A 72,089-nucleotide genomic window follows, 5' to 3' on the forward strand; every position below is an offset into this window, starting at 1 on the left:
TTCCTGCTGTGAGTGGGAATGAGCCAGGAAAAAGTGGGCACTCTCGTTCTGCAGTTGGATGAGCAATCCGACTGTCTGGGAGGGGCAGACAGGGAAGTGCAGGATACCTCTGATGGCCATTTGATTTGATTTCAGTCAATGCAGGGAAAGAGGAATCTAAAGATGGCTCCTGGAGCCTCCTTTCCAGGACTCCTAATTAAAGTTTAGTTCCCAGGGTGGGAACTGTCAGAGAGATGCAGTCTTTTACTTTTTTGTTGCTATTGTTGCAATAAGCATCTCTCTCTCTCTCTCTCTGTCTCTCTCTCTGTCTCTCTCTGTCTCTCTCTCTGTCTCTCTCTCTCTCTCTCCCTTCCTTCCTTCCTTCCTTCCTTCTTCTTCTTCTTCTTCTTCTTCTTTCTTTCTTTCTTTCTTTCTTTCTTTCTTTCTTTCTTTCTTTCTTTCTTTCTTTCTTTCTTTCTTTCTTTCTTTCTTTCTTTCTTTCTTTCTTTCTTTCTTTCTTTCTTTCTTTCTTTCTTTCTTTCTTTCGTTCTTTCTTTCTTTCTTTCTTTCTTTCTTTCTTTCTCTTTCTTTCCTTCTCTTTTCTTTTCTCCTTCCTTCCTTCCTTTTTTCCTTCCTTCCTTCCTCTCTCTCTCTCTCTTTTTTTTGGGGGGGGGTTTGGGTCATACCTGACAGTGCTCAGGTGTTACTCCTGGCTCTACGTTCAGAAATCACTTCTGGTAGGCTCGGGGGACAATATGGGATGCTGGGATTCGAATGCATCATGCATTCATTTTTTTTTTTTGAGGGGGGTTTTGGGCCACAGCTGGCTGCTCTCAGAAGTTGCTCCCGCCAGGATTTGAACCACCATCCTTTTGCATGCAAGGCAAACGCTTTACCTTCATGCTATCTCTCCGGCCCCTCCCCCATTTATTTTTATCTTAAAATAACAACCAACATTCTAATGTCTTACAATAGATAACTATTTGATAACTACTCCTAGACACCAAAACGAAATAAGAGATTAGTCTGTTTTCATTATGAACAAGAATATTAGAATATTGAAATAAAATTAATCTGAATAAATCAACTGTTGTAGCTAGCCAAATACAGTGAATGGACTCATATTAGGAACAATATGGCTATATTAGCTATACGTAAGGATATGTATTTTTTTGGGGGGGTCACACCCGGCCACATTCAGGGGTTATTCCTGGCTTTATGCTCAGAAATCGCTCCTGGTAGGCTCGGGGGACCATATGGGATGCTGGGATTTGAACCACTGTCCTTCTGCTTGTGAGGAAAATGCCTCACCTCTATGATATCTCTCTGGCCCCAAGGATATGTATTTTAATGCTAGCTTTTTTTTTTTTGTTTGTTTGTTTTTGTTTTTGTTTTTGGGCCACACCCGGTGACGCTCAGGGGTTACTCCTGGCTACGCGCTCAGAAGTCGCTCCTGGCTTGGGGGACCATATGGGACGCCGGGGGATCGAACCGCGGTCCGTCTCCTAGGCTAGCGCAGGTAAGGCAGGCACCTTACCTCGAGCGCCACCGCCCGGCCCCTTAATGCTAGCTTTTACACATAAAAATTTAATGCTATTTCACTCAAGTGAACGTCTAGAGAGAATGATTTTTTTTTTTCTTTTTGAGCCACACAGGGGTTACTCCTGGCTATGCGCTCAGAAATCGCCCCGGCTTGAGGGATCATATGGGATGCTGGGGGATCAAACTGCAGTCTGTCCTGGGTTAGTGCAGGCAAGCAAACACCCTACTGCTTGCACCACCGCTCTGGCCCCAAGAATGATTATTTTAAAACTCTCAACATTGTCTTTACCATTAGTTTTGAAACCATGCATTATTTGAGCATAAAGTAGGATTAGACATTGGAAGAAGAAAATGTGTAATATATCCTGGCCAAAACTTTAGTTACTAACTTTCACACTAAGCAACTTTAAATGGATTTCAAAAATAAAGCACACTTTCTGTTAAACTGGAGATACTGATATGCTGCAATTATAAATAGAATTATAGTTTCCTAAATATCTGGATCAGGAAGATACTTGTCCAGTTTCCCAGTGTGATGGGATGAAATGCTTTACAGAAATACTCTTGAGTATATGTAAGGCTTAATTTTCCCTAAAAGTTTATTCTGGGGCCCGGGCGGTGGCGCTGGAGGTAAGGTACCTGCCTTGCCTGCGCTAGCCTAGGACAGACCGAGGTTCGATCCCCCGGTGTCCCATATGGTCCCCCAAGAAGCCAGGAGCAACTTCTGAGCGCATAGCCAGGAGTAACCCCTGAGCGTCACAGGGTGTGGCCCAAAAACCAAAAAAAAAAAAAGTTTATTCTGAAATTTTATGTTTATGCTTTGTATACTTATGCGTTACATCAGATAATAATTTGGCAAGCTAGCAATTCCCCATTTGTTTTTGTTTTCTGTTTTGTTTTGAGATCATACCTGGTGATGCTCAGGGGTTACTCCTGGCTATGCAGTCAGAAATCGCCCCTGGCTTGTGAGACCATCTGGGGACACCAGGGATTGAACCATGGTCCGTCCTAGTTTAGCATATGCAAGGCAAATACCTTAACAACTGCGCCACTGGTCTGGCCCCTCGATTCCTCATTTGAACTGGTAGAAGGGCTGTATACAAGGAACAGAGCAGCCTTATGTGATGTGTATCTACCCTTTTTTCCCCACACAGGAGTTAGTAACATCTAGTCACATACTATAATAATAATAATAATAATAATAATAATAATAATAATAATAATAAAATGATCATTGATTTATTTTTGTCAGGTTTCATTTTAATGTTCTTCCTTTGATTTTAAAAATCCCCCTTTTCCCCCCATTTTTTTTTTTTTGTAATGATGGGGATCTCTTACTTTTTTGGCTCAGGTCCCATTATGGGGAAACCTCCAGTCTGTCCCTGTGTGCTTCTTCCCTGCTTTGGAGAAGCCTGTTTCCTCTTTCTCTTCTTCCCTCCTTGTTAGCTTTCCCCAATAAACTTGTCAGACTTCCCACACCAGGTGTGGGAAGGTGACTGACTTTGAAGTACTGGCTAGACTGTAGGTTAGTCAATCTTCCTTTTCCTCAAAGAGCAATTTCTTTTTTTTTTTTTTTTTTTTTTTTTTTTTTTTTTTTTTTTTGTGGTTTTTGGGTCACACCCGGCAGTGCTCAGGGGTTATTCCTGGCTCCAGGCTCAGAAATTGCTCCTGGCAGGCACGGGAGGACCATATATGGGACGCCGGGATTCGAACCGATGACCTCCTGCATGAGAGGCAAACGCCTTACCTCCATGCTATCTCTCCGGCCCCAGCAAAGAGCAATTTCTTGCTGAGCTTCTTAGCTCGCTGAGAATGGAGAAGGCTGCTGGGCAGAACCAGTTAAACCAGGCAGAGTCTGATGACTGCCTCTTGGGGTGGAGAGCCAAGAGATCTGCTGTGCTCAGCACAGACTTCTGAGGCACTGCCCCGGCTGAGATGGATAAAGAGGGAAGTGGCAAACGCCCTTCTTCTATTCCTTCTTATTCTTCTGGTGAAGTCATCTCCCACCTGTGATGGAACTGTGTTCTTTTATTCACTGCCTTCCCCTGAATTCCTCTTTTCCTCAGAGGAGAGTCCCTTTGTTTTCACCCCCTGTGATCTCACTCCCATGTAGTGGGGTTTCTGGCACAGCTTTGTCTGGCATAAGCCTTGTTTCCTCAGGAAGAATTCTGTGCTCCTGAAACCTTCCCAATCCCTCCTAACCTTGGAGCTTAATGTTTCCATCTCATCCAAACTCATCTTCCCTCCAGCTTCCCTCCTTTCTGAAACTTTTCATATGAAGAAGCTCTTCCCACATCCTTCAGTTCTTTTAATTTTTGTTTGTTGGGGGCTACACCCAACAGTGCTGTGTTATCTCCTGGCTCTGTGCTAGGGATACTACAGGTGATGCTCCAGAGACCATGTGCTGGGGAGCAAAGGTGGATTGGCCCCAGTACATCCTCTTAGGTAAAGTACTTGCTAGGGGAACACACACCTTTACTGCATTCATATATGACTGGCTGCAGTGTGGCTGAATTACTGGGAACTAACCCTTATCCCAGGTCCCCCATTGTGATGCTTATGTTTATTCACTTTTTAAATCTTACTCAGAATGAACTACAACTAGTCTGAAAGAAACAGGTCAGGAAACACCTCATTGAAGAAAGACCTCGCTGATGCTATTGATTTTGAAGAATTAAAAAACTACTGGGGGGGCTGGAGAGATAGCATGGAGGTAAAGCGTTTGCCTTTCATGCAAGAGGTCATCGGTTCGAATCCCAGCATCCCATATGGTCCCCTGTGCCTGCCAGGAGCAATTTCTGAGCATGGAGCCAGGAGTAACCCCTGAGCACTGCCGGGTGTGACCCAAAAACCACAAAAAAAAAAAAAAAAAAAAAAAAAAACTACTGGGGTTGGGGCCAGAGGGGGGAAAAAAAAAGGTAGGGCTTTTGCCTTGCACTTGGCTGATCTAGGACTAACCGTGGTTCTATCCCCTAACATCCCATATGGTTCCCCAAGCCAGGAGCAATTTCTGAGTGCATAGCCAGGAGTAATCCCTGAGTGTCACCGGGTATGGCCAACCCCCCCCCCCCAAAAAAAACCAAAAACAAATAAAAAACCCCACCAAAACAAACCTAAACAAAACAAAACAAAATCTACTGGAGATGGAGCAATAGCACAGAGGATAGGGTGTTTGTCTTGCACATGGCCGACCCAAGTTCAATTCCCGGCATCCCAAATGGACCCCTGAGCCCATCAGGAATGATTTCTTTCTTTTTATGGGGGGACCCCCGAAGGTGCTCAGGGGTTACTCCTGGCTCTGCGCTCAGAAATGGCTCCTGGCAGGCACGGGGACCATATGCAAAGCTGGGATTCGAATGCATCATGCATTCATTTTTTTTTTTTTTTGAGGAAGGTTTTGGACCACAGCTGGCTGCTCTGAGGTTGCTCCTGCCAGGATTCGAACCACCTTTTGCATGCAAGGTAAACACTCTGCCTCCATGCTATCTCTCCAGCTCCAGATTAGTCCCCCCCCCCTTTTTTTTTTTTGGTTTTTGGGTCACACCTGGCAGCGCTCAGGGGTTATTCCTGGCTCTATGCTCTGAAATGGCTCTTGGCAGGCACGGGGGACCATATGGGATGCCAGGATTCGAACCACTGTCCTTCTGCATGTCAGGCATGCTATCTCTCCAACCCATTAGTCCCTTTTGATCTTATTTCCTCCCTTAGATGTGGTTGTTGGGTTCTCAATAAAGCCCCCAGGCCTCAGGGAAAAGCTGCTTGTGGTTTCAGTTTTCCACTACAGAATTTTCTGCTTGCTGGTCTTAGGGCTCATGAGGAAGAATTGCAGTGGAAGACCCTGAATCTGTTTTATCTCCATAACTGTGTGTGGATTATTTCCTGTGTCAGCATTTGCTTCCAGACCTGTGTCTGCCCAATCCCCTGGGATTGAGCCATGAGGTTTCAGCTTCACCCGATCTGCTGTCCTATCATTTGCTCCGGTATCATTCATATAGTTTAAATTCATTAAAATGTTAAAGGGGCCGGAGATATAGCAAAGTGGTAGGGCGTTTGCCTTGCATGCAGCCAATCCAAGATGGACAGTGGTTTGAATCCCAGTATCCCATAACGTCCCCTGTGCCTGCCAGCAGAAATTTCTGAGCAGAGCCAGGAATAACCCTTAAGCACCACCAGGTGTGACTCCAAAACAAACAAACAAAAAGGTTAAATTAAAATTAGATTAAATTGGGACTGGAGAGGTGGAGCTAGAGGTAAGGTGTCTGCCTTGCAAGCACTAGAGTAGGACAGACCGTGGTTCGATCCCCTGTTGTCCCATATGGTCCCCCCCAAGCCAGGAGCGATTTCTGAGCGCAAAGCCAGGAGTAACCCCTGAGCGTCAAATGGGTGTGGCCCCAAAACCAAAAAAAAAAATTAGATTAAATTAAAATTTTTTTGTTTTTGTTTTTGGGTCACATCTGGCAGCGCTCAGGGGTTACTCCTGGATTTAGGCTCAGAAATCGCTCCTGGCAGGCACAGGGGACCATATGGGATGTCGGGATTTGAACCACCGTCCTTCTGCATGCAAGGCAAACGCACCACCTCCATGCTATCTCTCTGGCCCCAAATTAAAATTATTATTATTAATTTTTTTTGTTTTTGGGCCACACCCAGCAGTGCTCAGGGGTTACTCCTGGCTGTCTGCTCAGAAATAGCTCCTGGCAGGCACGGGGGACCATATGGGACACCGGGATTCGAACCAACCACCTTTGGTCCTGGATCAGCTGCTTGCAAGGCAAACACCACTGTGCTATCTCTCTGGGCCCCTAAAATTAATTTTTAATTTAAATTCAGGAATTCAAAAATGAAAAGGATGACCTGAAAGAAATAGAATGCCTGTCTCGAAGATTGGCAAGGAGTGGAGGAGGAGGAGATGGGAGGCATTGGTGGTGGGAAGGTTACACTGGTGAAGGGGTTGTGTTCTTTTTTATAACTGAAACCCAACTACATACATGTTTGTAATTATGATGCTTAAATAAAGATTTTTTTTTTTTTTGGATTTTGGGCCACACCCTGTGACGCTCAGGGGTTACTCCTGGCTATGCGCTCAGAAGTTGCTCCTGGCTTCTTGGGGGACCATATGGGACGCCGGGGGATCGAACTGCGGTCCGTCCTAGGCTAGCGCAGGCAAGGCAGGCACCTTACCTCCAGCGCCACCGCCCGGCCCCCTTAAATAAAGATTTTAGTTAAAAGAAAAAGAAAAGAAAAAGAAGACCTGGGGTGTGGCTGTGGTAGAACACATGCAGGATATGCATATATTAGGCCCACTAAAAGCAAACAAAACCCCACTGAAGGAACAGAGGCATCAATTAAAGCCAATTCATGGGCCGGAGAGATAGCATGAAGGTAAAGCGTTTGCCTTGCATGCAGAAGGACGGTGGTTTGAATCCCGGCATCCCATATGGTCCCCCGTGCCTGACAGGAGCGATTTCTGAGTGTAGAGCCAGGCGTAATCCCTGAGCGCTGCTTGGTGTAACCCAAAAACCAAAAAAAAAAAAAAAAAAAAAAGCCAATTCATAGTTAGGGAGAGAAGGAGTGTGTGGCTCTTTGATCATACTAATTATGAGTTAGATGAAAGTACTAAAGGAGAGCTCAGGCTTTCACAGACAGTAAGAGATAATAGGGTCAAGGAAAAATTAAGGGATTGCCAAGTAAGTATATCTCAAGTGCCTACTCTGATCAGATAAGATCAGTTTCAAGCACTGAGTTGAAATTTGATTCAGCCTGGGTTTACCAAGTACCTGCTTTGATTAACTAATGCTGTCTGGCAAGACAAAGGACAGAGAAGATGTGGTTGGTGTGTTACCTTTGACATCCTGTCTATTTTATAAGATGTCACAATACTTTTGGAGATATTAGTCACCAGTTTAAGGAGTCAGTCAAATAACTGGTCATTTTATTTTATTACCAGCAATGCCATGGAGTCAGAACTGCAAAATAGAGAAGGAATTGGACAATGCTGCAGCTAAACCCAAGGCACTATGTTGGATGCACTGCAGACCTCTAATAGACCTCTGTTTCCCTGAGAAACAGAATGGTCTCTCCATTGCCCACAACTGTGTAGCACCAAAGAGATGAAAAGTATGAGGGATGAGGTGTAGCAAGCAGGTGGGGCATTTGCCTTGACATCGCCAACCCAGGTTCCATTCCCGGAACCACATATAGCCCCTGAACCTTACTAAAAGTGATCCCCAAATGCAGAGCCAGGAGTAAACCACCAGTATCACCACTGGGTGTGGCCCCAAAACAAAAACAAATCAGCAAGAATCTTTTTAATGCAAGGGTTATGTAAAAGTAGATTATAATTCTTTTATTTTATTTTTGCTTTCTGACAGCACTCAAGAGACCAAATGAGATGCTGGGGATTGACTCTGATTTGGCCATGTGAACAACAAATCCCCTATTTACTGTACTGTCATTTCAGTCTCCAGATTATAATCCTTTAAGAGCTATGCTACCCACTATGGTAACCATTAAGAATTTGTAGCTACTATATCTGATTAGAGAAAAGGGACTGAGTTCTATTTATGTGTACGGGTTTTTTGTTGTTATTGTTGTTCTGGACTATCCCAGCACTGCTGGAAACTACTCCTGGCAGGACTTGGAGGATCATATGTTGTGCTGGGGATCAAACCAGGCTGGTCAAGAGCAAGGCAAACCACCTTAGCTGTTATGCTAATACCTGGGTCCCTGTGAAGTAGGGATCTTTTTATTCTGGTCATCATTTATTTTGCTGTATGGAAACTTCTTGGTTTGCCTTTTTGCTGATCTTTGCTTCTATTTGCCTGGCCAGTGACATTAATAATAGAAAATGCGGGCCCGGAGAGATTGCATTTGCCTTGCAAGCAGCCGATCCAGGACCAAAGGTGGTTGGTTCGAATCCCGGTGTTCCATATGGTCCCCCGTGCCTGTCAGGAGCTATTTCTGAGCAGACAGCCAGGAGCACCGCCGGGTGTGGCCCAAAAACCAAAAACCAAAAAAAAAAAAAAAAAAAAAAAGAAAAGAAAAGAAAAGAAAAAGAAAGAAAAAAAAATCGCATTAGTAAGAAAAAAAATCGCAAAAAAATCGCATTAAACATTTGCATACCCCGAACGGAACTGCTCGGGTTATGCGAATGTTTAATGCGATTTTTTTCTTACTAATGCGATTTTTATTGCGATTATTCGGTAAGCGAATAATCGCGAATACTGCGATATTTGAAGGCTGGCCGCGGGCACAAAATGTTGTACTGAGGGCCACAAACGGCCCGCGGGCCGCGAGTTTGAGACCCCTGGTGTAGGGAAAGCAGAGCAGCTAGGTTTTTCAGTAGTCACGGATCTAGTGACATACTGAATGCTCTTAAAATTTTTTATTTTTATTGATTTATTTGGGTTTTGGTCCATACTCAGTGACACTCGGGGTTTACTCTTGTCTATGCACTCAGAAATCACTCCTGGCTAAGGGGACCACATGGGACACCGGGGATCGAACCCAAGTCTGTCCTGGGCAGCCACGCGCAAGGCAAATGCCCTACTGCTGTGCTACCGCTCCAGTCCAGTCCCAAAAGATTTTTTAATTTTTGGTTTGGTGTTTGGCAATGGTGCTCAGGAGTCATTCCTGGTTCATTCCTGTGGGGTTCAGAGGATCTTATGGGGTAGTAGAGATTAAACTCAGGTTGACAATTTTCATGGTCATATTTGCCGTACTATATTATTTTTATTTTAGTTTTTGGGCCTGTAAGGTAGATGCCAAGGAATGGAATTGCTGGGTCATAAGGAAGTTCAATTCCCAGTTTTTTTGAGAAGTCAGTGTTGTTTTCCAAATAAGTCAGAACAGTCAGCATTCCCACCAGCAATGAGAGTTCCTTTCCCCCACATCCATACCAAAATTACTTGTTTTTATTCTTTGTGATTCCATCTCAGTGGTATGAGTTATTCCATTATCTTTTGTTGTTGTTGTTGTTGTTTTTGGTTTTTGGGTCACACCCAGCAGTGCTCAGGGGTTCCTCCTGGCTGTACACTCAGAAATCGCCCCTGGCAGGCATGGAGGACCATAGGGGATGTCGGGATTCAAACCACTATTCTTCTGCATGCAAGGCAAACACTCTACCTCCATGCTATCTCTCCGGTCACTCCACTACCTTTTTTTTTAAGATCATATTTTGCTATGCTCAGGGCATACTCCTGACTCTGTACTCAGGGATCACTTCTGGTGGGCTTGGAGGACGATATGGGACACAAAGGATTGAATTGAATGCAGGTCAGTAACATGCAAGTCAAGTGCCTTACTTGCTGTACTATTTTTCTTTTCTTTTTTTTTTTTTTTCGGGCCACACCCATTAAATGCTCAGGGGTTACTCCTGGCTAAGCGCTCAGAAATTGCCCCTGGCTTGTGGGGACCATATGGGATGCCAGGGGATCAAACCTAGGTCCTTGCCTTGGCTAGTGCTTGCAAGGCAGACACCTTACCCCTAGCGCCACCTCGCTGGCCTGTACTATTTTTTTTTCTTTTAATTGTACTTTTGGAACCATATCCAGCACAATGCTTAGGGTTAATTACTGATTCTGCATTCAGAAATTATTACTCCTGGCAGTGCCCAGAATACTATATGAGTTGCCAAGGTTTGAACCCAGGTTGGATGCATGCAAGGCAAGCACCCTATCTCCTGTGCTATTTCTCCAGCCCTGCCTACTGTACTGCTCTGGCCCAGCCACCTCTATTTTTTAATATATTTTTTTCTTGTTTAAGTAACACCAGTGCTTTATATATCTCGGATGTTTGGGTGTTAATTCTTTGAAAGATGAACAGATGAGTAGTAGTAGAAAATAGTAGTAGGCAAATATCTTCTCCCAGTCTGTGAAACGTGTTGTTTGTTTGTATTTGGTCCACACCCACAGTGCTTGTGCCAGGACATAGCTCATGAATAGAGTGAATGTCTTGCATGTTTGAGTTTGATTCTTAGGACCAAAAATCAAAACAAAACATGTGTTTGTTGATGAAAAGAAACAGAATGACTAACACCAGGGAGGCTGCATGGAAGTGGCATGCTATTTCTTACGTGATTAAAAAATAAAACTGTTGGGGCCAGAGAGATAGCATGGAGGTGATGCATTTGCCTTGCATGCAGAAGGTCGGTGGTTTGAATCCTGGCATTCCATATAGTCCCCCGAGCCTGCCAGGAGCGATTTCTGAGCATAGAGCCAGGAGTAACTCCTGAGCGTTGCCGGGTGTGACCTAAAAACAAAAAAAAAAAAAATAAATAAACAAATAAATAAATAAAAATAAAACTGTCAATGGAAGATACTATGTTCCCAAGAGGAATATAATCAAAATAGACATACCTGAACTATTGCAGTAGGAAATAAAAACATTCTCAGGGGCCCAGAGAGATAGCACAGCGGCGTTTGCCTTGCAAGCAGCCGATCCAGGACCAAAGGTGGTTGGTTTGAATCCCGGTGTCTTATATGGTCCCCGTGCCTGCCAGGAGCTATTTCTGAGCAGACAGCCAGGAGTAACCCCTGAGCACCACAGGGTGTGACCCAAAAAACAAAAAAAAAACAACAAAAAACAACAACAACAACAAAAAATCTCAGATGAAGGAACCTGGAAATTTGTTACCAAGCATCTGACCCTAAAAGGTTGACTTAAGGATTTTTTTTTATTGTAAGAATTTATTCAAGAGACAAAATTGATTAACATATTGAGGTGAACTAACATAACATAATATAGTAACATAACATATAATATAATTAATATAATATAATATAATAATACATGTAAGTCAAAAAACATTTCTCTTTTTTTTTTTGGGGGGGGGGTTTGGGTCACACCCTCGGTGCTCAGGGGTTACTCCTGGCTGTCTGCTCAGAAATAGCTCCTGGCAGGCACGGGGACCATATGGGACACCGGGATTCGAATCAACCACCTTTGGTCCTGGATCGGCTGCTTGCAAGGCAAACGCCGCTGTGCTATCTCTCCGGGCTCGAACATTTCTGATTAAAACACAATTTTGTTTTGTTTTATTTTGTTTTTGGGTCACACCTGACGGTGCTCAGGGGTTACTCCTGGCTGTCTGCTCAGAAATAGCTGCTGGCAGGCACGGGGGACCATATGGGACATCGGGATTCAAACCAACCACCTTTGGTCCTGGATCGGCTGCTTGCAAGGCAAACACCGCTGAAAACACAATTTTTTTTTTTTTATCGTTAATGGCTTACATTATTAGAGGCATTTTTAATTTTTTTCACAAATCTTACACAGTGATATTTAAGGTACACAGTGACAATAAATGAGGGCCTTTCCACCACCAGTGTTGTCCTCCCTTCATCCCTGTTCCCAAGCTATATCCCTTATCTCCCTCCTTTATCCCCCAGAATGCTAGTGTAACTAAAAGCATATATGCAGTTCCAGATATTTTTTACTAGTGGTTTCTTAAAGGTTTAGAGTCAAAGGAGCTCTGTAAAAACAATGTTAGAGTGGCAATTATTGTTTGCATGGGCCCACCAAAGTATGGGGGTCATGGAAAGGAAAAACTTTGGCCTAAGTACACGGAAACCCTACCCCTGAAGTTTCCTGACATAAGACCATTTCTAGGCTCCAGGCAAACTAGTTTGTCTAATCCCAGTCATCGTCTGTAGTGCCCATACAGTTATATTTTTCACAGTCTCTGTTGTTGGTATCATGTTTCTGTACTGAAGATCCTGGAATCTGTATATCCTACATTGAAGTCAGGATGTGCAGAGCGGCGTCTAATTTCAACACACAATTGAAGGGCAATGCAGAAAGCCCTGTCCAGTACGCAGGTGGTTGTTGTTGTTTAAATCTTCTCAGTGTTAAGGGAAGACTCTTTTGAGTAAATCGATGTCAGAGCAGCAGTAGGGTCTTCCCTGGTAGAGAATTGCTTCCAGGTGATGTCATAGACAACTTTGGATGTTTCGTAGATGGCTTCCCTGGTTTAGGGGTGACTGGAAAATGCCCAAATTTCTGAGGCCTGTGCCAGGTCATCATGTCAATGTTCAGGGTGGAAGGTTCCATTGCACCACAAGATTTGTGTGTTCCTATCTCTATTAGATAAGAACTTATTTGTATGTATAGTATTTTCCATTTTAATGTGCCCATGCAAACAAGGAATAATGCCAACTAGCGTTATTAGCGCATAAGGGGGCCGCCAGAACAAGTCCAACAATCCCCGTGACCTAGTTCAAACATAAGCATTAAACTGAGGGACTCTTTCACCAAAATTCCTTATTGAACAGTTCACAAAGAGAAAAAAAGATAAGAAGTGGGGAAAATAAACAATCTAACTTAAGACAGTGGACACAATTGTCACCGTTTAAGAAAATTTGTGTGTTCCCATCTCTATAAGATAAGAATGTGTTTATATATAATTTCCCATTTTAATGTGCCTATGCAAAGTATCCCATGGCGAGATTGGAACCTATGGGGATGCTAGAACAAGTCCAACAATCCAATTGACTTGGTTCTTATATAAATGTTAAAAGGAGGGACACTTCTACAAACTTTTTATTTAACAAATAACAAAGGGAAGGAAAGATAGAGAGGGACTCTTTCACCAAAATACCTTATTGAACAGTTCCCAAAGAGGAGAAAAGATAAAAAGTGGGGAAAATAAACAATCTAACATAAGACAGTGGACTCAATTGTCACCGTTTATGGGAATTAATAAAAAACCTAGTATGGTATCAACCACAGTTACACAATGAGAAAAGGAAGAGGCCAAGAGGCCCTGGGAGTAAACAAGTAGGTAAAGAGTACTGGCCTCTTCCCAGCCTGAGAGTCCATCCTCTCATTTTTATTTTGAAAATATATGGTACCCCCACCTGAACTGGTTTCTTCCCAAACTGAGAGTCTATCCTCCCATTTTTATTTTAAATAAATATGGCTTTTGAAATGGAGACCAATGAGAGAAAAAAAAATGCCAGTGGTTGTCACGACATAATGTCCCAACATACACCAGTGCTGCATCGGCCCGCCATCCACCCCATGTGTCCCCCCCTTAGTGTCGGGAGAGAAAGGGGGAAAGCCTGAGGACCACGATAGAATCCACCTGGGCCGGCAACCAGGGAAAACTTGAAGTAGTGGGGGAAATAGGGGAATGGCTGGAGGCCTGCCAAGCCTCGAAGCACCCCCCAAGCTAGGGAAAATGCCTCCGGTATAGGGTGTCCCCTAACCCCATACCTGGGAAGAGCAGGCCTCCAGGATCAAAACACTGGAAGCCAGCTATCTGCCCGGCCCCTCCCTGTGCTCCTCCTCCCTAGAGTAGGGGGCTTAAGGATTTTTTGTTTGTTTGTTTTTGGGTCACACCCGGCAACTCTCAGGGGTTACTTCTGGCTCTATGCTCAGAAATCGCTCCTGGCAGGCTTGGGGGACCATATAGGATGCCAGGATTTGAACTACTGACCACCTGCATGCAACGCAAACAGCTTAGCTCCATGCTATCTCTCTGGCCCCTAACGGATTTGTTTTTAAAGGAAAAATGAAACAAAGAAATCTTAAAGTATGAAGGAAAATTATAAGCTAAACAAGACTACCAGTATATATTCATTTCTTGAGTTTTCAAAAGAACGTTTCATGGTTCAAGTGCTAGAGTGATAGCACAGTAGGTTAGGGCATTTGCCTTGCATGTGACTAACCTGGCTTTAATCCCTGGCATCCCATATGGTCCCTCAAGTCTACAGGTGAAATTTGAGTGCAGATTCAGGAGTAACCCCTAAGCGCTGCAGGGTGTGGTTCCCCCAAGAAACAAAACAAAACAACAAAAAAGTATGTTTGACAGTTCAAACAAAAATAACACTCTTGGGGTCGAAGAGATAGCACAGTGGTAGGGCATTTGCCTTGCAAGTGGCCGAACCAGGACCATTGGTGGCTTGAATCCCATATGGCCTCCTGTGCCTGCCAGGAGCGATTTCTGAGCAGAGTCAGGAGTAACCCCAGACTGCCGATGGGTGCGGCCCAAAAACCAAAACCAAAACAAAACACAAAAAAACCCAACACTGATATTAATGACAAAGAACAATACTGTCGTTCAGATTATTTCATTCCAGCATCACAATAAAATTTTCTTTCATCTTTGGTAAATAGTCACATTTTATTGTGACATATTTTTTTTTTTTTTGTTTTTGGGCCACACCCGTTTGACGCTCAGGGGTTACTCCTGGCTATGTGCTTAGAAATCGCCCCTGGCTTGGGGGGACCATATGGGACGCCGGGGGATCGAACCGCGGTCCGTTCCTTGGCTAGCGCTTGTAAGGCAGACACCTTACCTCTAGCGCCACCTTCCCGGCCCGTGACATATTTTTTTAAGCTGCCACTTTTAGAAATGGAAAACTCTTGGTAAAGAAAGTTCTGAGTGAGGGGTTGGGAAGGTGGCGCTAGTGGTAAGGTGTCTGCCTTGCAAGCGCTAGCATAGGACGGACCTCGGTTTGATCCCCAGGGTCTCATTTGGTCTCCCCAAGCCAGGGGCGATTTCTGAGCGCATAGCCAGTAGTAACCCCTGAGTGTCAAATGGGTGTGGCCCCAAAACAAAAACAAAACAAAACAAAACAAAACAAAAAGTTCTGAGTGGACAGAAAAATTTATAATGCTAATGCTATCAACTTACTACCTATAAGCATTCAGTCAATGGCAAAGGTAATTTGGACTATGCTGGATTTTGTTAGTGGAAATAATATATTTAGTATCATGCTATTTATTTCATGTTTGTTTGGGGGCCATACTTTGCAACACTCAGGGCTTACTTCTAGCTCTAAGGTCACTCTCACTCTTTGAATGTGGCTCAGAAGACTCTTCAGGGTCCTGGGGATGGAACATGGGTCAGCCATGTGCAAGGCAAGCATCTTACTGTACTACTGCTCTGGTGATTTATTTTATTCATAAGTTAAATCAGGGGCCGGGAAGGTGGCGCTAGAGGTAAGGTGTCTGCCTTGCAAGCGCTAGCGTAGGACGGACCGCGGTTCGATCCCCCGGCATCCCATATGGTCCCCCCAAGCCAGGGGTGATTTCTGAGTGCATAGCCAGGAGTAACCCCTGAGTGTCAAACGGGTGTGGCCCAAAAAACAAAAAACAAAAACAAAAAAAAATAAGTTAAATCTGAAAAAAGTAGGTGAATTTATAATTATAAAATTAATTTAAAAATTTTACCAAAAAATGGGTTACTTTTAAGTTTCAGGAGATTCAGAGGGCATCTGTCATGTGGGCTCATATTTTTTTTCTCTTCGTGATTTGCATTTAGAATTATCAAGGGAAACAAAACATGCAGTGTGAAGAAGAAAATTTGGAAGGAATGGAATAAACTATTTGTCTCCTCAGCAGACTCTAATCATGCCCCACAGTGACCACAAATATGTTGAATCTAGGCTTGGCCGTTTGCTACTGTGATACTCTGAGTAAAGCATTCATCTCCTATGGAATTTGGAAAAAAAATCACTGAAAATCTGTTCCAAGTAATCTGTCATCTGGCCACTGGCCCTGTTAAACAGTTCACTTTAGCTGAGCAGGAAGAGACCATGAAGCATAAGGGATTGGAAATCAAGTGGGAGTGGGATTATCTGAGAAAAGTCATTAGCACTGATATTCCAGTAATGCATAAAGTGAGCATCATTAAAATGAAAACAGCAAGAGACCCTCACTGTAACAGATACAGCAATCCTCTGTCCCCATTCCCATTTCCTTCTGTTCTTCTTCCCCTCACTAGGACCATGGCTGAGCTGGTGCAAACAGATCCTAAGTTCAATATGTGTTCTATTTCATGAAGTTCCTTGCCTTATATGCAGTCAACTATGTTTAGATCCCTAGCACCTGGAACACAAGGAGTAGTGAGCTCTGTGTGCAGAGTCAGGAGTAAGTCCTGAGGACTATTAAGTTTGACTCCCAAACAAAGCAAATGAAAGTTATGAATCATGACTTGGAACTAGCAGAGTAGATCACAGTCATAAAAAATGCTGCTCAAGAAATCACAGTAGTCCAGCAGGTAGGGTGCTTGTTTGCTATCCCATATGGTCCTCTAAACCCACCCTGAGCACAGAACAACAGTAAGAACTGAAGACCAATGGTATGACCCCTCCAAATAAAAAATTTTATTCCATGTTGTAATCACTAGTTCTTTTCCCAATAGAAAGACACTTAGTCTAAAAATTTTCAATACACATTTGACTAAGCAATTCCACCACTAGTAATCTAATAATCTATCCAACATAGATATCTGTACATGCACAAAATAGTCATCTATTCCAACATGATCTTTTTTTTTTGTTTGTTTGTTTTTTGGGCCACACCCGGCGGTGCTCAGGGGTTACTCCTGGCTGTCTGCTCAGAAATAGCTCCTGGTCAGGCGGTGGTGCTGGAGGTAAGGTGCCTGCCTTGCCTGCGCTAGCCTAGGACGGACCGCGGTTCGATCCCCCGGCGTCCCATATGGTCCCCTAAGAAGCCAGAAGCAACTTCTGAGCGCATAGCCAGGAGTAACCCCTGAGCGTCACAGGGTGTGGCCCAAAAACAAAAACAAAAACAAAACAAAAAAAACAGAAATAGCTCCTGGCAGGCACGGGGGACCATATGGGACACCGGGATTCGAACCAACCACCTTTGGTCCTGGATCGGCTGCTTGCAAGGCAAACGCCGCTGTGCTATCTCTCTGGGCCCAAGAAAATATTTTTATTATCTATAAGCTTATAAATAAGATGACTGATAAGAGGTGTAAATTTTCTGTGGGAGTGAGTTTGGGCATTTCCTGACTACACACTCGGGGCCTACTCCTGACTCTGGGCTCCTGGTGAGATTGGAGAATCCTATGGGCTGCTAGGAGTTGAATTCGGTTGCATATGTGCAAAGCAAGAACTCTATCCTGGGCCCGGAGAGATAGCACAGTGGTGTTTGCCTTGCAAGCAGCCGATCCAGGACCAAAGGCAGTTGGTTCGAATCCCGGTGTCCCATATGGTCCCCCGTGCCTGCCAGGAGCTATTTCTGAGCAGACAGCCAGGAGTAGCCCCTGAGCACCGCCGGGTGTGGCCCCAAAAAACCAAAAAAAAAAAAAAAAGAGCTCTATCTACACTCTAAATTTTGCTTTGTGCTTTTCTTTAAGTCCTGGGATGGAATGTACTCTAACACTGGATATACTCTTTTTTGTTTTTGTTTTTGTGCCATACCTCGTGACATTCAGAGGTTACTCCTGGCTATGTGCTCAGAAATTGCTCCTGGCTTGGGGGACCATAGTGAACACTGGGGATCACACCCAGCTCTGTCCTGGGTCAGACGTGTGTAAGGCAAATGCCCTACTACTGTGCTATTGCTCCAGTCCCATGGATATACATTTTTTGTGTTTTGAATCAGAACTATCCTCAGCATCAATAAGGAACTATTGGTTCGGTACTTAGGTCCTCTGGGATACTACTCAGCTGTAGTAAGAAAAGAGTGACTTTGCTTTTACAACAGCAATAACAGAAATGAAAGGTGTCATGCTATAAAGTTAGGTCAAATGAGGAAGACAGGAGCTGGAGAGATAGCATGGGGGTAAGGTGTATGCGTTGCATGCAGAAGGATGGTGATTTGAATCCTGGCATCCCATATGGTCCCCTGAGCCTGCCAGAAGCAATTTCTGAGCATAGAGCCAGGAGTAACCCGAGCACTGCTGGGTATGACCCAAATACCAAAAAAAAAAAAAAAAAAAAAAAGAAGGAAGACAATTATTGGATAATCATGTATGATAGGAAAGCATGAGAGAAGCAAAATGAACCAAAAGACAATAACAACCATATAGACTCAGATCACAGATCTGTGGTTGAAAACCAGGCTGGAGTGAAGGTGTGGAGAGGCAACTACAGATAGTACAATTGATAAAATGATTACTGTGTGTGATGCAAGTTCAATTCAGGTTCAATCCTCAGCAACCCATATAGTCCCCTGAATCTCAGGAGTGAGACCTGAGAGCAGAGTAGGAGTAGCCCTTGAGCACAACCTGGAATGGCCCATAAAACAAAGTGACGAGAGGTCCAATGATAGTGGTAGCAGTGGGGGACAAAGTAACATACTTTAAAAAGGCATAAAGTTGTACTTTAAAACACAGCTGTGAAAACAATTTCACCTCAGTGACAGCTGCAAAAGGGACAAGGACAATAGTTCCAGTGGCAAAGCTCCAGTTATGTGTGCTCAGACACTGGTTTCAATTCCTCGTACAAACTCACTTAAGCACCATCTGTATAGTGGCCCTAAACCCCCAGCTCTACCCTCTGCTTGTCCAAAGGGAAAATGGCTAAAAAAGAAGTGGTCGTATGTATGCTCAATGAAATAATATGCTGCCATTAATAACAAAGCAAACCCACAAAATAGAAAGCTAAAGTAAACTAACAAATTTCTGAATTTATTAGCACCACTGTTTCTTGGTTTCTCAGTCACACCCAGGTGCACTCAGAGATTATTCCTGGCTTTACACTTAGCAATTACTCCTGGCAGGCTTAAGGGACCATATGGATAGCCAGGGATCAAACCTTGGATGTCTGAGTGCAAGGCAAATGCTCTACCTGTTGTGCTATGGCTCCTGCCTTACTACCACCATTTTAATCAAAGTTGGGACTTTTCACTTATCTTCTGTTTAAAACTGTCTTGTGCAGAGGAATTGGTGCCTGTTCAGAATTTATTTGATCAATCACATGGCTGGGATCCCCCCTGAATAAGCCTAACAAGGGATATTTTAATTCTGTGTAAGATCCTAGAGTTGTCATTTCCAAACCATTCTAAGAAATGTCCCTAGGGACTTGATACTTCCCAGGGTTCTACAGCAACTGTAATGCATTGGGGGACCCTGAAGGTGAAGCCATGTGTGGGAAGTGACAAACACAGTCAACCAGAGACAGAACCCCAAATGAATCATAACACTGACTGCGGATATGGGTTCAAAATTTTAATAAGAAATTGTGCCAGTAGAAGCTTTTCATAGGCAAAGATATATCAATAAATAATAGTTATATTGAGTTCCTGAGAAAGGACCTACCACATAAAGGACTGTCAGAGCACTGTGAGTAACAACATGGCATTCCTAGCAAACAGCAAGAGTCCAGACACGCTTGGCCACACAGTGAGCTATAGCCTGCCACTCATACACATGTAAACCAGCACACAGGATTTGTTTGCTCTTTTTGTATAGGCATTGATAGACTTCTAAGTGTTGTTGCCCAGGGACAGACTAAATAATGGATACATTATGCTAAACAATGGAAGGAAAATTATGTGTAATAATATAATAAAAATATGAAGCATCAGCTTTTTAAAAAGCAAAAAAAAAAGAGAATTGAACTTTTTATTCAAATATAAATCACTTTGAATAGGAATCATACTAATTTAAATAAGAAATATCTGATGTGCTTACCTATATAGTTATATATACACCTACATGACTAAGAAAATAATTATGGCTTAATTATTTTGTATCCCAATGTCACTTTGAATACTGCTTGCTTTTTCACAAGGTTGAGAAAAAAGTATTTTTTTTAACCAAGTTAAAATTGATATGTGAAAGCACAATAGGAAGAATGTGACAGTTCTCTCAGGTGACCAGACCTCATGCTGGCAGCACTTGAGCGCACTGTCTGCTGTTGGTGAGAGGGTCGCAGCATCCTGCACATGAGGATGGGAAGCGCTTGGCACTTGGCTGTAGCTCTTGGCTTCACAAGTCAAACTGACTGGTGAAATGAGCACAGCTCCAGGAATAAGTCAACAGGTTTTGGCATTGCTCAGTGAATCCCTTTTGATGTATACAAGTTTCATATATGATAAATGTTTACCCTCCCCCCCTAATTCATTACTCACAAAACACGCACACACATACACACACACACACACAAACTTCATTTCCATTATACATCTGCATTTCTTTTCTTTTCTTTTTTTTTTTTTTTTTTTTAACAAAATACGGGATGCAATCATAGCAAAGAAGGCACCCTACATGATACATTATCAGCACACTGGCTAACACACTTAAGATACTTGGTAAAAACATATTCACAGAACCTGCTGTGAATGGCAAGATATGGTAACTTTATAATAGAAAGATACTGTTCATGCACCAGACATCTGAAATCATACCCACAAAACCACCTTGTTCACTTTCTATTATACTATAATATGCAAAAACAAAAAACTTTAAAAAAGCAGCATTTAACATTATATCACAATTTTTGAAATGTGGGGTGGGGAATAAAAACCATTGTGTGAAGAAAAATGGTACAATTAACATCAGAACAGTGTTCTCTCTCTCGCTCTCTCTTAACATTATTGCACAGAGATTTCTTATCCCATGTTCTTCAGTTTTTATATCTTTTCTTAAATGTGAATAAGTGCTATGGATAAAATACAAATGTAGAAAATAACAGCAGCATGATTTGTCAAAGTTAATCCCTACAATTTAGTAAGAAAAATGGCTATAAACAAAATAAGTGCTCTTTCTAAACTATACTAAAGTAAAAAAAATAGTTTTAATGCAGTTTAATGCAGTTAAAGTTCTCTAAAACCAATTCAAAGCAATGCTGATGTACACTTTCCTGTCATCCAGAATGGAGAAATAAAGACCTACGTTTTGTTTGGGGCTTTTTGTGTGTGTGAAGACTAGACTTACAAGAGAAGAAACCATTAGACTAACTTCAAAACAAAGCTAACCTCAACCTCATGGAGGGCCCAAAACCTCTGAAGCAGCACAGCCACAGCCATGGTGCTACCAACTCACTGTCTACAGAAACAACTGGCCACATACCCATGGTGCCACTGTCTACACATACACGGGCTGACAGCTTTCTGCCTGCTTGTCAAAGCCAGGACTCTCTAGATCTGAGCTCTCCACCTGAGAGGCATCTGTTCCTGAGGGCTTCGGACATCTAAATGGGTAGCCGTTGTCATCGAAGAACCTCCGAAAGGTGAACTCATAGAAGGCATGCTCGGGGTGCTTGTTATTTGGGGAGGTGAGTGTGTCCCAAGCTTTTGTGCTGTCTCCACTCGCATCGTGCCAGGGGCTTTCTTCCTCTACTGGGTCAAAGTTGGAGGTGTCCATGGGGTGGCTGATCTTGGGTACATAAGGAGCAGGTTGCTTCCGGATGTCACTGGAGAAGTCCATGGCAGCAAAGAATGGGTGTATCTTCAGGTCCTCAGCCCCATTCCTGCCGAGCCGCCGCTCTGCGGCACAGCACAGTTTGGTGATGAGGTCACGTGCCTCCGAGCTCAGCTTGACCTGGGCTGGAATGTGGAGTGTGTTCTCCCAGTTTATTACCTGGAGAACACCAAAAACCAAATGTTACTTTCCCTTTACATCTTGAGGATTCCTGGGCATCACAGGGGTAGCCAGGGACAGAGTCGCTTAGAGCGTGGAAGATGAGGGGTAGGTTTATGGTGTGTGTGTGTTTGTCTGTCTGTCTTGGGAAGGAGTTAGTAGGTGTCACAGAACAAGACAGAACAGATCAAATATAGAAACACATTTTTGCATGCCTCCGGCTTCTCTCTTGAACACGTATTGTGGTTGAGATACTTTCACTAAAAACCAACCAACCAACCAACCGAAAAACCTAATAATGGGGGCTGGAACAATAGCTTATAGGGCTGACAGTGAAGGCCTTGTATGCAGGCGTTCCTGTTCCATTACCACTGGCATTCCCCTAGCACAGAGCTCTGAGTAGTCCTCCAGCACCAGTGACTGTGACCCCAAACACAGCAAAATAAAACAATAAAAAATAATAAACAGGCTGGAGTCATAGTACAGTGGGTAGACCACTTGTCTTGCACAGGATGACTGGCTCAATCACCAGCATCTTATATAGCCAGGAGTAAATCCTAAGTACAGATTGAAGAGTAAGACCTGAGCATCGCTTTCTCCTCTCTTCTCTTTGTCTCTCAGGAGTATTCTAAATGCAGATTCAGGAGTAAGGCTTGAACATCGCTCTCTCCTCCTCCTCCTCCTCCTCCTCCTCCTCCTCCTCCTCTCTCTCTCTCTCTCTCTCTCTCTCTCTCTCTCTCTCTCTCTCTCTCTCTCTCCTTCCCTCCCCCCTCCTTTCTTCCCTTCCTCCCTCCCTCTTGGTTTTTGGGTCATACCCGATGGTGCAAAGGGCTTACTTAGACATCAATCCTGGAGGGGTCCAGGGCCATTATGAGGTGTTGGGATAGAACCCAAGTCAGTCACATGCAAAACAAATACTCTGCCCACTGAATCAGGAAGAAACAAGGTCCCTAGAACTGGCTTCTGCTGATAACTGAGGCTAGAGGAGGGCATGTGTGGGGATGAAAGGGTTGGTATGAAACTGATAGTTGTTTCATTAAAGTGGAGTTAAAATGATGTAGCTCAGAAGAAAACATAGGTAAAAATCTTTATGACCACTGGATCTGACAATGATATCTTAGATATATACATAAGCAAATTCAGAATGAACAAAAAAATGTAAGTCAGCAAAAAAAATTTTTTTTTTTTTGGTTTTTGGGCCACACCCAGCGTTGCTCAGGGGTTACTCTTGGCTATCTGCTCAGAAATAGCTCCTGGCAGGCACGGGGGACCATATGGGACACCGGGATTCGAACCAACCACCTTAGGTTCTGGGTCAGCTGCTTGCAAGGCAAATGCCGCTGTGTTATCTCTCCGGCCCCAAGTCAGCAAAATTTAAAACTTTTTTTTTTGTTTTTGGATCACACCTGGCAGTGCTCAGGGGTTACACCTGGCTCTAAGCTCAGAAATTGCTCCTGGCAGGCTCAGGGGGACCGTATGGGATGCCAGGATTCAAACCACTGTCCTTCTGCTTGTAAGGCAAAAAACCTTACCTCCATGCCATCTCTCCTAAAACTTTTATACATAAAATTATTTGAACACATTTGTGCTGGAGCATTAGCACAGCTGACAGGGCATTTGTCTTGCATGTAGCTGACCTGAGACGAACCTAGTTCCTAGCATCCCATATGGTTCCCCAAGTCTGCCAGAAGAGATTTCTGAGTGCAGAGTCAGGAGTAATCCCTGGGCACCATTGAGTGTGGTCCACCCCCTCCTCCAAATCTGAACATAGTGGGAATAAAGTAGCTGGAGAGATAGTACAGAATGCTTGCCTTGTACATGGCCAATTTAGATCTCTAGCATCCCATATGTCCCCTGAGTATCCACAGAAATAATTCCTGAGGGGCCAGAGAGATAGCAAGGAGGTAAGGCATTTGCCTTGCATGCAGAAGGACGATGGCTTGAATCCTGGCATCCCATATGGTCCCCTGAGCCTGACAGGAGCAATTTTTGAGCATAGAGCCAGGAGTAACACCTGAGCACTGCCAGGTGTGACCCAAAAACCAAAAAAAAAAAAAAAAAAAAATTCTGAGTACAAAACTAGGAGTTACCCCTCAAACCATAACAACAAAACAAAAACAAAAACAAAAACAAAACAACAAAAAGCCCAACCCTGACAGTGAGAATAGAAAGAAACCCACAGACTGGAGGGTTGTACTTGTAATCTTTTCTCTAATTATGGAGTTAATATCTAGAATATACAAATAATTCCTATAACTCAATGACAAGGACAGTAACTAAGGACAAAGTTGTGGCTCAGTGAGAGATCACTTGCTTCATATGTGTGGAGCCCTGAATTAGATCCCTGTATAGTATGGAAAAAAAGAGGGGGCCCCATAGAATGCATAGACACTTCTCCAAAATAAATATAATGTCCAATAAACACATTTAAAAAGGCTCAACATGGGCCAATATGATAGCACAGCGGTAGGGCATTTGCCTTGCATGCAGCCAATCCTGGATGGATGGTGGTTCGAATCCCGGCATCCCATATGCATATGTGCATATGGTCCTCCGAGCCTGCCAGGAGCAATTTCTGGAACCTGCCAGGAGCAATTTCTGAGCACAGAGCCAGGAGTAACTCCTGAGCACCGCCAGGTGTGACCCAAAAAAAATACAAAAAAAAAAAAAAAAAAAGACTCAACATAAATTATGAATTATTAGGGAAATATAAAGTGAAATCAAAATGAGATGCTGCCTCACAACCTCCTTCACATCTAGTTTTAGTTGGACTGCCTCCAGGCTTACTAAAACAGGTGCCAGGATATAAAACAGTTTAGAATCTGAGCACCCATTTTGCATGTGTGAGGCCCCAGGATCCATACACAGGAACTGGGTACTAGAAGGAGGTGAAATGATATGCATGATACCCTTTCAGTAATAGTATTGCAAAATTTGGGGCTGGAGAGATAGCATGGAGGTAAGGTGTTTGCCTTTCATGCAGAAGGTCATCAGTTCTAATCCCGACGTCCCATATGGTCCCCCTTGCCTGCCAGGAGCAATTTCTGAGCATGGAGCCAGGAATAACCCCTGAGCACTGCCGGGTGTGACCCAAAAATCACCAAAAAAAAAAAAAAAATAGTATTGCAAAATTGGTGCCTAACATGAAAACTAGAAAAAGAGAGATAAAGAAAAGTATCTGCTATAGAGGCAAGCAAGGGCAAGGGTGGGGATGATAGGGAGAGGGGAACTGGGGAAATTGGTGGCAGGAAGTGAACACTGGCCAAGGGATGGGTGTTGGAACACTGTAGGACTGAAACTCAGTCATCAACGACCTTTCAGTTTTGTATTGATTGACACCCTCTAATTGGAGGGTGTCAGCCTAGGGAAGATCCTGGCCTCCTGGTCATAGACTGCTCAAGGGGCATCCATGAGTGAGTGAGCTGCTGTCCTAGAGGGTAGTACCAACAACTTTATAAGATTCCTTTGTTTTGTTTTGTTTTGTTTTTTGGGTCATACCCAGTAGCACTCAGGGTTTACTCCTGGCTCTCTGCTCAGAAATTGCTCCTGGCAGGCTCGGGGGACCATATATGGGATGCCAGAATTCGAACCACTGTCCTGCATGCAGGGCAAATGCCTTACCTCCATGCTATCTCTCCGGCCCCTATAAAAGTCTTAATTTAAGAAGAAGAAAAACTAAAAAAAAAAAAAAAAGTCTTAATTTAAATCTTTTCCTTGTCTTATTTTCTGAACCTTCCATGTCAGGTCTACATTGGTAGTGCCTGAAGATCAGGTGGGTGTGGAGTCAAGTCCAACCTGCCATGCTGCCACCCTACCTTCAGTGAGCCTTAACAAACTACCACTTTTGCCAGAAAGAAATGGGCATCGGGAGAAAAATCAATGAATTCAAATGAATTATTAAAAATATATCCCTTTGGGGCCGGGCGGTGGCGCTGGAGGTAAGGTGCCTGCCTTGCCTGCGCTAGCCTAGGACGGACCGCGGTTCGATCCCCCGGTGTCCCATATGGTCCCCCAAGCCAGGAGCAACTTCTGAGCACATAGCCAGGAGTAACCCCTGAGCGTCACAGGGTGTGGCCCAAAAACCAAAAAAAAAAAAAAAATATATATATATATATATATATCCCTTTGTTTTTGGGTCATACCTGATGGTCCTTTTTTATTTTATTTTATTTTATTTTATTTTATTTTATTTTATTTTATTTTATTTTATTTTGGGTTTTGGGCCATATTCAGTGGTGCTCAGAGGTTACTCCTGGGTCTGCACTCAGAAATCACTCCTTGGCAGGCTCAGGAGACCATACAGGATGCCAAAGACTAAACCTGGGTCAGCCGTGTGCAAGGCAAACACCCTACCTGCTCCAGCCCCATACCTAGTGGTCCTTAGGGCTTCTTTCTAGCTGTGCTCAGGGATCACTCTTGGTGGGGCTTTGGAGCCCATGTGGGATTCTCATATGTCTGCTTTATGTAAGGCAAGCTCCCCACCAGCTATAATATCTCTTTTGCCCCAGAAAAATACAAATCTAACCCAAAGTAATTACATATAACACCTGTATAAGTCTATTTCTTTGTGATCTACACTTCCCTGATTGAGCATGCCTGGTAGGCAGGGAGAACAGATTCATACCCTATCATCACGACTTCATCCAGTGGAGTTCTCACCTGGCAGGGAACATTTCATGTATACCCATATACATCAAAGCTTAGGTATAACTCTGACTTATGAAAATTAAACAATTTGGCAAGGGAGCTGGAAAATGGGTAGAGCACTTGCTTTGCACACCAGACCCATTACATATGATCCCCCGTGCCTCTCCAAGAGTACTTCCTAACGCAAAATAATATAAAATCTAAAAAAAAAAAAAAAAAAGTGTAGGGGGCTATACTACTAGCTCCTGAGCTAGTATAGCATTTAGGCTCATGCCTAGCTGGTTTCTGACCCTGACTGTATACGTGGCACCACAATCTCTGAGCACCATCAGGCTTGCAGGTGTGGCTTTCAATGTCCCTGCAGCACAGGGGTGGCCAAGTTTCCCCACAGAGCAGGGCCTCAAGGCACAAGACACTTAAACCCTGTGCCAATCATTCTGGGAATCTCCTGGTACTCCTACCCCCTTAATAAATAAAATGAAAAGGTCTATAGAGGTATGTAGTAGCAGCTTATGTACAACTGACACCCCAGCATCTCTCAGAATAAAAGGTCAACCCTGGGCACTTAGTTCCCTCTGTCACCTTCAGCTGGGTCTCCGTGGGAGTGGGGGCCAGGAAGGGTGGCTGCCCAACCAGCATCTCGAAGAGGATCACCCCGACGCTCCACCAGTCACAGAGCTGTGTGTACCCTGTAAGACAAAGCAGGATTCAGGCCCTGTGCTGGCCCACCCACATAGTGCATCCCTTATGTTAATAAGGAATGACAACACATGTCAGAGCATTAATATGGGAACACAAGGGACAGCAGCCATGTGGTGTGTCCCTGGCACATCCTGCTCTGAATAGAGCATTGAAGAGCACTTGCCAGGCTCAAAGCCCGCAGGCATGAGCCCAAGGATACTGCTTGATGAACTGATTGCAGGTTATATATGCAGGAAACCTTAGTGCCATCCTTGATACCACAGGGACACAGGCATCCAGGAGTGATGTAGTGACTGAAACAATAATAGTAATACAGGGGCCAGAGTGGTGGCACAAGAGTAAGGCATTTGCCTAGGATGGACCTCGGTTTGATCTCCTGGTGTCCCATATGGTCCCCTGTGCCTGCCAGAAGCGATTTCTGAGCACATAGCCAGGAGTAACCGCTGAATATCACCATATAGCCCAAAATAAAAAAAAAAAAGTAATATAACAGAGACTACTTGGAGAAGGTAATGTGAAAACAGTGGAGAAGAGGAAATGGGATTCTGCAGAGAAATGCAGAAAAGCATCAGAGGAGAGCCCCTGTTCCCAAGTGTGTTGCTGGGGCTCAGTCAGCAAAAGTCACCACCCTCATCTTTCCTTGCCTAGCCCTGCAAGCTACAGAGGGCAGCATCTTCTCTCCCACTGACTCAGACAGGGACAGAGTGAGATTCCACATGAACAACAAGCCTGATGTATACGGCAGTCTCTCTGCAAGATTGGTGGGTAAGGTAAATCTTTCTGGGTTGATGGGAAGGCCATGGGGGTAATGGGGAGTAATCATTTTTGGATATCAATATTGACAAGAAGAATGCAGACATGTTTGAGGTAAGACAACTCGAGGTGTGCTTGAAGCTACTATGTAAGGAAATAGCTTAGCCCTTAAGCATTTGGGGGTAACAAGGGAAGACTCAGATTAGAAAGAGGGAGTGGGACAGCCTTGAAAATATCATGAAGTGGCACAGGTCTGATCTGTCAATACTGCAGATGTGGAAACACACCTTTTCGAAGAAGTACTTCAGGTGCAATGTAGTTTGGAGTCCCGACCAGGGAGTGTGCCAGGCACCGCTGATGCTGCTTCCTCGCTCTCTGCTCTAGGGTCTTCAGCCTGTCTCCACAGCGACAGTTAGACACGTCGTCCCAGAGGTCACCAGGCTCCATGCTGTCCTGTCTGATGTGGCTACCTTTCACCCCAAAATCAGGGCAAGAGAGTGGAAACAAATGGCAAAGTTACTACTAAACAACATGAGAAAATGACTCAGGCATTTTATTTTTTTTTAATTTTATTTATTGATTGATTGCCCCTGGCAGGCTGGGGCACCGTATGGGATGCTGGGAATTGAACCGGGTCCCTCCAGGTCAGCCTCATGCAAGCAAATGCCCTACCACTGTGCCATCTCTCTGGCCCCATATTCAGGCATTTTAAAGAGAAGAGTAATACAGCTCTGTTCCCAGCACAGGAATGGAATGACCTGCCTCCCACCTGGAGGGCCAAGACAGACCTGGAGGGAGATTCCAAGGGAGATACAGACATGAATGGGAAGTCAGAGACCAGAGTGCAGTGAAGAGTGCTGCCGGGTGTGACCCAAAAACCAACAACAACAAAAAGTATAAGATTATAAAAAATATCGGGGCCGGGCGGTGGCGCTAGAGGTAAAGTGCCTGCCTTGCCAGTGCTAGCCTTGGACGGACCACGGTTCGATCCCCTGGCATCCCATATGGTCCCCCAAGCCAGGAGCGACTTCTGAGCACATAGCCAGGAGTAACCCCTGAGCGTCACCGGGTGTGGCCGAAAAACCAAAAAAAAAAAAAAAACAAAAAAAAGATTATAAAAAATATCAATAAAATTACTTTGCAGGGGTCCTCAAACTTTTTAAACAGGGGGCCAGTTCACTGTCCCTCAGACCATTGGAGGGTCTGACTATAGTAAAACAAAACTTATGAACGAATTCTTATGCACACTGCATATATCTTATTTTGCAATGAAGAAACAAAACAGATACAAATACAATATGTGGCCCGCGGGCCATAGTTTGAGGACCACTGCTTTAAAGCCATAAAAAAGGAATGAATTTAGTAATTTAGGAGAAACAGAATTTAGCAAAATAGAAGGGGGTGTGGGGCTGGAGCGGTGATGCAAGTGGTAGGGCATTTGCCTTGCATATGCTAACCTAGGACGGACCACAGTTCAATCCCCTGGCATTTCATATGGTCCCCCAAGCCAGGAGCGATTTCTGAGCACATAGCCAGGAGTTACCCCTGTGTATCACCAGGTGTGGCCCCCACCCCCAAAAAGAAGGGGATATGAAGAGATACTACAGCAGATAGGATGCTTACCTCCCATACAGCTAACCTGGGTTTGATCCCCAGCATTCCATATGATCCCCAAGCCAGCCAGGAGTGTGCAAACAAAAACAACAACAACAACAAAACAAAAACAAAACCCAATAATAAAAATAAAAGAAGTGAGAGATAAGGCATTAAAATAATTATTTCAAGAATTATTCTAAGTTGGGTTGAAATAGTTTAGCAGGTAGGGAGCTTTCCTTGCATGAAGCCGGCCCAGGTACAATCTCCAGCATCCAGTCTCCTGAGCACCACCAGGAGTGACTCCTGAGTACAGAACCAAGAGTAAGCCCTGAGCATTGCTGGGTAAGACCCAAAAACAAAACCAAAAACAATTCAAATACCAGAACTACAGATGAAATGACATTATATAACGACAGCTACAGAAACCTAGAAAAAGATTCACATTAACTATGAGATGGTTTCTTGGAAGGATGAGAAACTGATTGTTTTCAAAGTTCATTTAAATAATTATAGCAATGGTTCTTCACAGATACTGCAATATTCACAGGCTCACTGACCTAGAAATATCAAAATCCAGCACATATGCACTAATAACCCCAGTGCTCAGCTCTACCTGGATGTGGAAAGTGAACAGCATGCCAAACAATACCTTTCTGGTAGTACTTGGAATTGTGAGTCCACCTGAATCCAGTGCAGAGGCCAAAATCGGTCAGTTTGATATGGCCATCAAGATCTATCAGAATATTGTCTGGTTTGATGTCACGGTGAATGAAGCCCATCTTGTGGACACTTTCAATGGCCAGGGTCAGCTCAGCTATATAGAAGCGGGCCAAGTGCTCGGGGAACACTTCCATGCGAATGAGCAGACTCATCATGTCACCTCCAGGAATGTAGTCCATCACAAAGTACAGGCTTTCTTTGTCCTGGAAGGAATAGTAGAGCTTCACCACCCACTCATTGTCGGCTTCGGCCAGGATGTCCCTCTCAGCCTTGACGTGAGCCACCTGGTTCCTGTTGAGCACGTCCTTTTTGCGCAGTGTCTTCATTGCATAAAGGGCATGTGTGTCCACCTTGCAAGCCAGACACACTTCCCCGAAGGCCCCGATGCCCAGGGTTTTGATCTTCACAAACATGGACTTGTCCATCTTGGCTCTCTTCAGCCTATTGTAATTCGACTCCTTCTGGTACAAGATCTTCCTCATCTGTTCCTGCTCAGCTTCACAGAGTCCAGCCTGGGGAAGAGAACAAGGAGGCAGTGAGAGATGGAGCCTGTGACAGGAAACAGCTGAAGCTGGGGAGCCTCTGACTTCATTTGGACTCCTGTACACTGAACACAATACTGGCGTTGCTCTTTTGTCTCCACAGACACAAGTCCATAATCCAATGAAAAGAAAAAAAATGAGGGTTTCTTTCTTAACATGATTTTAAGGCCTAAAATTAAAAGGAAAATGCTTTAATAAAAATTTGTAGGGCCAAAAAGACAGGGGTTAAGGCACTTGCTTTGCATGCAATCAAGCCCAGCAAAATCTCTAGCACTACATAATGCCCAAGCCTAGCCTGAGCACAGACCCAGGAGTAAGTTGAACCAATACACAAAAATCTATGAGAATGTGATCAAAATGTGGAGTAAATGGAACTGAATTATATCTCATATCTGTGACTAATATTACATAGCAATGTTACCTCAAAAAAGTGTAAAATATAAAAATTTGCGCTCTTAACAATACAATACTTTCTATCACTTATTTTCATTTCTCCTGTCTACTTTTTGTTTGCTGTTACAATGAGCTAAGTATGGAACACATAATTTGATGTAGTGCCTTACGCTTGAGCATTGTTGTCTACAAGGCTTGGATACAGTGTTGTGTTTGTAAATGTGGATGGAGTGCTGCAGAACTGGTTCAGTAATTGCACAATTGGCTCAATGTCTGCACCAGTGGCTGTGGCAGCTGCACAATTGGCTGCACATTTGGCCGTGCTGCTCAGCTGGGGACTCACAGTGCACTTGAGGTGCTGGCATACCAAACAGCAGTGTACCTTCTATCTCACTAGACAGTGACGACAGGTGCCAAGATTTGGAGCCTTATACCTCCAAGACAGAGAGCTGTCAGTAAACAACTTTCATGGGCTCTCAATCTAAAACTGTCCTAGGAAGGAGAAAACAGAAAAATGTAAATGAAAATAAAAAAGCATTATAAATGATTTTTAAAACTTAAAATTATTGGCCTTCTGTGATTTGAAGTACAGTAGAAGGCAAGAAAGATAGCGCAGGAGTTAAGGCACTTGCCCTGCATGTAGCTAACCCAGGTTTAACTCTTAGCTCTGCACTGAAGCCCACCAGGAGTGATCCCTGGACACAGAGCTAGGAGTAATCATTGAGTACTACCAGGAGTACTAAAAACAAAACAAAAAATTTCATGATACTTTATATAAGTATATTATTAAGCAACTTTTATAGCAGTTAATAATGATCAACTAGGGTATATTCATTTTTTAATTAATTAATTAATTAATTAATTTTGGTTTTTGGGCCACCCAGCGATGGTCAGGGGTTACTCCTGGCTGTCTGCTCAGGAATAGCTCCTGGCAGGCACGGGGGACCATATGAGACACTGGGATTCGAACCAACCACCTTTGGTCCTGGATCGGCTGCTTGCAAGGCAAACGCCGCTGTGCTATCTCTCTGGGGTTTTAATTTATTTTTTAAATTGTTTTTTTGGGAGGGTCACACACAGCAGTGCTGGGAGCAAGCATAGGACACATGCAGGCAGGCAGACTGTGGCCTACTACCAGAGCCATCTCCCCTGGCTTCAAACAGATCTTAAACATTTTTTGGCATTCAGAGAAATAAAAGAACCAATGGATCACCATTAAGATATATTTTTCAGGGGGCCGGGCAGTGGCGCTAGAGGTAAGGTGCCTGCCTTGCTTGCGCTAGCCTTGGACGGACCATGGTTCGATCCCCCGGCGTCCCATTTGGTCCCCCAAGCCAGGAGCAACTTCTGAGCGCATAGCCAGGAGTAACCCCTGAACATCAAACGGGTGTAGCCCGAAAAACCAAAAAAAAAAAAAAAAAAAGATATATTTTTCATAAATCCACCATTTTAAACTTTGTTTCCATGTCCCTCACCTCCAACTTGCTGACCAGCGATTAAAATCTGTGGGCATCTGTTAATGAATAGGGGTGTGGCCTGGAAATCATTATATCACGTGTGTGGTGATGACATCTCCTGGAACCCAGGAGAGGAGGAGGCGACCTCACCCCCAGTGCTACCACCAGTGAGAACACCTGCTTACAGTGGAAGTACCAGCAGCAGAAACCACAGCTCATGCTGCAGGCTCCTATATCTGGGGAGAAGGTGAGCAAGAAGAAGCAATTACTTTGGCCATTTCCTGTTCCAGCTGCAACCGGCGGCTGACCTTCTGCTGGTAGGTCTTCAGAACATTCTCCACGTGTTGCTCCATGAAGAATTTGAAGGCATATGGTGAGTAGCTCTTGATGCGAGACTCCCTCTTCTCTTCATCCCTGCTGTTCTTACGCACCGGTACAGGGGATGTCTGAATCTGCTTCTTATCCTTCCCCCCTTTGTCCATCTTGGTGCTTTTGTGGCTCTTGTCACTGCGTTCAGCAGTGGGCTCTGCTGCCTGGCTGCCCCGGAGGCCCTGCTCCATGCCAACACACAGATTGTCCACGTCAAACTGCTCTGACTTGCTCTGGAGCAGTAGGTGCTTGGGATAGGGTGGGGGTGGGCACCGCAGCTCAGGCCCAGGACTGCCATACTCAGCCTCCAGTGAGTAGGTACTCGCTGCGCCCAAAGGTGTGGGGTGCTCCTCCTTAGGGTCCAGGCTCTCCACCCCAGCTGCTGGCACCCAGGCAGGGTGGGAGGGACCCACGGCCGTCTGAGGCTCAGGGCGCATGACACGCACACTCTTGACTGGGTGCAGTATGTGGGCAGCTGTCACAGCCGTGATAGTATTGGGGGAGGGCAGGGAAGGCTCCGTTTTGCCAGGAACCGTGCCACGCCCAGTGGCCACCGGCTGCTGGTGGCTGTTGAAGGAGTTGGTCCTGCTGGGGACAGCGCATTCAGGTCGGAAGGCAGCATGTGGGCGCGGGGGTGCCTCAAGGCCCTGTTTCTGCAGGGAGTCACGGCGGGACAGGGTAGTGGCTGGCCACTGCTGTCCCGGAGCCCCGTTCAATTCATACAGGTCCACGTTGAGGCTATTCCTAGAGGGGGTGAGCAAGCTCTGTGGAGGGCTATCCCCAGCAAATACTGGGGCCCGGGAGCCCACCACATGGAGCTGGTGTGGCTTGTGGTGGGAGTGCTGTGGGTGTGGCACATACAGACCCGCCACAGGCCCTGTAGGCTGGAAGCCATGACTGGAGCCCAGTGGCAGGGCAGCACCCTTGGAGGAGAGGCCAGTGTAGCTCGGGTTTTCTGAGGCCTTGTTCTGGAAGGAGGGGCTGCGCTGGATCCCGAATGCCAGGGGCTCCCCTGGCACCAGCATGTGGGTCCTGTAGAGAGGGCTTGGCAGGGGGAGGGCTGGGCCTCCAGAGCTGCCCACAGGAAAGCCTGTTGCCTCCATGCTCACAGGGTAGCCTTTGGGCTGGTGTGGGTGGGTGCCAGGCAGGCTGTGGGGGCTGACTCCCGCAAAGACAAAGTCCATGTATTGCCTGGGCACCTCCTCCAGGGCAGCAGGGCCCTCATACGCCCCAACACTCAGGTGCTGGAAGGCCGGGTAAGGGTCGCCTGTCCCTTCGAAGCTTGAACGCCGAGGCACAGTGCTGGGTGTGGGGCCCTTTCCTGTGGGGACAAAAAGCAAGACAATTAGGGGCTGCCCTGTGGTGGCCTGGCTCTCTCTGATCCCTCCCCTCCATAGTGGTCAAAGCATGTACAGACCACACACCAGTCCTTTCCTTGGTTAATGACTATGTGGTGGGACTCAGCATACATCATGGCTACTGTGGCCAATGCTGGATTCTAGGGTTGAGACTCTGAGATGGATCCAGTACTCCAAGATAAACCTAGGACTCTATGACTCAAATATCTTGCCATGAATGCTAACTGGAGATTGAAGGATCCAGTATACTTCCCTCAGGAAGTAGCCTCAGGAGAGGCTATACCCTTTTCAAAGACAATAAAGCTCGTGTGCATGATTTTCTCACCATATAGATAAAACAGGCTTAATGTAAGGATGCTTACAAAATGGAGAAAAGAAAACTCATTTGTTCTGAATTTGAATTCCTCAAATTTAAATTTAATTTTGTACATTAATTTAAATTGTACTCTGAATTTCTCAAATGCCATAAAAACGTCCTGTCTGCTGCACCATCACAAAGGGGCATTCGCTGGCAGTCAGGAAAAGGGTTTGTATGTGTCCCGCCCTCTTCCAGAATCTTTGAGCTTTGAGCTTCTGCTGCACAGGGGCAGCTGGTGGTCAGAGACATGCTCCATAAAGGTCTCTCAGAGACCTTTCCAGAAAGCCCTGAATAATCGCAAGAGAAAGCAAATAAAAAGGACATTTTAACTTTACTAGAGTGCATAATGCTGAATCTTTTGATATTTCAGAAACAAAACAAGTATACAAATATCCTGGGCTGGTAAGCTTGACTTGTTTCTGATGAGGGCTAGGAGCAGGCTAAGTTCCTAGTACTAGAATTATTAGGCAGCAGGAGGACAAAGTGCCACTCACAGGACAATTTGGGGATCTGGGCCTATGGCAGCTCCTTCCTGCATAGGGCTGCTGATTCTTTTGCTTCTGGTTCTATTTTAAAAGTCCTATAGTCTGTATGTTTGTTTCTGGGTCCTGCTCCTGCCTCTGTGATTCTGGGAAGCATATTGTATATGCTCAGCCCAAAGTTCTCTCTCTGGCCTACTTTATCTTCTATAGGGGCCTCCCAGCTGTGCTTGGGGGTTGGACTTGGGAGTATGGCTGGCAACGCTATAGCTCAGCTGCTTTGATCTGGCTGCGCTACAGGCAGAGGCTGGATTTAGGATTTGGGAACTTGAACAAAAGCAGCGCTGTAGCCTGTGTGTTGTGCATTTCTTTCTCTTTCTCTCTGCTCCCGCCCCTCCCAACCCTACCTCCCCCCTTTTCTCTTTTCCAAGCCATACATGGCCCTCCCTCACCAGCTCTGGCTCACCTGGGGAAGTCTGCTTGATGACCCGCACGATCTGCTCATTCCTGGGGTCCAGGTAACTCATCTTGCTGATGTACTCCAGGGCCGCCTCAATGCTCCGGCTGCCCGTCTGCTTGAGTGCTCGGCCCGCCATCTCCTGGAAGAGAAGCAAGGCATGAGTCAATGGGCCTGACACAGCCAGAGGGGACCTCATCTCTGCCTAAATCTGCTAGTGTCTACTAGGGTCCTGGGAGATTACATGTCAGGTCAGGAGGAGCAGAGCTGACACACATTCACACTGATACCCCAGTGTCTCACACATACCACCCGAAATGCTACATGAGGGCAAGCAAGAACAGGCAGGATGGGCCCGGAGAGATAGCACAGCGGTGTTTGCCTTGCAAGCAGCTGATCCAGAACCTAAAGTGGTTGGTTCGAATCCTGGTGTCCCATATGGTCCCCTGTGCCTGCCAAGAGCTATTTCTGAGCAGACAGCCAGGAGTAACCCCTGAGCAATGCCGGGTGTGGCCCAAAAACCAAAAAAAAAAAAAAAAAAGAACAGGCAGGATCTGGAGGGTGGTTCAAGAGCACTTCAGTTCTTTTCTCTTTAGATGCATATGATTCTGGTTTGTGAATAGCAGATAGGGCAATTTCCTGTGCAAGGTGGGAAAGCTGGTTTGAACCCCATGTTGGTGCCCTTCTGGGAAGGCACTAAAGCTCCTGGTTTGTCCTGCTAACACAAGCACGAGAGCTGTGGCCCTAAGGAAGAAGGCATTCAAGCATCATTCCCCAAAAACTACTGAACAGTTCATGCACAGAGGTCTGAGCCTGGAGCTCAGTGTAGAATACAGGAGGAGAAAACAAGACAGAAAACAAGTCCAGGGAAAATGGCCACTAGGAAAAACACTCAACTGAGCCAGGTGCCTTTGCCCCAAAATCAGGGCAGCAGCTTTGGCCAGGAGGATAGACACATAGTAGCACAGATACACCCTCGTGTGCAGGGGAGGACCCCACAGAGAACTGTGTCTCCTGTGAAGGCAGCGATGGATGCTGTTCTGCAGTGGGACAATGTTGTTTAATGAGGATAAGCAGTGCTGGAGGCAATGAAACAGGAAGGACACACTGACAAGGACAGGGAAGGAAATGGTACTCTAGATCATGACTTTGAAGGCTTCTCCAGCCTCTCAGCATAGTAGCAAAGATGTGGTGAGAAGCTACTGCCAGGGGCATGTGATGGCAGGAATCAGTGGAGGAGGTGATTGGAACAAGGATGGAGGTGATGTTAAAGCCAGGCCCGGGGCCAGAGAGATAGCATGGAGGAAAGCATTTGCTTTGGTGCTCCCCCACCAAAAAAAAAAAAAAAAAAAAGAAACAAACAAGGAAATGCAAGAGATGGTTCCCAATTCCCTTGGGCTGTGCCCTTATGTGTCCAGTCTTATGACCTGCCTGAGCTGCCTAAGAGAGATCCACTCTGAGCCCGAGCTTCCTCACTGTGAATAAGACTCAAGAGACAGAATACTAGGGACATTGCAAGGAGCACCATGGAAGGGTCAGTGCTTTGCACTTACACGAGGGGTTATGGTGACTCAGAGGAATAGCAGCAGGATGTACTCATGAGGGTATTTTGCAGCTCTGATATTTCTATTCCTCAGGCACACTTGGAGGGATTCAGGGGAGAATATGTGATGCGAGGAATCAAACCAGGGTCAGCAGTATGTGAGGCTAGCACCCTACATCCTGTACTATCTCTCCATATGTAGGAAGGATGGATTTCCTATAAAGACCCCACCTCATGCATGTACTCCCTTTCCAGCAAGACTGAATTTTTTTTTTTTTTAGTTTTTGGGTCACACCCAACAGCGCTCAGGGGTTACTCCTGGCTCTATGCTCAGAAATCGCCCCTGGCAGGCACAGGGGACCATATGGGATGCCGGGATTTGAACCACCGTCCTTCTGCATGAAAGGCAAATGCCCTACCTCCATGGTATCTCTCCGGCCCCAAGACTGCAATTTTCTGATGCCAACAGAGCCATATCCCAAAATTTCACAGATGAGCTGTGGATGGTTGGACCCAGAATTGATGAGCACTGGCTATGGGGTATCCACCTCTTAGCACTGCCCACATTGTATATACACAGAGGGAAGGGAAGTCCCAGTGTAGCCTGTTCTGGAGGAAATATGGACACTACCATTCCAGGAAAGTCAGGCACTGCATCGGATTGGTGAGGATGGTGCTGTCCCCTGCCCCTGAAAAGACAATGAGCTGGGAAGAGAATAGAGATGAGACTGAAGCCCCAAGCAATAAGGTTCCCAGGGAGGAAGGCCCTTGTGATGATGAAGCTACACATATACCCAGATGGCAGAAGACACTCCAACACTCATATACTCCCCTTCTCTAACCACGCTGTGTGACTTCCTTTGGCAGTTGCCAGCCTGCATTGGGACACAGGCCCGCCAGGTACCAATGGCACCTGCTACTTCCCAAAGACAAGCAAGACTGTGACATGGGCTCAAACTATGGTTGGCAAAGAGTGCGGGATAATGACATTTATTACATTATTATTATTATTTTTTTTTTTGGTTTTTGGGTCACACCCGGCAGTGCTCAGGGGTTATTCCTGGCTCCAGGCTCAGAAATTGCTCCTGGCAGGCACAGGGGACCATATGGGGCGCCGGGATTCGAACCGATGACCTCCTGCATGAAAGGCAAACGCCTTACCTCCATGCTATCTCTCCGGCCCCCTATTACGACATTATTTATCATGATTTATTATAATGACCTTTAGACACTACCGCACACACATGACAGAACTGGAAATGTCAGCCCCAGAGCAAAGGCCAAAAAGTCTGCTAGATAGATCCACAGCAACTAAGACATGGTGCAGGGGCAAGCATAGAGGGCAAAGTCTGGCATACACAATAAGGTTTTGATTCCTTGTACCACATAGGGTCCCATGATCTCCATCAGGAGTGATCCCTGAACTGACCTGGTTGGGACCCCCAAATAAGGAAAATAAGCAATAAATCCATAGCACCCAGACTTTCAAGTGTGTGCAGAGTAAGGGGGGCAGGCGAGAAAAGTTCTTATCTTGCTACCTGTGGGACTACCCACCACAATCACAGAATAGATATGTTTAAATTGCTGTGGGATCACACTGTACCAGAGTGCTTGCACATGGACGACATAGGTCCTGCACTTGAGCTACAGCCAGGGCCAAAACAATATTAGAACTGACACACAGGGTCAGGGTAACCCATTGTCACCAGTGAGGAAATAAACTTTGTTGTTTGTTTGTTTGTTTTTGGCTTTTGAGCCACACCCAGTGTCGCTCAGGGGCTACTCCTGGCTATGGCACTCAAGATATTGCTCCTGGCTTGGGGGACCATATGGGACATTGGGAGACAGTGCGGCCCAGACCTGTACCCCTTGAACCACCTGCTCTGGCCTGGAAAAAACCATTGTTGAAGCTGTTATAGTTAGAAGAATGGAGAAAAAAAATGGTCTAGAAATTAAGCAAATAGGGCTGGAGAGATAGCACAGCAGTAGGGCATTTGCCTTGCAAGCAGTTGAACCCAGGACTGACGTTGGTTCGAATCCTGGCATCCCATATGGGTACCCTGTGCCTGCCAGGAATTATTTCTGAGCACTGAATTACCCTGAGTGCTGCTGCCCCAAAACCAAAAATTTAAATTAAACAAATAAAAAAATTTAAATTATGCCAATGATTCCCACCCCCACAAACACCCTCTCCCCTACTGAAATAGCATCTTCCTGTTAGTCCCAAAGTTAAATAGATAATTGTAAAGACAAATGGCCTAGAAAACACCTCACTGTGGAAATAACGACCATCCATTCCTGGGCATGCCTCAGTACGGAAAATACCATGCCTTGCCAGGTGAGTGTCACTCTTACTGTACTCCCAGTCCAATGAGGCTGCACAGACCAAAGACAGGACTGGTGACCATAGATGCCTCCCACAGCATGTATGAGGTGAGCACTAACCCTGAAAAATAGCAATACTAGGGAACTCTGGTGAATACTCTGTGAACACCAAAATCAGCCTGGGTGCCAGGCCTGGAACATCACACTAAATAGCAATAAATAGGGAAGGGCAGGAGGGGCCCTCAGTGACAGTGGAATTTGCTTTGTGGTGTGTTACAGTCATTGGATTCAATCCCTGAGACCAGCCAAAAAAATTAAAAATAAAATAAAATAAAGAGGGCTGGAGTATAGTACAGAGGAAAAGCTCTTGTCTTGCATGCAAACAACCTGGTATGATCCCGGGCACTCCCATATGGGCCCTTCCTGAGTACCTTGATTCTTGATTCAGAGCCAGGAATAAATCCTGAGCACCACGGGGTGTGGCCTGAAAGCCAAGAACAAACAAACAAAAAACAAAAAGGAAAGGAAGAAAAAAGAAAACTTCCTTAAGTTTTTCCTTAAGAGTTTGTACCACCACCTCCCCGCATTTAATAGTTTTACTTCTTAAAAATTTATTCTCAAGGCCAGAGAGATAGTAAAACAGGGAAGGCACTTGTCTTGTATGTGGCCAACCTGGGTTCGATCCCTGGCACCCCATAAGGCTCTCCAAGCCCCACCAGAAGCAATCCCTAAAGAGAGAGGCAGAAGTAAGCCATGAGAACTGCTGATGCACCCCGAATAAAAAAAAAAAACAAGCTAAAACATTAGTTTCTACAATTTGCAAAAATGAGGCAAGATAAGCAAATACACATAAGTACATAAGAAATGGAGAATTATCCTACAAAATTGTCACAAAATTTCTCAAACTTCTACTTCCCAAAGAAAACGCAGGCTATCCTCCTTGGAGAAAGAGCCAGGCCGCAGGAACTCAGGTGCCAGAAGAGGCAAGAAACCTGCTCTCTTCACGAAACAGGAGGCATAGCATTGGTCCCAAAGAAGACGAGAAATTTCTGGTGGAAAGTTCTGAAAACACCAAGTGGGTCGAACATCACAGGAAGGTCAGGAGCCCTTTTAGTTTTCCAGCATAAAAGCAAAACCTAATTCTAAAAGAGATGAGCCTTTTCCCAAGAAATAAACTGCAGGATGTTGGGAAGAGGGTGGGGCTCAGCTCGCAGAATGCAGAGAAAGAAATTTGAGCTTTCTGGGACAGAAAACACAGAGCAGACTCAGACCCTAGCATGCTAGAGATGGCTTGTAGTCAGAGTGATGGGCTGGAGGGGCCCAGAGCCAGCATTTCGGTCGGGTTTATGCTAATCTCAGGGCAGCTTTCTTCTGGCTGGTTCACAAATGGGTACAGAAATCAGGATTCAGATCTGGAGAGAAGTAGCAGCATCGGTAGGGTGTTTTGCCTATCATGTTTGTTTACGCGCGGCAGACCCAGGACAGACCTAGGTTTGATTTCAGGCACCCCATATGGTCTGCCGAGCCTGGCGGGCACGATTTCTAGGCACAGAGCCAGGAATAACCTCTGAGCTCCTCCGGGCATGACCCCAAAACAAAAAAAGGGGGGGGGGTCCGAGCTGAGCGGACACAGGGGCCCTGTCCTGTAGAGGAAGCAGGGCATCCTGCCCAGCTCTCCAGCCTCGGGGACTGGGTGACGCCGACGACAGTTTGGAACCCCAAGCTTTGAGGCGCAGATCCCGGGACATGTGCTATCACTCCAGCCCACTGGCCTGGCCAGCCTCGTGAGGTGAGTGGGTGCAGCGCAGGCACATGGGGTGCTAGCTCCGGGCACTGCACTGAGCTAAAAGTCCCCCAGTGGCGAAACCGTGGGGAGACCGGGGTACCACAAACTGATAAATTTTGACAAGAAAGGGAGTCGGAAAATGGCCAAGGCGGCCTCTCGCACAGACCAAGCATGCGGAGCGTGGGAGCTGGCTCGAGGGTCCTGATGGTGGACCCCAACTTCTGGGTCGGCTAGAAGGTAGGCTGTGGCAACTTCGGGGAACTCTGGCTGGGGAAAATCTCTACATAAATGAATATGCAGCAATCAAACTGGAGCCCATCAAGTCCCGGGTGCCACAGCTGCACCTGGAGTACCACTTCCACAAGCAGTTCAGCACTGCAGAGGGCGTCCCCAGGTATACTACTTTGGGTCGTACGGGAAGTACAAGGCTATGTGCTGGAGCTGCTGGAGCCCAGCCTGCCCAGACCTGTGTGAATGTACCTTCACTCAAGACAGTACTCTTGATCGCTATTCAGCTCATCACCCGCGTAGAGTATGTGCACTCCAAGAGCCTCACATACCGTGATGTGAAGTCAAGAACTCCTGGTGGAAAGGCCAGGCAGTAAGTGACAGCACGCGATGCACATCATCGACCAGAAGATTGGAGACACCAGATGGGCCATGACAATCGAGGTGCTGTGCGAGAGCTTCCCTGAGGAGATGGCCATGTACCTGAGCTACATGTGATGCCTGGACTTCTTTTTTTTGTTTTGTTTTTTTTGGGTCATACCCGGGCAGTGCTCAGGGGATTATTCCTGGCTATCTGGCCTCAGAAATAGCTCCTGGCAGGCACGGGAGACCATATGGGACACCGGGATTCGAACCAACCACCTTGTGGTGCTGGATCGGCTGCTTGCAAGGCAAACGCCGCTCTGTGCGTATCTCTCCGGGCCCTGACTTCTTGTGAATCCAGACCTATCTACCACCTGCACAAGCGTCATCAGAAGAGCCTCTTTGACGTGACATGCTTTGTATTTGACTACGAATACGACTGGGCCTAGAGAGCCGCTACCCATGGCCCATCAAGCTCAACCCTCAGCAAGCAGCTCATGGCAGGGGCCAGCCACAGGAAAAGCCTCTGCTACTGCAAGAACCAGGAGCTGAACTCCACTTAGCAGGGATTCATAACGACGACCCCCTCTGCCAGCCAGCTCCAATGGGCCCCCATCACTGCGCTTGCTGAGATGGAGGTGGTGGAGGACACCAAGTGCTGCTGCCTGGTGCCCACAGCGCTGTGTGCACCTGACAAAGGGCCTTGACCCCATCTGCCTGCTGGCCACCCAGGTGCTGCCTTTGCGTGCTCCTCGAGAGCTGAGATGCCAGTGGGGTGGAGCATGGGTGTGTGCCGTGGCATGTCCAAGGTGGCCCCCAATCAAAATCCTGCACCAAAGTCAGGTAGGCTGGGTGCGGCCCTGTTGCTCCAGACCAGGGTGGTCCTAGGGGCCCAGCACCAGCCCGCTTTGCCCAGCTGGGAGACAAGCACCTTAAAGCCCAAAATAAAGAAAATGAAACCAAAAGAAGGTAAAAATAAAAGAAATCAGGATCCAGCTCAGAGCTCATCTGCACACTCAATCCCCAGCTTGTACTGCCTCTCAAGGGACAGCTATGAGAGACTGAAGATAAGAAGGAAAGTCACTGGTCATTCTGTCTTCTGGGACCCAGAGGGGCATTCCCCAGATTAAGAAGCAGAATTGAGAAGGGAATAAATATGGAGTTTTAACACATTCTTTAAAAAAAAAAACAACTTTATTGGTTTCTGGGCCACACCCAGAAGCCTCAGGTGTTACTCCTAGCTCTGCACTCAGAAACTGCCCTGACAGGCTGGGGCACCATATCAGATGCCGGGAATCGAACCAAATCCCTCCCCATTCGGCCACATGCAAGGCAAACATCCCACCACTGCATTATCTCTCCAGCTCCTTAACAAATTCTTACTGGAAATCCTTCCATCACAAGAAAGTTCTCATAAAGAAAAGGATTTTGTGTCTGCCATAGCTCATGAAATCCCAGGAAGAAAAAGTAAAGAAAGAAATTTAACAGGCTGCTTAGGAGGTGAAATCTGTGAGAGAAAAATGACCCTGGTCTCCACCACCCATTGCACATGTCCACAAAGGTGGGCTCTGGTTTCTAACATCCACTGCCCATACCAATCATAAGGGTGATTTAACGGCACTTTCAACTTCATACCATGAGTCTGCCTTCTAGAGCTGCAAGCTAGAATCCCCTGTGAGCCCGAGGGAGCTAATAAGCCCCTGAGCATCCTGTGGCTGTGGTCCAAAGAAAGAAACCACAAAGAAAAAGATGTGACAAGTAATGTGTTGGGAATAAGTTCAGTGATGAGGAACGTATTTATGAGGACAGATGAGGTCCAGCAACAGATGTGTCCCTACGGGCCAAAGATGAACTGGAGTCATTGACGCTGAAGTGCCAATATCTTTCATGTAATTCTGGAAGAAAAGATTGCCTCCCCCCTGGATCCTCAAATACTGCTGAAACATGGGGAGATGTGTTGTTTTCCACCTTCAGACAAAAATTGCCTGTGATTCCAGTCTGTGTCTGGATGACCCATTTTGCCCAAAGCAACCCACAAAATTTCTTCCATCCTGAGTAAATAAATATGCAGCTCTCCTGAGTGTTCTGTGCTCACAATCCACAGCATTGCTCACATCTCACTCTGCTGCTGACTATCTTCAGATAGGTAAGCACCAAAATAAGGGGTATCTGAGTATGAATTACAAAGGTCTTACCTTTTCTGTTGAAAATTGTGAAAAAGAAAACTGATAGATCTGTTATTTATTCACATCCAAAGGCTTACAATCACTGTAATAGTTTTCATTCTCCAACAATATGTTAAAATCTAATCATTTTATTTAAAAACATGAACGTGGCTAGCAGATTTTTTAAAAATTCCATTTTGAGAATTTGAGAGCAAGTACTTTCTCCCCATGCCCCTGTCCCAGGGCCCACCACACAGTACTTGGCTGCTTTTTCAGGCCTCTCAATTCTTGTGCATTCCCTTGAACACACTACATAGCATGTAGGGTGCTTACCTTACATGCAACAGCCAGGTTCAATTCCTGGCATCCTATATGGTACTCAGAGTCCCACCAGGAGTAATTCCTGAGTACAAAGCCTCTGAGCATCACCAACTCTAGCTGAAAAGGAAAAAAAAAATAATTCCATTTTGCAGATGGTATAATCTTGGGAGATACACTTTGACATAGTGATGCAAATTCTTGTATCAAAATGAAAGTGTGTTCATTTCATTAAATATATTTAATTTTAGGGGCCGGCGAGGTGGCGCTAGAGGTAAGGTGTCTGCCTTGCAAGCGTGGTTCCATCCCCTGGCATCCCATATGGTCCCCCCAAGCCATTTCTGAGCGCTTAGCCAGGAGTAACTCCTGAGCATCAAATGGGTGTGGTCCAAAAAAAACCAAATATATATATATATATATATTTAATTTTAAATAAAATGTTGCATTGGAATTTCTGTTTTGCTCAACAGGGCAAAAAGATTTGGTATATACTAAGGCCAGCAGTCAAACATGCCTCTATGTCTCCATTTTTTCCTTGAGAGAATAAAGTCATCCAAGAAATGTCTGAGTACACTAAGGACTCAGCCCAAAATCTGAAACCCTTCAAAGAACCCACAAGTACCGAAAGGCCCTTTGCTGGAGAATATGCCTAGGTCAGGTGCAATCAAGCAGCCTCAGATGGGCCCAACCAGGCTAGACATCTATGGCCACTGGAGGCAGAAAAGTAAAAAAAAAAAGGTCTCAATAGAGACTGATTGGCAAGAGTCAGAAAGTAGATATGGATCAGTTAGTTTAGATAGGGTTTTCTCAAACTGATGTAATTTGTATTTAAGAGGAAGATTTAAAAAGGAAAAGCCTCATTCTGCAGTTACAGAAAGAATCAAGAACACACAGTTCTATCTCCATGTCTCCACTTAATTGACACCTCCAATCTCTTCCATCTGGAAAATGATGATTATTAATTAGGAATAAGCTGAGGTCCTAAGACTGTTTAATATGGTTGGTGCACATCTTGATACTGTGTTCTTCGACAGGGATGACGCTGACTGCAGGAGTCTCATGGACAATATGTTTGTAGGAGAACCCACCACATAGACATGGTTTCATCCACTGTCTCAAGCTTGTCAGCGCTCTAGTCAAAGCTCTGCTTTACTGTTCTGACATGCTGCTCCTATCTGCTAACTGAATTGGGTCTATTAAAGGTGACAAACCAGAGAAGGCCAGGATAAAGGCAGGAGAGAGGAAACTATGAGAGCAGCAATTCCTAAAGTGAGATGTCACTTGCTCCTGGGGCCAGTGAATAACACATGTTCTCACAGGCCCTCTGCTCCCCACACAAGTGCCCTCATGACATTCACACATATGCTCACAGACCCTTTATTTCCCTACGTCCACACTCGATTCCCGTCATTTTCTGTGCCCGGGCACCCACAGGTGGCTATTAGGAAGGTCCTCATGTCCCCCTGGCACTCTGTTGCTGGTTCCTATGTTGAGACTGGGGTGAGTTCCAAATTATGGGTAGAATAAGTGGACAATGAGGCAGAATAGAGCCAGAAACTATATACATGGTCCTGAATTCTCAAAACAGCTCTAAAATACAGGTATCCCTATGCAGATGTTATAATAAATGAGGGGCTGGATTAATAGCAGAGCAGGTAGGGCATTTGCCTTGCGAGTAGCCAATGTTTGGTTCCCAGCATCCCATATGGTCCCCCTAGCCTGCCAGAACAAAGAGGATACAGTTACTGCTGCCAGATGTGGCCCAAAAGCCAACAACAAAAAAATAAAATAAAAAAATAAGTGAAGTCATGAAATTTGCTTATACATGGACGAATATGGTGGTGGTATTATGCTGAGTTAAATGAGTCAAAGGGAATAAAACATAAAATGATTGCATTCATTTGTGGGATATTCTTTAAAAAAAAAATGGTAGTATGGTGGGGCTGGAGTTGTACAAGAGGTAAAGCATTTTTGCCTTGCAGGTGGCTAACCTAGGACAGACCAAGGTTTGATTCCCCATTGTCCCATATGGTCCACCAAGCCAGGAGCAATTTCTGAATGCATAGCCAGAGTAACCCCTGAGCGTCACTGGGTGTGACCAAAAAGCCCTCCCCCCAAGAAAGGTAGTATGGTAATTATACTCAAAGACAAAAGAGATTAGGGCTAGGAGAAACAATCTATGGAAGGAAACCTGGCACAATAGGAGGTGGGGGTGCAGTTAGGGTAGAGAAACAACCACTGTGACAATGAGAGCTGGAAATAATCTCTCTAGACAACAACTGGATGCTGAAAGGAAATAAAGTAATTTGCAAAATACTGCTACAACAACAATATTGCAAACCACAGTAACTAAAAGGAAGTAAGAGTGTGTGTGTATGTGACAGAAAGAGAGAGGGAGGGAGGGAGGGAGGGAGGGAGGGGGAGAGAGAGAGAGAGAGAGAGAGAGAGAGAGAGAGAGAGAGAGAGAGAGAGAGAGAGAGAGAGAGAGAGAGAGAGAGAGAGAGAGAGAGAAATGTTTGCCATAGAAGCCTTATAGGGTGGGAGGCAAGAGGGAAACTAGGGACACCAATGGTGGGAAATGTACATTGGTGAATAAATGGGTGTTGGAACACTGTGTAACTGAAACTCAATCATAAAAAATTCTGTAACTATATCTGTTATTCGATCAAAAAATAAGATAAAAAATACAGATATTCATTTATATCTAAAACGAAATGATGTGCTGAATGAGGAGTCATTTCCTAGGTTCACAGAATCAGTGATAAAGTCAGAATTTAGGGGCTGGTGCGGTGGCGCTAGAGTAAGGTGTCTGCCTTGCTAGCGCTAGCCTAGGACGAACTGCGGTTGGATCCCCCGTCCCATATGGTCCCCCAAGCCAGGAGTGACTTCTGAGCACATAGCCAGGAATAACCCCTGAGCGTTACCGGGTATGGCCCTCCCCCCCAAAAAAAAAAGGTCAGAATTTAAAGCCCAAATAGTCCAAAGTCATCCACATCATTAGCTATCATATAATTTTTTTTTTTTTTTTTTTTTTGGTTTTTGGGCCACACCCGGCATTGCTCAGGGGTTACTCCTGGCTGTCTGCTCAGAAATAGCTCCTGGCAGGCACGGGGGACCATATGGGACACCGGGATTCGAACCAACCACCCTTGGTCCTGGATCGGCTGCTTGCAAGGCAAACGCTGCTGTGCTATCTCTCCGGGCCCAGCTATCATACAATTTTAATAATAATAACAACAAAATTCATGAGATTCAAAATGTTAATAACATGAACTCAGATATGGTACACATCTTGACTGAACCCAGTTTAATCCCAAGGGCACCATGAGGCACCATACTTGTACATTATACAGACACCATATCCTCAGGCCATATAACTGAATCACGGGCCTATTGGTCATGAATCACTGGCAGAGTCTTTTGAATGTCTTGAGCATCACTTGGGAGTTCTCCAAAATTTTTAAAATAAAATACTGAACAACAACAACAACAACAACAACAACAAAATTTCACCACTATCAATTGCTGGCAACCTGAGACAGAATAACCACAGTATAACTAACACAGGAGACACTCTGACATCTAATGAAGTTAGAGATACTCAGATTCCATGACCTTAACATTCACACTTATGAGCCTGCCAGGAGTAATTTCTGAGCACAGATCCAGGAATAAGCCCTGAGCACCACAGGATGTGGCCCAAAAACAAAAACAAATCAAATAAAAGTAGTTTATGTTTTTGGGTTCATTCACATGTAAATACCTTGCAGGACATTCACAAATAACACAAGACACTTTTTTTCTACATGGGCGAATCAAACTATTCCAAAATCTTGTGTGTTTTATGATAAATTAGTTTGAAAAAGACAATGAAAATGTTTGTAACTCCAAGAGTATTTATCAGCTCTATGTATTCATTACTGTACTCCTGTGAATCCAACATAGGACCTGGCACAAGGTAGGTACTTTATATCTGAGTATATTCTCTGAACAGGAATACTATGATATATTTTGAATAGATTCTCCCTGAGTAGGTAGTCTATAACATGCTGCATATTCTTTCCAAGCAAGTGGTCCATAATATGTGCTGGAGAAACTGATGTGAGAATGAGCTTTCTCTCTTCCTTGCCCTCCCATTTCCATATAAAGGTAACTGACTTCACTTTTCTCCTCCCAAACTTCTTCCCAGGGTTGGTAAATGACTGGGAATTGGGGCAAGGTGGGGATTTGTTTTCCCTTTCCTGCCTGTGGCTACAGTCTCTGGAGATCTTCAGAGGTAGGAGCTGAAGTGACCTCAGGAGTGGCACAATGCATAATGCATAGGTGTGGAACAAATGGGATGTGACTAGTCCAATCCCTTCCAGCACTTGCTGGGGGAACCCAGAGGGCCAAAAGGAAGGCAGCAAAGTCGTCCCCCCCTCTCAAGGACACACATTACTCACAACACTGTAGGGACAGCCAAGTGACCTGTGGGACCACCCAGGAGAACTGTTTCTCTCGGGGCACTACTTCATCACAATTACCAGTCTCTAGGCAGTTCCTTTCTATAAAATCATTTTAAAAGTGCTTTGTCTCACACGTAACCCCTTCCTCCAATACTCTACTACAAACATAAGGCACTGCACTGTCTCCTGTGAGATGGTAAGTGAGCCAAAGGGTTTCTTGATACCCATGGTAAAAAGTCCTTCGAAAAATGAGCCAACCTCTCGTCACTCACACTCCACAGAGGCAACTTCCTACCAAGAGAAAAGTTGACAATTACTGATTTGTTTTCTGTTTAAGTACAGTTCCCTGAAGAGGCAGGAAATCGGACAGTGGACAGGATTATAGATAACTCGCAGTCACACACTTGGTTTCAAACACAAAATGATTCAAAGTGCTAAATTGCTCCAAAGAAAAAGCAAGTCCCCTAAAGGAATATGTGGCACTAGAGAGAAAGTAGGACACTTGCCTTGCATATGACCAACCCAGGTTTGATCCCTGGCATCTAATATGAGCCTTGTTAGGAGTGATCCCTCAGCACATAACCAAGTAAGCCCTCTACACTGCCAGGTGTGGCCCAAAAAATACGAAAGAGAAATATGGCAGAATCAGAAACAAATTCATCTTTACTTGTAAGCACTTCTTTCCTAAATTTGTTTTTTGGATGGAGGGGAGAGGTAGGAGCAACACTGAGAGATTGGACCACACCTAACTATACTCGGGAATCACTCCCGATAGGAGACCATACATATAGGTGCGGGGATCGAATTCAGGTGTACTCTGTGCAAGGTGAGTGTCTTGCCTCTATACTATTTCCCTAGCTCTCATCTCCTAAGGAATTTAGACATCTAGGCAAAGCCAAAGCAGTGTTTTTCCCTTGCAGGGCAGTGGGCATGATAAAGTCTCACACCCAAGGCCATCCCTGGCCATCTCTGCACACAGGAAAAATAAAAGCATTTTATATGAAGTTGTACTTTGCTTCACCCATGACTCACAATTTCACAGAAGTACTTCTCTCTATACAAGCGATGCAATTCTTTGCATAGTTAGTTCAAATTCTCCCCACAAGTGGTCAACTCTGAGCCATTCAAGATTCCTGAACCAGTCAAGAATCAATTTCAAGCTCTGTAGTTTGAAAAACACAAACTACCAAAAATATTTGACAGTTGTCAGCAAATAACACTTTCTTCATACTTATATGAAGCCTTTGAAAATTCTGCTCCTTTGCTTCGGTGCTGTCTCCTCTACATTTACAGCTACCACATACACACAGGAAGTTTTTATCTGATCTAGTTTCATTCTTTTGTATCAATTTCTTATATACAAGGACACCAGCTAAGGGTAAAGATCTGTAATGTGAAGGTAAAAAGTCTCTAAAATATTCCTCAATACTTTGTAAAATATGAAGAATTCTATGAGAAATCAATCATAGTACAACTACAATTTGTGAAGAAATAAAGGCAAACCTCTTCCTGATTTGGAAAGACTTACAGTCTCTGTACTATTTACTATGTGTGTGGGGTATTTGCAAAATCTTTAATGACACTGGAAAAACCGATGAAGCGAAGCCAGGAGCCAGGATGCAGAGAAGTAAGTACTATGTGAGAAAGTGAGGCTTTAGCAGGATCCAATGAGTGCTGGTGAAGAAAAAGGCCCAGCAGACCTCCACTTTGAGATTGAGTGGGTCAGCCAGAGAGAAGATTGGTAGGAAATGGGAACTTTTCTGGTATCTGTCACAACAATGCTCAAGTGGGATGTTTCATAGCAATGCTCTCGGAAACTGGAATCCTCTTTCCCACTGATTTTCTTCTCCTTCCATAGCAAAGGTGGTAGAACACTAGGTTTTGTGCTCCTGACCTCAGAGAAGTGGTGGACTATCTGGAAAGGAAGTAGTTCTGGAGCTCCTCTGGCAGTGCTTAAATAGGAGTGCAAAAGACCAGATAATAGAAGACAGTGCTCAATCTGGGCTCAGTCACAGTGTTGACCTGGAGATTAGATTCCAGGAGACCAGACATAGTCCTGTCAGTACTGAACCAAAATTGGGTCAAGACCAGGAGAGATGTACAATGGTTGGGTGTTTGCCCTGACCACTACTGACCTGAGTTTAATTCCCCAGCACCACATATAGTCCCAAGATCCCCCAGGAGTAATCCCCAAATGCCTCCTCAAAAATTAGCTCAGGAGGCACAGAGGTGGATCCAAATCCCTTGAACATGCTTCTGTAACAGAAAAGTGCTGGTAATTTCAAGGGAAACAACGAAAAGAACATAACAAAACCTTAAAACATATTCTATTTGGGGGACCGGAGAGATAGCACAGCGGTAGGGTGTTTGCCTTGCATGCGGCCAACCTAGGATGAACCTGGGTTTGAATCCCAGCATCTCATATGGTCCCCTGAGCCAGGAGCAATTTCTGACCACAGAGCCAGGAGTAACCCCTAAGTGCTGCTGGTGTGACCCAAAACCCAAACTCCCCCCCCAAAAAAATAAATAATTTTTTAAAAATAAAATGGTAAAACACTGGAACTGAAAAGTGGGTAGGAAGACACCTGCTTTGCAGGCGGCCAACACAAATTGAATTCCTAGTACCACATAGAGTCTCTTGCACCATATTGGGAATGATTCCTCACTCCTGCTCCAAAAGCAAGCAAGAATTAAAAAGAACTTTCTACTTGCTGCTCTGCAACCCCAGGTGAGGCTTGCCTCTGGCTGACATAGTTGGGCCTATTTCAGAATGGAAAGCGGAGTCCCTCTCAGAAGCCTCTATACCTGACCTGCACCATATTAAGGGTCTACACTATAGCTTCTGAAGAAGCCCACTAAACTTAGTGAGCTAAAACATTAATTATCAGGGCAGGAGCCAGAGTGCAGCAGTAGAGTGTTTTCCTTGTACACAGCTGGACCCAGAGTCCATATGGTCCCCTGAGGGGCACAGTGTGTGGCCCAACCCTCCCCCAAAAAACATTAATTATCATCCAAGACAAACAGTAGCAGAAGCTCTCAATAAATCATCAGACATCTTTAGTAACACCATAATGAGGATGCATTATTTTTATCCTTTTTTTGGTTTTTGGTCACACCCGGCGGCGCTCAGGGGTTACTCCTGGCTCTACGCTCAGAAATCGCTCCTGGTTGGTTCGGGGGACCATATGGGATGTCAGGATTTGAACCACTGTCCTTCTGCATGCAAGGCAAACACCTTAACTCCATACTATCTCTCCGTCCCCTCTTCAGTATTCTTTTTTTTTTTTTTTGGTTTTTGGGCCACACCTGGCGTTGCTCAGGGGTTACACCTGGCTGTCTGCTCAGAAATAGCTCCTGGCAGGCACGGGGGACCATATGGGACACCGGGATTCGAACCAACCACCTTTGGTCCTGGATCGGCTGCTTGCAAGGCAAACACCGTTGTGCTATCTCTCCGGGCCCCCTCTTCAGTATTCTTAATTGTGACACAAAGTGCATGATAACAGAAAGTAATAGCTAGTGATTGTAGTGGAAAACTTGGTTGGAAAACTATTATTAGTTTATTTTTCTATTTTCTATTAACATGGGATATAAAGAATTGGAAAGATAGTACAATTGCCTTGCATTGGCTGTCCTGGGTTCTTGGCATTTGATATGGACTCCTGAGCACCACCAGGAGTAATTCCTGAATACAGAGCCAGGAGTAACCCATGTTCCTATGATCCCAAAATAAAACCTGACAAAGAACTAGAGAGATAGAAGAGGGGTAAAGCACTTGCTTTGTAAAGTGTTTTTGGGTGCTCAGGGGTTGTTCCTGGCTCTGTGCTCAGAAATTGCTCCTGGCAGGCATGAGGGATCATATGGGATACCAGGATTCAAACCACTGTCCTGGATTGGCTCCATGTAAGGCATATATGCCTTACCTCTGTGCTCTCTCCAGCCCCTATCAGTCACTTTTTTTTTTTTTTTTTTGTGGTTTTTGGGTCACACCCGGCAGTGCTCGGGGGTTACTCCTGGCTTCATGCTCAGAAATTGCTCCTGGCAGGCACGGGGGACCATATGGGACGCCGGGATTTGAACGGATGACCTTCTGCATGAAAGGCAAACGCCTTACCTCCATGCTATCTCTCCGGCCCCTATCAGTCACTTTTATACCAAAATGTTATCTGGGCTTAAAGAACTAGTCCTTATTTTCTTTTGTATTTTCCTGTATCTTCCAAATACGGACAATGCACATATACTATGTAAATAACCAGAAGGAAGGTTGTAGAGGAATGAGCAGTGTAGGATTGAGGCACATGTCTCATTCAAGTAACCTGAAATGCTTAAGAAGGCATGCATAAGGCCAGGCCAAATCTAAATTAAAAAAAGACAGAAAAGGAGCAAAGTAGAGAGACAGAACAAGTGTTAAGGCACTTGCCTTGCAACGCAGCCAACCCAGGTTCAATCATCAGCACCGCATATGGTCCCCAGCCTCAACGGGAGTGACCCCTAACCACAGAGCCAGATCTAATTCTAACCAATGCTGGATGTGGGCCCAAAACAAACAAAAATAAATAAAAAGGGTGTGTGTAAGGAACCGCTACACCCAATTGCCATTGTAATGCAATTTCCTCTTACATTACCGACATTCCTAAACCTCAGCATTTCTGGTTACTTCTCTTATTCATATATCAGAGCAAGAGGAAGAAGAAAAGAAGTCCCTTTCTCTTTCCCATTCATAAAATACCTGTATGACAGTGCAAGAACTTTGGCAGGATATTGTTATGAAGATGGAGGGAAAGGAACAGGATTTTGTTGTTTTCCTTTTGGACCACACAAATGGTACTCAGGGGTAATTCTTGGCTTTGTGCTTAGGAATCACTCCTAAAGGTGCTTAGAGTACCATATGGGTGCTGGAGATTGAACCCAGGTTGGCTACATGCAAGAAGTATCCTACCTGCTGTACTACTAATGCTCCTGCCACAGGAAACAGTTTTGCACTGACATTCTCTAGGTCACTCTATGAAGATGCCTGCTTATTATGCCTATTGTTCAAGCTAAGCTAAAAACATCAAGATAAAATTGTGTTTCAGGAGCCAGAGAGATAACACAGTGGTAGGGCATTTGCTTTGCATGCAGCAGATCTAGGACAGATGGTGGTTCAAATCTCGGTATCCCGATTGTCCCCTGTGCCAGCCAGGAGCAATTTCTGAGCGCAGAGCGAGGAGTAACCCCTGAGAGCTGCCAGGGGTGGCCCAAAACCAAAAAAACAAAACAAAACAACTGTATTTCCATCTCTTCAGATATCTGCAGATTTAGGGAAAGGCCCATGCCTGGACCAAAAGTAAAGCTGCTTCTGTGAAAGCGTGAAAATTCTTGTTTTACCTCTCACCACATCAGCAATATTGACTGCACATGTCTGGAGAAGCTGGGAGGGAAACAAATGTCCCTCAGGAGGAACCCTAAGCAACAGGGAAATAAGATCAGAAGGCATAAAGTGTCCTGTGAGTTGGAATATTAGCAAACACAGAACTAACTCAGCAGTAACAGGCCACAAGGAAATCAGCACCTCACTTGGAGAAAGACATGGTCAAAGGATACTCAGGGTTTAAATTTTGAGGGGAGGTGTGCAATGGGAGCTACAGGTTCACCCTCACAAGGTGGGGAGGTGAGGGAGAGTGGCAGATATCTTGACACACACCTTGACCATTCTCCCAAGATGTTCCTTCTTTGGAAACACTGATAAAAGTAGGAATCCTTGTGACATAGTCTCTACAGAATGTCTACATAATCTTTAGCACCAAGTGCATAGTAGCTTATAAACCCAGTTGCCATCTCTATGTACACACAGTACTCTTGCCGAACAGCTTGGCTGCTGTGACATTGGAAGGACCCAAGCTGAGGTGCCACAGTATTTGGTTGCAAATGCAAGAAAAAAGCCCTCCTCTCTCCTGTGGCCCCCTCCTCCTAGACCAGTGCTTCTCAATTATTTTCTGTCATGCCCCCCTAGAAATAAGAAAATATTTTGCGCCCCCTGCGCGACTATAAATGTATCTTTATTTAAAACAAAACTTTAACCTGCAAAACAAAAATATATAAAATAATTTGAGCTGATTTTTCAATCAGAGGTGATGTCTGGATGAATGGCTACAATGAGCACATTTTGCAATGCTTTTCGAAGCGGGGTCTGAAGCAGGACACAGCAACTCTCAGCTCCAGAGACACAGACTTTAGTCATTTATATATATATATATTGTGAGATATAACAAATTTCTCTAACTGAGCTATTTTTTTATAATCCTATTTGCCACTTTGCTTTAACAAGCAATATAAAGTAAGTTATATTTTTCCTGCTAGGGGGGCAGGCTTGGGCAGGGTAGGGTGGGAGGGAAGGGGCAGGGGTATTAGGGACATTGGTGGAGGGAAAGTCACACTGGTGATAAGATTGGTGTTGGGACATTGAATGGCTGAAACAAATTGTGTATGAAAAACTCTGTAAGGTACTGTGTTCAAATGAAAACAAAAAAAAAGAAAAGACTTTAAATAATGTACTCATATTTAAACACAACAGTACCACATATGGTCCCTGACCACCTCCCAGAGTAATTCCTGAGCACAGAGCCAAAATTTAGCCCTGAGCCCTAGGAGGTGTGGCTCAAAAAAACAAGCAAAAAATCTATCAACAAATAAGTAAAAAGAATATGGAATGTACTGCCATTGTGTTGAATAAAATTACCTTTTTTTTTGGGGGGGGGGCCACACCCTGCGGTACTCAGGGGTTACTCCTGGTTATCTACTCAGAAATAGCTCCTGGCAGGCAAGGGGGACCATATGGGACGCTGAGATTCAAACCAACCACCTTAGGTCCTGGGTCGACTACTTGCAAGGCAAATGCCTCTGTGCTATCTCTCCGGCCCCAAATTATCATTTTATTTATAGGAGATAAATATTATTTATGTATAGGTTAAAAATGGCACTTAATGAGGCCGGAGCAGTAGTACAGTGGATAGGACATTTGCATTGCAAAAAGCCAACCAGGGTTCAATTCCCCGGCACCCTCTATGTTCCCCCTGTGCCCTTCCAGGAGTGATACCTGAGCTCATAGCCACTGCCTGATGTTACCCAAAAACAAAAACAAAAACAAAGGGCATTTAAAGTCAAAATACAAGAGGATAAAACAGAATCTAAGAAGCCAGAGAGATAGCACAGCGGTAGGGGATTTGCCTTGCAGGAAGCCAACTCAGGATGGATGGTGGTTCCAATCCTGGCATCCCATATGGTCCCTTGTGCCTGCCAAGGTTCTCAGCACAGAGCCAGGAGTAACCCCTGAGCACTGCCGAGTGTGACCCCCAAAACAAAACAAAACCAGAACCTAAAATAAAATGCAATGCAGTAAGAGATGGGAGGGTGTTAACTTGGGTGTGTTCTACACCTATGACAATTCGAATTCCAGGACTCCAGTTTCTAAGACAAACACAACTGCTGATCCCTTTCCCCTCACATTAGGTAAATTCCCTTAATGACTTTCTGACCAGAATTCTCTGAAAGTAAATGTCTAAAACAAAAGAAAACTGAGTTGGAAGGTAAAGATAAAAACAGAAATGTTTTAAATTATAAAGTAACATTATACACCAGCTGAATTATTTCAGGAGCTTTAAATATAATAAATGGAGTCTTCACTGCTAGCAATTGACATAAATTAGGTGCGAAAGGGAATTTTACTAGTGTCATGATCCTTATTTTTATTGCATTTGTATTTTACTATATTAAAAAACTTCTCTATCTTTATTATTTATTGCATGTAGTTCTCACTAATGGATCTTTTTACTATAATTAGATCCCACCTGATTCTGGATTACTTTACTTGTTTCTTTTTATCACAGCTGAAACACAACTCTAAACAGCATCATGGCTCTGATTATTTCTTTTGTTTGCAAGTAATTTACAGAAGGCTTTAAACTTAGCTGTTGGTTTTCAAGTTTGCAATTTCTCCCAAAATTCACCCAATGCTTCTTTCCATTCAAAAACTACTGAGTTTTGTTTGTTAGGGTAGAACACTAAGCAGGATATTTAACTTTGGATTTTCATAATGAAGGTCAGGCCTTTGCTGTTAGTTCCTACTGCTAACACACCATATGCATAGTGCTGTGGTTTACAAAAAGAACTCTTAAATCCCAGTGAACCCCAAGTTTCAAGGAAGTACCCTGCAAAATCGCATAATTAAGGCTCAGAAACATAGCATCTGAGAACTGTAAATCCTTAAATTCTACGATAATTTTTGTAAGAGGGCTCTGATTGCCTGTGAAAACAATAGAAAGTATGTTATTCTTGTCATGTGACTGCTAAGCCAGGAGTATTTTATTAGTTATTCCTAAAACCAACAGGACTCACACAAGTCATCCCAACATATTCTGAGCATGAAACCTTACTGATTTTCGAACAGAGCAAAAATAACTAGTTTATTTCCATCAACTAAAACATTTTATTGAGGGGAGAGCCATACCTAGAGGTGCTCAGGGGTTAATCTTGGCCATATGCTCAAGAATTATTCCTGGCAGGCTTGTGGGGACAAGTGGCTGTGTTAAAGACAAATGTCCTACCAGCTATATTACTGCACCAGACCCACAATTGAAACTTTTAAGGAGGCAGATGGTTCAGGCTGAGGATGCTGCTCAGTCTTTGGGTGCCATCTCCTGCAAAGAGGGAAAAAAAGAAAAAAAGCTCCTGCTCTCAAAAGTAATTCTAGAAGACCTTAGATATTTTGGTGATATGAGGGTGCAGTAATTTTGTACATCAAAACCACACATAAATACTAGTGTATCACCTCAACTTCAATTTAAAAAGGAAAGGCCATTCCATAAGGCACTTTTACTTTTTACTAGTTGGAATACACAAATTGCAGTTTTGGCCTACCTGGATATTCTCAGAGGATATTCCAGATTCTGTGCTTGGGGAATATTCCTGCCAGTACTAAAGGGAACCATGTGGAGCCAGGGATAGAACTCCTGCATGCTATCTCTCTGGCCTCCTCAAATTATACTTTATCTTGCTGGACACTAGAAGCACTTAATATGGACTTTATTAAGTGTTGTCACTCAATATGGATTTTATCCAGTATATTATTCACTATCTGATTATAATCATTGTGTGTTCATATGTAAATGGTACCAGCTCTACTCTTGTGCCCTTTATTCTGAGAGATCTCACGCTTGAGAAAGCATTTTATGATTTTTCTCAAACTGTCTCCTCTAACAGTATACATGTGCATGTAAATTTTTAATAGGAAAAAGTCAATGAATAGTTAAGTAAAATTAATAAACTTTCTCCCTAACCAAGTTAAAAAGTATAAAAACAAAAGACAAAAAATAAAGGAAGCCAGTCCCTGTTCCCTGACAGCTCCAATCAAAAAGGTTCCAAAGGAAGGACTCCGTGGCAAAGTCCTTGTCTCCCCACAGAAAGCATACACCCAACAAATTCAGAACTCAGAAATGTCTGGAATTGGCCTAAAAGGGAAAACAGCTAAAACAGGTCCTTTTGGAAAGGTGGCAAGGATCCACCGTATAGAGACCAATTCGCAATCATAACGTTACATTAGGGTTCCGTGGGAGACAGGACTCACCTGGTCGCACCCAGCATTCACCAGCTCCTGCAGCATCTGCCGGTTTACCTCGGCATTGGTAGATGTGCCTGATTCATTGGCAAAAGGCAACAAGGAATATCTGATCTCCCTCAATGCTTTCTGGTATGGCCCAAACTTGGGTGTAGTTCGCATCTGCTGCTGTTGCTGCTGCTGCTGCCGTGCAGCATCCTTGCCCCCTAGGACTTTAGCATCCAGGGGAACTTCGCTGTTTGGTCCCACAGGTGGTCCCTGCGCTGAGGTCTTAGAAGGCTGCTTCAACCCTTCTCTTATCTCCTGTAAGCGCTGCCGACTGTTTCCAGAATAAGTGGTGGCAGGAAAAGTCTTTGGCCTCATTGTTAGTCCAGTTTGCTTTTACCATAAATACAATCTTCTTCAATGTTTTATTTTTTAAAAAGTCAATAGCATCGGTCAATTGTAAACAAACTTTCAAAAAAACACTATAAAATTTTTTCTTCCTTCCGTGTTTCTAGATCCTATAAAGAACCTGAAATTTTCCAGTCTTCATCATGAAGATCATCACTATCTGAAAGAGAAAATGGGAAGAAAGCAGTTATTTGTGGTTTTCATTCACATAATTGCTAAAAATCCTTTGCAGAAATCTGGCTACTCCGGGAAATCTGCTTGAAAAAAAACAAGGAAAAACACATTACCTCTCAGAAATTATGGAAATGCTCCCCAGGGCCAAGACAGCAAAGTAAGGAAGGCACTTGCTTGTACAGAGTTGGTTGCATACAGCCAATCCCAGTTTGATTCCCCCAGATGGTCTCCCGAACACTACCCGAGTGAACCACATCTTCAGTTCAGTGAAGAGCTAAGAGTAGACTCTAAGGGCACGCTGGTGTGGACTGAAGACCAAATAGCCAAAACCCGACAAAAAGTCATACCAATTATTAAAATGCAGGAAACTGGACTTTCCTCAAAGGGTTTTTATCATGAGATCCACACTAATGGGATCTCCCACCTGACCATCATCACAAGTCAGGACAACACTGGGAGAACCTCTGATATCTCATTTGAAATAGTTAATTTTTTCTTTTCACCTGTTTTATTTCATTTTAATTAAAATATTTTATCATAATGATTTTACATTATTTGAATTCCACATCTTTTTCTTCTGATGTTTATCAAGACTGTGATGTCCTGTTGTATTAATTAAATTTAATAAGAGTCCCTGATGGGGGGCCGGGAAGGTGGCGCTAGAGGTAAGGTTTCTGCCTTACAAGCGCTAGCCAAGGAACGGACCGCGGTTCGATCCCCCGGCGTCCCATATGGTCCCCCCAAGCCAGGGGCGATTTCTGAGCACATAGCCAGGAGTAACCCCTGAGCGTCAAACGGGTGTGGCCCAAAAAACCAAAAAAAAAAAAAAAAAAGAGTCCCTGATGGTAGGGGCCGGGTGGTGGCGCTAGAGGTAAGGTGCCTGCCTTGCCTGCGCTAGCCTAGGACGGACCACGGTTAGATCCTCCGGCGTCCCATGTGGTCTCCCACGCCAGGAGAGACTTCTGAGCACATAGCCAGGGATAACCCCTGAGCGTCACCGGGTGTGGCCCAAAAACCAAAAAAAAAAAAAAAAAGAGTCCCTGATGGTGGTGGATGATGGTGGATGGATGGTGAGGTCTTTCTCGGCCAGGCCAGGCGCCACCTGCAGCTTCTTTGGCCTGGCGAATCTGAGGGTTCAGGATAAGGGCGAGGAAATTATTTCAGCAGTCAGATTTCAGGAGCCATGAAGCTTCATTACTAATAGGCCCTAGCCGCCATGTGCATATCTTACATGGCTTCTCAGCTAATCTTTTAAGCAGCCTCTTTCAGCTGCCCTGCATCTATCCTGTTTCTATCATCTCTCCATGCTGCATCCTGTTGAGGCTTCTTGCTGAGTCTCTCTCCTTCACCCCTCCCCAGGCCTTAATTACCAACCTCAGACCCCCCACCAGCTGTGGGCTGGTCTGACCATCAGGTAAGATTAGTCCAGTACCTACCCTCCACCACTGTGAGCACTCCTCCCACCTGACACTACCTTGACTGCTTCCCACCACTGTTGCGCAGCTTAATTTGGGTCTGAATTACTTGGGGCCTTGGAGTTCTGGTTGCTCCTAATAAGCAATAACTACTCCTGCACACACTGTGCTTACATGTGGCTTCCTTCCCTTCTGTGCTGCACATCTTTCCATATTTCTGGAACTTCTTATTTTATTTTTAATATACATTTATTTAGAGGCTAGAGCAATTGTACAGCAGGTAGGGCACGTGCCTTACATGCAGCTGACTCAGGTTTAATCCTTGACATTTCCATATGGTCCCCCAAGTCAGCCAGGAGTGATTCCTGAGCACCACCGGGTGTGCACCCCTCAAAAACAAATAAATAAAAACTATGTATCGCACAGTTGATCAAAATACATTTGTTTCCAGATAAGTGGGGTAAAGTCAAGTAAGTAACCAGGTGTGGCCACAAATACAAAAAAAAAAAAAAAACAAAAAAACTTTATTTAAAGACTAGGGGCAGAGAAATAGCACAGAAGTAGGGCATTTGCCTTGCACATGGCTAATCCAGGACTGATGGTGGTTCAATCCCCAGCATCCCATATGGTTCCCCAAGCCTGCTAGAAGTGATTCTGAGCACAGAGCCGGGAGTAACCCCTGAGCACCGCCGGTTGTGCCCCCACAATAAAAAAAAAAACCAAATAAATAAATAAAGACTATGTATTGCATAGTTGACATAGTTGATCAAAATACATTTCCAGGTAAGTAGGAGCAAAATTATTAAAAAAATAAAGAAAGGAAGGAAGAAAGATAGGAAGAAAGATAGAAAGAAGAAAGAAAGAAAGAAAGAAAGAAAGAAAGAAAGAAAGAAAGAAAGAAAGAAAGAAAGAAAGAAAGAAAGAGAAAGAAAGAAAGAAAGAAAGAAAGAAAGAAAGAAAGAAAGAAAGAAGAAAGAAAGAAAGAAAGAAAGAAAGAAAGAAAGAAAGAAAGGAAAGAAAGAAAGAAAGAAAGAAAGAAAGAAAGAAAGAAAGAAAGAAAGAAAGAAAGAAAGAAAGAAAGAAAGAAAGAAAGAAAGAAAGAAAGAAAGAAAGAAAGAAAGAAAGAAAGAAAGAAAGAAACTACAAGAAAACTTGTGAAAATGACTATCTCACAATGTGGTCATTAAATCATGGTCAGAAAGTTTAATATTAAGCTCTTGTAGCTACTTAATCATTCTGTTGCTTCTTTTGCATTTGAACATTAGGTGGTTTCAGATAACTTTTTTTTTTTTTTTTGGTTTTTGGGCCACACCCGGCGGTGCTCAGGGGTTACTCCTGGCTGTCTGCTCAGAAATAGCTCCTGGCAGGCACGGGGGACCATATGGGACACCGGGATTCGAACCAACCACCTTTGGTCCTGGGTCGGCTGCTTGCAAGGCAAACGCCACTGTGCTATCTCTCCGGGCCCTCAGATAACATTTGTGTCTAAATTGGTTTTAGACATTTAGACATTCCTACAATGAGTGTTTAAAAATTGGAGTTGTGAGCCCGGAGAGATAGCACAGCGGTGTTTGCCTTGCAAGCAGCCAATCCAGGACCAAAGGTGGTTGGTTCGAATCCTGGTGTCCCATATGGTCCTCCGTGCCTGCCAGGAGCTATTTCTGAGCAGACAGCCAGGAGTAACCCCTGAGCAACGCCGGGTGTGGCCCAAAAACCTAAATAAATAAATAAATAAATAAATAAATAAATAAAAGGGCCCGGAGAGATAGCACAGTGGTGTTTGCCTTGCAAGCAGTCGATCTAGGACCTAAGGTGGTTGGTTCAAATCCTGGTGTCCCATGTGGTCCCCCGTGCCTGCCAGGAGCTATTCCTGAGCAGACAGCCAGGAGTAACCCCTTAGCACCGCCGGGTGTGGCCCAAAAACAAACAAAAAAAAACAATAAAATAAAATAAAATAATAATAAAAAATAAAATAAATAAATAAAAATTGGAGTTGTGAGGCTGGAGAGACAGCATGGAGGTAGGGCATTTGCCTTGCATGCAGAAGGACGATGGTTCAAATCCCGGCATCCCACATGGTCCCTCGAGCCTGCCAGGAGCGATTTCTGAGTGTAGAGCCAGGAGGAACACCTGAGCTCTGCCGAGTGTGACCCAAAAACCAAAAACCAAAAAAAAAAAAAAAATTGGAGTTGTGTGATGAGTGGTCCAGAAATTCCAAGCACTATCACTGATACTGAGGCTACTGTGGAACATGTTTTCAGTTTTCAAATCTTTCAGAAATATGAGAAGGCAGGAGTGGAAAGAGGGTGCCTACACTCACTCCAAAAAAGTCCTGGTGATATCAGCCCAAATCTTGGCAGATCTGGAGTTTTGGTCATATTGGAGTCTACAGAGTAGATGAGTGGTGAAGCATGGCCACTGTTTAAACGGCAGTTATGGGTAGTGGGTACAGCTGATGTGGCTTTGGCAATATGGGCAGTTTGCCCATCCTCTCCTGAAATCTGCCATTTTCAGCTGTGTGGCTGGTGTACCTCAGATTATTTTTTACAGTTTGGTTCACATCTCTTTTGAGAACAGAGTGAGTCTATGAAGCTGGCTGAATGCAGACATGGCAACTGCATTTGTGGACGCATTTTTGACTACCTGCACCCACTCCAAAAATGGAGTGGGTCCCTTTCACTGGACATTTTCCTGATATAAAAACCTTCCCTGAATTTCCTGAAAAACATCCCAAAACGTGTCATATAAGCAGTGTTTTACCTGCTTCTATTCAACATCTTGTGTTTCAGACTGAAACTATTTTAGGTGAGGAATAAGGCTGTTGATTTTGCTGAGGCCTCTCCATCCTTTTGAGGTTTCCCCCATAATCAGAAGGTGGATTGAAGCCTCATCCCCCATCCATTCTCCCTAGGTAACTTGACCTTACCTGCAAGACCCTGCCCATTCCTGGGAGGGGTCTTGGAAAAGGTAGATAAGGTTTTGACCAGAGGGGATTAGGGCTTTTTGGTCTTTGGACAGCATGGAGGTCAAAGGGAAGATGGCTGACAGGAGTTAAGATGCAGGGCTAGCTAAGAATGACTGAATGCTTAAAAGGTTATGATATAGGCCACACATGTGGTGGTTAGGGCATGAATAAAGTTGATGCTTCCTGATGCCTGTCTCTGGATGAGTCTAATTCCGTCGTTCACCTAAACCTGGAACCTGCCAGCTGAATGGGGATTGCGGAGCCACGTGGCCTGGAATGGCAGAGAAAAATTCCTCCATCCATCCTTCTCCATCCAGCTCCATCGTTAATTATTTAATGCAACAGTGGATGTGTTACTTCTATGGTTTTTCTTGAGCGGAGAGGGCCTACACCTGGCTTTGCCCAGGGAACACCTCAGCAGGTAAGAGCAAGACTAAAATTTTCAACAAAAAATCCATACGTTAGTATGGGTTTCTAATAACTGAAGTAACTGAAATAACTTCAAAACTGTGAAAAACATGCTCCATGTTCCTTAAATCCCTGGGACATGGATAGCTGAGACTCCCTGAGCCCAGGGAGACTTGAACCTGATGCCCAGTGCACAGTAGTACACTGTGTAACGGTAGTACAATGTAACAGTAGCAGTAACAGTAATAGTAGTACAATAACTCCTTTAGACTCTCTAGTTTGAGTACTGTATTTTCCAGGGTATAAGATGACCCCCTAATTTTAGACTTCTCTCTGACTCTGGCCAATCTGAGCAGGCTTTTTACAGTGTAGATGCGGGTCCAGAACATTGTCTAATTTGCATGCATAAAAAGCCTGCTTGGATTGGCTGAGTTAGAGAGGCGGTCCGAGCAGCCTTGCAGTGATTGGTGCAGGATCGAGTTGGAAAATTCGTTTCGTGGCAATATCCAGACCATTTTCATTTAGCAGCATATCGAAACATTTTTTGGTATATACTCAGCTTATATGATAACCCCCAATTTTTGAGTGACTTTTCTTTTTCTGTTTCAATAGTTGTCTCATATGCTGGAAAATACAGTGTTTAGTTTTGGAATACTAAACTTTCAAGACTGGAGAGACAGTCCAGTTAATGTGTTTGCCTTGCACACAATAGACCCCAGTTTGATCCCCCCCCCCCCAAAGAAACACCAGGAGCAGAGTCAAGACCTGAGAAGCACCAGGAAAGAAAAAGAGAAAGGGGAGGAGGAAAGGGAAGGGAGAGGGAACTTATAAAACCATATGCTCACATTCCAAAAAAAATGCAAACACTTTCAAGGAGCTGAGAATCTAGGAATAATTCAGGAACAGGCAACAGGCAGAAGTGTTCTAACCTTCTCCAATGTGAATTCATTCAAATCACTTTATTTTGAATACTTACTTCTTCCCCTTCCTTGACTTTACCATTCACAAACTGGCAGCATGTAGCAAAAGTTTGCCATTTTTTGTTGCTCATATGTAGTGTAAACATACATGTTTGGGCCCGGAGAGATAGCACAGCGGTGTTTGCCTTGCAAGCAGCCGATCCAGGACCAAAGGTGGTTGGTTCGAATCTCGGTGTCCCATATGGTCCCCCGTGCCTGCCAGGAGCTATTTCTGAGCAGACAGCCAGGAGTAACCCCTGAGCACCGCTGGGTGTGGCCCAAAAACAAAAGAAAAAAACATACATGTTCATTTCTGTGCCACCAACGGGCACTGGATCATTTTGTCCTAAGTCTCCTGCCATGCCGCTGTGAGGAGTCACCTAATGTGAAAGGTCTCCAAGCACCCCAGAGCCAACATTCCTGCCTGGTATCTGACAGGAAATCACAGTACCTGGTGGCTGTATACCACGTTGGTAGAGTTAGGGGAAGACACTCCCACTGAGGTGAAGTTTCTGGAACCATATCATTGCATAACACAAGCATCACCCGCTCTGAGAACATCGGGAATCTTGTAGGTAGCTTACTTTTATCAGACACTCAAGTGAGCCTAGTAGAAAGGATCAGACCAAAAGGAGCAGGAAGGGTGAGCATGGGACAGCATGGACTGGCCTGGTGCAAACAGGGAGCTGCGGCTGTGATGTGATCCAGAACACGGGAATGATGCCTGCTGGACAGCTCCCTACTATAAGAGTCTTCCATAAGGCACAGAGACCACAAGACAAACCAGGCCTTCCAGTAAACTAGTATATCTGTGGTGTGATTGCATGTGGAGATCCCTGAGCAAGGCCTTGTAGCTCACACAAGGCCTCCTGGAGTCTGGGCCACTAGAATGCATAAAAGAATGACCAGCCTCTGACATCAGCATGACACATATAACATAAAATCTGACAATTGTGTAAGTACAAGATTTTTTTTTTTTTTGATTTTTGGGTCGCACCTAGCAGCGCTCAGGGGTTACTCCTGACTCTATGCTCAGATCACTCCTGGCAGGCTCGGGGGACCATATGGGATGCTAGGATTCGAACCACCATCCTTCTACGTCTAAGGCAAATGCCTTACCGTTGTACTATCTCTCCGGCCCGAGTATGTTTAACACTAACTCTTCCCCACAACTCAGGGGGAGATATACAGAGCTGGGGAACAAGAAATGAGATGGACAAAAGAAACAGCCCTAGAAAGTAGGAGGATGGTTTTCATACCTGCTTTCAGCACCCAGTGCAGCAGAACAGAAAGAAGCAAGCACATCACCTCTACATTACCATTGTCCAGTTTCAAACTCACTCCAGCCCACTGGGTGTCCCTTAAAGCACTGAATCTGTAAGCACTGTGAGAACAGGTGCACTCCACACACCAGGAGGCAGTCACTGGACAAACATGAGCAGACACCTACCGTATTTTCCGGCGTATAAGACGACTTTTGAAACAAACAAACAAAAAAGTCAACCGAAAATTGGGAATCGTCTTATACGCCGAGTATATCCCGAAAAATGTTTCAATATGCCGCTAAACGAAAATTGTCTTAATATTGCCACAAAACAAATTTTCCAACTCGATCCTGCACCAATCACTGCAAGGCTGCTCAGACCGCCTCTCTAACTCAGCCAATTCAAGTAGGCTTTTTATGCATGCAAATTAGACAATGTTCTGGACCCAAATCTACACTGTAAAAAGCCTACTCAGATTGGCCAGAGTCAGAGAGGAAGTCGATTATAGTATAACCTTTGAACCTTTGCTTGTTGTGATTGGCTCACTGTGGTACATACAGTTGCAGCACAGGAATGTTCTGTTTGATACAACGAATATAGGCCTAAACCTATGTTTTAACTGCAAAATTAGGGGGTCGTCTTATACACCCAGTTGTCTTATACGCCAGAAAATATGGTACCACTCTGTCTGTGCTGCCCACTCCTGCGTAGAGAAGGTGGCAGAAGTCACTGAACACTGGCTGAAGGACCAGAAGGACGGGGGGGGGGGGGGGGGGGGGGGGGGGGAGGGGGGGGGGGGGGGGGGGGGAGGGTGGCAGCATTTCCTCCTGGTTAATGTAGCCCCCAACAGGGTTACTTGCCAGAATTGTAATCATCCTGTTCTGCTGAAAAATAAAAATAATGAAACTGCTGCATAGCACGAAGTGGACAAATCCAAAGGTAGTCTGCCAAATGTAATCAGCCAATCACAAAAGGCCAAAATTTTGATTCACTTAAATAAGGTACTTAGAGCTGACAAATTCAGTGCTAGTGGGGCTAGGGGAAAGGACTGACTGTATTCAAAGTTTTTGTTTAAAGGGGTCGGAGAGACAGCACAGCGGTGTTTGCCTTGCAAGCAACTGACCCAGGACCTAAGGTGGTTGGTTCGAAACCCAGCGTCCCATATGGTCCCCCGTGCCTGCCAGGAGCTATTTCTGAGCAGATAGCCAGGAGTAACCCTGAGCACTGCTAAGTGTGGCCCAAAAACCAAAAAAAAAAAAATTTTTTTTTGTTTAGATCACAGGGGTCCTCTAACTTTTTAAACAGGGGGCCAGTTCACTGTCCCTCAGACCACTGGAGGGTCTGACTATAGTAAAAACAAAACGTATGAACGAATTCTTATGCACACTGCATATATCTTATTTTGCAATGAAGAAACAAAACAGATACAAATACAATATGTGGCCCGCGGGCCATAGTTTGAGGACCACTGGAGGATGATGGAAAGGTTTGAAGTATGTTTAGTGGTGATGAATTGTACTTATGAATGGTATATATAGATGTGTGTATTTTATCTCATTTTTTTAAAGGGATGAAAAAAAGGTTAAATAAGAGTCACATCTGGCCAACCTGTGGATCCTTTTCAAATATAGCCACACTTTTACAAAGCTTGGGTCTCAGGACTAAACACTGGAATAGTGAAGCCCAAGCTTCGAGTCTCAGCACCACCCAACACAAGCACCAAGAAGGAAGCATGTCAACAGACAGAGCCACACTTGTGAAACTCCTTGTAGAAGCACCCCCGGGCGGGGGTGGGGGGGTTCCCACAAACACTCCAGTGGCAGAGCAATCCAGGACCAGCAAACAAAAATATCCCCACATTGTTGCCTGTTACCCAAGAGTTAAAACATGCCAGTGGATATGCCTTTACCAGAGTCTCAATTTTGTTATCCTCATTTCTGTTTTTCATCCCAATCCCCCCAGCATTTCAGTATACCAATGTACAATGTACAAAGTATCATTAGTCAGTGAAAATGCAGATACCCTCTATCAGAGATAGGTTCCCCGTTTTCTTTAACAGTGAAATTAAGGTACAGTCAGAAAATAAGCTGCTCAAATATACTACAGGGTTTATTTCAGGTAGCATGGGAAATTTTTTGATAATTTTATATCTATGATTCTAAGACTTCATGGATTTGGGCTTACAAAATATGGGTATCGGGGCTGGAGAGACAGCATGGAGGTAAGGCGTTTGACTTTCATGCAGAAGGTCATTGGTTCAAATCCCGGCATCCCGTATGGTCCCCCGTGCTTGCCAGGAGCAATTTCTGAGCATGGAGCCAGGAGTAACCCCTGAGCACTGCCAGGAAAGACCCAAAAACCACACACAAAAAAAAAAATAAATAAATAAATAAATAAAATAAAACAAAATATGGGTATCAAAAAACCCCACAAAATATGGGTATCAAGAAAAAGTAAATGTAATTTGGAGATCTCTTTGGTATCCTCACAATTGAAATAAAACAAAAAGAAATGATAAGTCTGGAATTTTAAAATTGGAACACAACTCATGAAACAAAAGCAGCATACTTTCAAGACTGGAGCCCTGAGACAAGTATTAAGCATCCCTTAATTTGGTCCTGCCAAATTCAATTCTCCATCTGACCATGGCAAATGCTATCAGATGCTCAAACTTTTGCTCTTATTTCTTTTAGTGTGCTTCATAAGCCCATCCCAGTGTTATAACCAAAGGTTCACCCTGACACTAGCATTTGGGGGGTGGGGGGCACTAGGTCACACCCAGCAATGTTCAGGGATTAAACTATACTCAGGAATTACTCCTGGGTGACCATCTGGGACGTTGGAGAGCAAACCCAGCCTGGCTACATTCAAGGCAAGCACCTTTCATGCCCTCTCATGGCATTGTTGAAAAAGACCTTATTTCTTGGAACTGACCATTGCTATTATTTAAATAATATTCTGATAAAATAAGCCAAGCTGAGACTAAATCAAATATCGGACTTCAGTCAGATGTGAATTATTACAATCATAAATCATTGCACTGTTGTATCCTTCCCGGAAACCCTAACACAGGGGTCACACCACAAATGAAGGACTGTGAGGAAACCAAAGATTACAGTCCTCAGGCTCTCCAACAAGCATCTGGCCAAATTCCATGTTGAGCATTCTGAGGTTTCACCCAGGTAAAGAGGTATCACCTTTAAATAAGCTTACAATCCACTGGGTAAACAAACCACCACATTTTCTACTGATTTAGTTATCTTCTGTGAATGATAGCATAAAGAATGGGGCCAGAGACAGTGTGCAGGGGTAAAGTTGCTTGTCCTGCACATAGCTAAAAAACCACATGCACCCCCTATTGACACATGGTTACCTGAGCCCCACCAGGAATGATCCCTGAACACAGAGCCAAGAGTAAGTCCGAGCACAGCCCAGTGTGGCCCATCCCCACCTCCCCAAATGGAGCTACAACATAGAAATATACTTGTAACATTCATATGGAGTGTCCAGATGAAGAAAACATGTTGTTTATAGATTCTCAAGAGCAAGCAATTGAATAGGACAGTTCTCCGAATGTTAGATTAGATTCCACACTTCATGGAACCCACTTTGGACCTTTGAGGAAGCCCTGTCATCTGTCAACCAAACCCCTCTCCGAGCCCCCATCCCTCAGACTGACCCCAGGCTCAGGAGCTGGAATAAAACCATCCCCTTTGAATAATCACTGCTATAGACAGAAGCAAAACTATGGCTGTCTGGAAATGTTAAAGATATAGACTATATCCAGGAGTGTGAAGCCTTCTTGGCATTTGAGAGCTGCCAAGGTTGTTCAACATGGGAAAGAGTGAGGAAAAAGTGATAACAGAGTAGTTAACCTTAGGGAGACACCCCAGGTAGAGAAGTTCATCAGTATCCCTCCTCAGATAACTACTTGGAGGCAGGGAAGCCCACACTCCAGGAGGCCCGTCTACCCAAAACGCAATTCCCATGTTTTAGGAGCCTTTCTAGAGATTACTAGAGCATACAATCCTAACATCACAGCTAACAATAAGCTACCAAGGATACCAACTGCTGCTACAGAATGAGCTTCCACTGTCCTCCAGAAAGATTCCTATGCATGTCAACTATGCCATGAATAGAAAGTATGTAACTTGAAAGTATGTCACAATTGAGTTTGACATACCCTGGTGAGCAACACCAATTTCCATTGCAGTAAATGACAATCATTAAGCAATGTCAAATTTCCCTTCTAACTTTAGAATCAGAAGGATTCTTTATTTTCAACATTATCCTAGTCTGACAATACTTTCAAAATGAAACCACAAATCAACTCACATTAGGTTCAGGATTTGCGAGGGGAGAGCAGATACTGGCCTTAATGAAACTGTGCCCAAAGTCTTCTCTGCATGCCAGGAGCCTGGTAAGAAAGCCAGGTCACAGCCCACAGCCACACCGTGCACATGGAATGTGACCCACACCCGTGCATATCAGTCGATTCAGAAGAATTACTCAGCAATAGGCTTTTCTTAAAGGAAGGAAATTCAGAATGCTGGAGTGACAAAGCAGTGACTTAAGTATCAAGCCTAACACCTTCTATCTATTGATCATTATTTTGGTTCTTTAAAGAGCAAATTTACATGGGGCCGGCGAGACAGCATGGAGGAAGGGTGTTTGCCTTGCATACAGAAGGTCGGTGGTTGGAATCCCAGCATCCCATATGGTCCCCCGAGCGATTTCTGATCATAGAGCCAGGAGCCTGATCGCTGCTGGCTGTGACCCAAAAACCAAAAAAAAAAAAAAAAAAAAAAAAAAAAAGAGATTTACAGTCAAAACAATGTAAAAAATAATCAGAATTTATTTCAGTACTTCTAGTACATCTTTAAAAGGAATGTTATTTCAAAGATTTCACAGTATCATAACAATGAAATAAATTATAAAACCAGCATTTCAACGAAGTGCACCTGCTTCACCCCAATCATTTTTGTATAATATGTCGAATTCATCAGCTTTAACAATTCCCTCAACACTCACACACAGTGGGGTGTAGGAGTGTGGGTTGACTATTTACAACCCACTCTTTAAAGTAACTAGACTTCTTATTGTAAAAATTCCTCTTCTACCAAAGGAAAGTCTCTCCCACATTACCTTAATTTGTTAAAGAAAGAAATCTGTAGAGCTCTAATTTACATTTAAAACCATGTCAAACTAGAAAAGAAAATTCCCTCCAGTTTTAATTCCTATGATTCTAGGAATTCACTTTACTAATTCTGTGACATCTTTCACTCAGATGTCATTTTAAATTGGTTGACATTCGTGGCCGGCGAGGTGGCGCTAGAGGTAAGGTGTCTGCCTTGCAAGCGCTAGCCAAGGAAAGATCACTACCACAGTTCGATCCCCCGGCGTCCCCTCAAGCCCCTCAAGCCAGGGATTTCTGAGCACTTAGCCAGCATCAAACAGGTGTGGCCCGAAAAACCCAAAAAAAAAAAAAAAATTGGTTGACATTCTTAGATTTTTCGGGGGTGGGGGAGAGATCACACCCGGCAGCGCTCAGGAGTTATTCCTGACTCTGAACTCAGAAGTCACTCCTGGCAGGCTCTGGGTACCATATGGGATCCCGGGATTCGAACCAGGGTCCATCATGTGTTGACCACGTGCAAGGCAAACCGCCTTACCACTGTGCTATTGCTCTGGCCCAGAGATTTTGTTTTTGTTCTTTGTTTTGGGGTCACACCTGGCGGTTCTCAGGGGTTACTCCTAGCTCTGGGCTCAGAAATCGCTCCTGGCAGGCTCCGGGGACCATATGGGATGCCAGAATTTGAACCAGGTCTATCCAGTGTTGGCCATATGCAAGGCAAATGCCTTACCGCTGTACTATCGCTCCGACCCCCAGAGATTTTATTTTTTGAGAGGCCAAATGGCAACATGTCCAGATAATTGTAATTTAAAACTTTTCTACATTCTATTTTGGAATATTTTTGCTGCTACCAGTTGCAGAGAAACAAGGGTTCTTTGGAAATGTGAACTGGAATAAGAACTGTCAGGAAACAACTAAAAGGCATCAAAGTCTTTGACACAGGGGCCCAATTTGAGAAGGGGAAGCCATAGAGATGCA

General features: G+C 44.5%; 1 protein-coding gene across 1 annotated transcript; it reads right to left on the reverse strand.

Moving 5' to 3' along the window:
- Positions 1-19,432: 19,432 nt before the first annotated feature.
- Positions 19,433-58,947, reverse strand: LATS2 (large tumor suppressor kinase 2). Its single transcript, XM_049778219.1, has 7 exons — positions 58,408-58,947; positions 35,643-35,775; positions 32,882-34,302; positions 30,150-30,732; positions 28,192-28,374; positions 27,032-27,138; positions 19,433-21,802 (listed from the first exon to the last, which is right to left on the reverse strand). Exons 1-7 carry the CDS (start codon positions 58,759-58,761, stop codon positions 21,308-21,310), a joined length of 3,276 nt encoding a protein of 1,091 aa, XP_049634176.1. The 5' UTR covers positions 58,762-58,947; the 3' UTR covers positions 19,433-21,307.
- Between the last annotated feature and the right edge of the window lie 13,142 nt (positions 58,948-72,089).

The sequence above is a fragment of the Suncus etruscus genome, chromosome 8 (genome assembly GCF_024139225.1).
Source record: "Suncus etruscus isolate mSunEtr1 chromosome 8, mSunEtr1.pri.cur, whole genome shotgun sequence".
Lineage (NCBI taxonomy): Eukaryota > Metazoa > Chordata > Mammalia > Eulipotyphla > Soricidae > Suncus > Suncus etruscus.

Excerpts from the sequence above, each read along its gene's own strand:
- LATS2 (XM_049778219.1), bottom strand. The coding sequence starts at position 58,761 with ATGAGGCCAAAGACTTTTCCTGCCACCACTTATTCTGGAAACAGTCGG. Across the intron at positions 34,303-35,642 it reads CATCAAGCAGACTTCCCCAG|GAAAGGGCCCCACACCCAGC; the intron begins GTGAGCCAGAGC and ends TTGTCCCCACAG. Across the intron at positions 30,733-32,881 it reads TGGAACAGGAAATGGCCAAA|GCTGGACTCTGTGAAGCTGA; the intron begins GTAATTGCTTCT and ends TCTCTTCCCCAG.